The sequence below is a fragment of the Cynocephalus volans genome, chromosome 2, assembly GCF_027409185.1.
Source record: "Cynocephalus volans isolate mCynVol1 chromosome 2, mCynVol1.pri, whole genome shotgun sequence".
Classification (NCBI taxonomy): domain Eukaryota; kingdom Metazoa; phylum Chordata; class Mammalia; order Dermoptera; family Cynocephalidae; genus Cynocephalus; species Cynocephalus volans.
The window spans coordinates 200,651,233-200,708,796 of record NC_084461.1 but is presented as its reverse complement, the minus strand read 5'-3'; the positions used below and the strand labels follow the sequence as shown (position 1 = coordinate 200,708,796).

Below are 57,564 nucleotides of genomic sequence, written 5' to 3'. Positions count from 1 at the left end.
GGCAATTGTTACACTACTATAGGTAATGCATAGGTACTAATTAAATACTGTTAATGAATGAATGAATGATGAAGGCTGTGGTTCACTTTACCTCTGTGCTTTTTGAAGATACTTGCTTTATAGATAGTACCCCAGACCTGCAGAACCTCATGTTCCAGCTTTCTATATAAAGACAAGTCTTCAAGAATTTTTGAAAGATAAGTAGGGTAGAAACCATCTGTAAGGAACATTTATAGGGAAATCAGATTTGCTAATGTCAGCTGATCTGGATTTTCAATTCTGCCAAGTTCAGGACACCATATATATTTTTGTGAAAAAATTCAAAATAAGAATAAGCCATGTGCAACTGGATAATGTCACTGTCCTAGAAAAAAGTACATGTGCTAGACTTTAAATATATCAGCTTTGAAATGCCACATATGGATTGTTTCCATGGTACCAACCTATTTAAAGTTATAACTGAGCAAGAATTTTTCCCCAAAATCTTTTGGAGGTAACATGGAAGCCATGCTGTAATTCATAGGCTGCATAAGGGAGTGGTTAGAAGTGTGGACTCTGGGATGGTAAGTAGAACTCTGTTAAGTAAGCAGAATCAGTGTGAGGACCCATGGATGGTAGAGCAGAGAAAGCACCAGCCTGGAAGTCTGAGCTGCCGGGTTCTAGGCCTGGCTCTGTTCTTAAACTCTCTGTGTGGCACTGGCACCTTCCCTCTTCCAGGGCTTTCCCCATTGCCTCATCTGTGAAAGGCGAGGTATGGACCTACGAGTATTGGAGGACCCTGCCAGACTCCTGCCCAGGAGACTTGTTGCTCAGCACTCCCCTCTGGGAAGGCCACACATCTGAGAACCTCACTGGGAATCTAGACATTGGCCTGATGTCCTCAAGTCTCAAAGCAAGGGTTTTTTTGCTGGGGGGAGTGAAGGAAGAACAAAATGGATATAAGATCCTGAACCTAAAACCTCTGGTTGCTTTCTCTCCCTGCTTTTTCAAAGGCTGGGCATTTGAGCCCATAAATCCTGAAAAACCATTGATCTTTGAGACTGAGGGGTATGAAACTGGGACTTTTTAAAAATGAAAACAGCCACCACCATTTACCAAGCTCTTACAATGCAAGGAGCTTTACATGTATTAATTAGCTCTTTTTGCCATTGTTCTAAAAACAATCCTCTTAGAGCAGCACTGTCTTTATCCCTAATTTACAGGTGGGAAAACTGAGGTGCAGAGAGATGAAGCAACCTGCCCCAGGACCTACTTCTAGAAAGCAGCAAAGTAGAGATTTGGATAATTGATGTTTTTACTTCAGAGTCTTCATTAAAGAAAAAAAAAATTACAAAGCAGAAATTTACATATATAAACATTTCCCCCTTAATCATATGAGATTAAGTTAACCATTTGATGTCCTAATCACCTCCAAATATTTCAATATTTCCAACAAACAAGGACATTCTCTGATGTAACCAACAGACAACCATGGGTTGTTCTTGCTCAGTTACAACTTTAAATAGGTTGGTACCATAGAAACAATCCATAAAAACCAGGAAATTAACATGGACACATTACTATCATGGGATCTAGATCCCATTTAAATTTTTCCAATAATTTCCTTTATAGCGAAAAGATTCAATTCAGAATCATATTGTAATATCTTTTTAGTCCCCTTCAATCTGGAACAGTTCCAGGCTCTTTCTTTGACTTTCATGACCTTGGCACTTGTTAAGATTACAGGCCAGTTGTTTCATAGAATGTTTCTTTACTTGGGTTTGTTTAATATATCTTCGTGATTAGATTCAGGTTATGCATCTTTGACAGGAATATCACAGAAGTGATGTTGCAATCTTCTCAGGGCATCCTATCAAGTGGCACTGATTTCAATTTGTCCCATTCGTGACAATGCACACTCTGGTCTTTTTGGCAGCTGTCCAGTACAGGGATCAAACCCTGGACCTTGGTGTTATCAGCACCACGCTCTAACCGAGCTAACCGGCCAGCCCCGACCTGCACTCTTAACCATCCCACAAAAGACCTCAAAGATCTGTTCTCCAGAAGCCCATAGTGAGGTCCATTTGGTGAAACAAATCCAGTAGCATCAGTCCCTCATGATCAAAGTAGCTGCAGCTCCATAAAGTCTGCTCTAAAGCCATAAACATAGCTACAGAAAAGCCAAGCTTACTTATATTTTTGGCTTCAGGCTATAAACAGATGTACTACATTTCCAGGCCCACACTGAAAACACTTTTCTCCTTGTTTCCCTTGCTCTGGTATAGTGGACCTTGTAGTGTGTTAGACCTTCTCCCCCTGGCCTTCTGTGAATTTTAAAACCTCATTCTAGTTTCTTTCCTGAGTACGTACTATGTGTCAGGCACAGTGACTCTACATGTCATTATAGATACAGACACCATAAAGTCACAGTCCCCATTCCTAAGAAACCTGGGTTTAATTGGTTTCACATAGTTTCTTGTTTAATTCGTAACAACCATGTAAGTGTACACCCAAGTGTTTTGACACCATGTCCAGTGCTCTTTATACACTCCAACAATTGCCTCTTGTATCTTTTCATCACAGAGAAAACATAAGCAAAAATTAACAGCTAACACTTCCTAAGCACTTACCGTGTGCCAGATACACTTCTTATTGCCTACCAATTTTATCTTATTGAATCCTCAACCATCTTGCAGAGAGAAAATTTAGACTTAGAGCAACGTAATGACTAGTCCAATGTCCACTGCTGGTAAATTGCAGAGCCGAGATTGGCACTCCAGAGCCTCCGTGCTCTTAATGTCTAGGTGGAGTCCCAAGGCCAGTGAAGGCTTCCCTGGAGGGCTGGTGCCTGTTTTGTTCATTGCATTCCCTGGGCATAGCACAGGGCAACCACTCAGTACATTTTCATCAGACCAGTGAATGAATGAATTTATTTACCACACTGCTGGAAAGGGAGAGAATGGAAGTATTTCCTGAAGAGAATTCTTGGGAACTCTAGAGTTTACCCTTTCATTCCTTCACTCTCAAACTCCTGCGTAACCCAAGTGCTCTGTGGCCTCAAGGGTGCTTATACTGAGAAAGCCAAAGCTACAGGAGACAGTCTTGATCTTTATTATTCTCTTATGAATGCTGTGACCCAGGTCTCCTACTGTCTTACAGTATTCTTCATAACTATCCTATGAGTTAGTCGTATATCCCCATTTCACAGATTTAGAATTTCAGATTAGCAAGAGTCTCCTTAGGCCAAAGTGGCTCAGCGACTTCCATACGAGTCATCACAGGCTGGGCATCGCGGTACGAGGCAGGCGCGGCAGGGAGGACGACGCCGCCGGGAAATCGCTCGCCAGCCACTCCGGGCCCTGCACATCCGCCTCTCCTTTCTAGAACTTTAGTCAGCCATTCTGTGGTCAAAGCCGCTCTAGCATTCCGTCACCGCTGTTGCAGCCATGCGACATTTTCGCCGTAGCGTAACGTCACTTCCGGCGCGCCGGTTCCGGCACATCCGGGTTCCGGCAGCCGGAGCGACGCTCTTCTCGCGCGGGATGTGAATCCGACTTTGGTGCGCTGGACCCCTCGGAGAGGTGAGCAAGGGTAGGGAGTGGGAAAAAGATGAGGGGCCTCCGCGCCAGTGGGGATGGATCGGGGCTCGGGGAAGGCGGGCCTCGGCCGAGACGGTGTGAGATTCCGTTTGGCAGGAAGCCCGCCTGAGGCCCGGAGGCGGGTGGCGCCGCTCGGGGGAAGGGGGTCCAGGTCGGGGCCTGGATCGAGTTAGGAACCCGAGCCTCCTCCGCGAAGCCTAGACAGCAGGGTGGCGAGAATCCCGAGTCCTGGTTTCAAGCCCTCCTGGTTTTGAGATCTGCCAGCGGTGAAACCTAGGGCATGTTGCTTAACTTCTCTGAACCTCCTTTTTCTTATCTGAAACATGGAACGTTAATAGTACCTACCTCGTAGTAGTGTCTCGATGCTGACATTAGATAATCGGCCTCAGACGGCCAGAATGTACTTAGCACCTACTGAGGGCTGTATAACTCGTGACTGCTCTGGAATTACTACCGCGTTCTGTGCCCAAGGAGGCAGCGGTATTATTTAATCCTTTGTGTCTGAGCCTCCCCACCTCCTTTGAGAACACTTCTCTCCTATGCACTCCTGGAAGAGGTTGGGACCAGCTGCACCCAATCCGTGCACAGTGAGTAGAAGAAGCAGGGAACTTTCTGACAGAGCCGACCAGACTTCGATGCTGCCAGCAGAAGTAGTGACTCTCTGAGCTCTGCTTTTCGACTGGTAGACAAGAGTCACAATCGCTGTCACCTATTGAACATACAATATTCTTCCCTCATCTGCGGCGGGGGGGGGGGTGGGGAAGACCCGCAGTGGACCCAGTAGATGTCTGAAACCGGAAACAGTACCGAACTCTATATATGCTGTGTTTTTTCATATACGTACATATGTATGATAAAGTTTAACTTATAAATTAGGCATAGTAAGAGATTAACAACAATAACTACTAATAACTAATAGTAAAATAGAACAGTTATAACAATATATTATAGTAAAAGTTATGTGAATGTGATTTCTCTCTATCCTAAAATATCTTATTGTACTGTACTAACCCTTCTCATGGAGAAGGGATGGAGCGGGACATCGTGAGATTTCATCACACTACTCAGGCATGCAATTTAAAACTTATGAATTGTTTCTCTCTGGAATTTTTCATTTAATATTTAGGACCACAGTTGACCACTGGTAACTGAACTCACGGAAAATGAAACCACAAATGGGGGGAACTACTGTATTATTTTACTATATTACGGTGTAATGCACCATGCTTGGTACTTTGTGTGCATTTAATACTCATACACTGAGTATCTGGTAGAGTTGAGATTTGAACTCAGGCTGTGATTTTAACGCGTTTGATTTCACAGTCACTTTGCTAGGTTCACTTCCTAATCCAATAATAGTAATGATGAACCTCATCGGGGGGCTACAGTAGAATCTATTGTTTCTTGAGCACGTATATTGTGAGTTCAGTGTTTTTTAAGTGCCATTTTACTGAATCTTCCTTACAAGCGTTTTCAAGGGCTGGTTAAGTAGTTAACCTCAATTTAAGAGACAGCCAGATCTCATCACCCAGCTACCAAGAGGTGGATTCTCTATTCCAATCCATAAATGTCTGACTGTTAAGGTAGTGTTTATAATTACTACAGCCTTCCAGCTCATCAGAAGAGGATCATGTTTTGGGAGAAAAACTAAGAGCTGTGACTATGAGTCTTTGAGTCTCGTCAAGTAATGTATTTCAGAAAGCATGTTCTAGAAAATCATTCCCCTGGGACTACCAAGGGTCCAGATATAACTCTTTCCTCAATATGAGAAAAAATAATAAAATCTGGGATCCAAGAAGATGTCCACCCAACTTCTGAAGCAATACTATATAGAATAATATATTAGTTATTTTTGTGTGGTTTGTTTATATATGAGTGTGTGTGATGTTTATGACATTGATTAGGACAAGGAAATACATACTTTTTAAGAATCCTGTAGACTTTTGGGACTAGTCTTTTGTTTCACCTGTTTTAGCATTGATTGTTTTCTAAGATATGCTTTTTTTTTTTTTTTTTTTTTAAAAAGATGACCGGTAAGGGGATCTTAACCCTTGACTTGGTGTTGTCAGCACCACGCTCACCCAGTGAGCAAACCGGCCATCCCTATATGGGATCCGAACCCGCGGCCTCGGCGCTCCCAGCGCCACACTCTCCCGAGTGAGCCACGGGCTCAGCCTAAGATATGCTTTTAATATCTGCTTTATTGAATAATAATATTGATCTGAATCGGCTTTGAGTTTGGAGGAAGTTCTGAAGGCAGCAAGGAATAAAGACTGACAGGAAATCCTTCTGCTACCCCCAGGACTTATCACAGACTGTGCCCTTTTTTGTTCCTTCTTTTAGTGCCTGGCTATGTCGCTGTCCCACTTGTACCGGGACGGGGAAGGCTGCATGGATGATGATGACGATGAGCGGGAGAACTTTGAGATCACTGACTGGGACCTCCAGAATGAGTTCAACCCCAACCGGCAGCGCCACTGGCAGACCAAGGAAGAGGCCACCTACGGGGTGTGGGCAGAGCGTGATTCTGATGATGAGAGGCCCAGCTTTGGAGGCAAACGGTACTGCCTGGAATGGGGCTGCTTCGCCTTGCTTTAGGGAAGAGCGGAAGATGGAGAGGCAGGGGCAGATGCCCCAACAAGCATGCTTCTGTGCTGGCCCTATTCAGTTCCTTAGATACGATATCAGCTGAGAGGTCCAGTTTCCTCTTTAGGCTAGAGTGCTGCTTTTTCACCAATTTAATAATCAGTTGGTGTTTATTGAGCAATTACTGTGTGTTAGGCCTTGTGCTATAGACCCAGTCCTTGCCATCCTGGAGCCCAGACTCTAGTGCATGGAGACAGACATTAATCAACAATTGCTGGCTGCTTACTTGTTCCGGTTACTTCACAAGTCTGGTTTAATTTACCTGATTAGAAAGGTACCATTATTATCACCCCACTTTACAGATTAAGAAACTGGGACCAGGCTGGCCAGTTAGCATGTGGTGCTAATAACACCAAAGTCCAGGGTTTGATCCCTGTACTGGCCAACCACCTCCCAAAAAGAAACCAAGGCCAAAGGTTACACAACTAGGCAGAGGCAAAGCTAGAATTAGAATCTGAGCCTATCTTACTCTAGAGTCTGGGCTCTTAACGACTAAGTTATATTGCATCTTTTAGAAAAAAATTCCCTGAATTCTGTTGCTGCCATGGGGATTTAATTACTAGGTTGGCCATTTTATAAAACAATATTTACTTTGCAGTATTCCCAGGGATTTTCATTGGAATTTTTTCTCTATGTTCCTTTAACCACACAATATGAATATATCAGCTTCATTTTACACAGAAGGGAACTGGGGATAATGACTTATTGTAAATGCTGTTCTTGAGGTCATCAGGGTTTAAATCAATACATTAATTTTACTGAGTTAATTTCTTAAGTATTTTAGTTCAGTTTTCATATTCAACTAAATTTAATGTATAATGAGCTTTTTCCAAGTTTGATTAATGTAATTGTTAATATATTTTATATTCATGTAATCTTTTTTTTTCACGAATGATATCTGAGCTTTATTATATACCCTCATAAATTTTAAGAGACAATATTTTTCTTTTTTTTATCTTCGAATATTTAGAATGCATCTTCATTTTTTTTTAAATTTTATTTTATTTTGTCAATATACAATGTGGTTGATCATTGTGGCCCATTACCGAAACCTCCCCCCTTCCTCCCTCTCCCCACTCCCTCCCAACAACCTCATATCTGTTCGCTTGTGTATCAACTTCAAGGAATTGTAATTGTTGTGTCTTCTTCCCTTCCCCCCCCTCGTTGTTTGTGTATTTATTTATTTATTTTTAGCTCCCACAAATAAGTGAGAACAGGTGATATTTCTCTTTCTGTGCCTGACTTGTTTCACTTAATATAATTCTCTCTAGGTCCATCCATGTTGTTGCAAATGGCAGTATTTCATTCTTTTTTATTGCAGAGTAGTATTCCATTGTGTAGATATACCACATTTTCCGTATACACTCATCTGATGGTGGACATTTGGGCTGGTTCCAGCTCTTAACTATTGTGAAGAGTGCTGCATGTAATCTTTTAATGGCCTTTATATACTTATGATTTTTATTAGAATTTCTTTCTGCTCCTGTTTGATTTTTGTATTCAAAATAGTGTCCAAAACAAATGTTTTCTAAGGCAAATTAATTATAAAAAAAAGAAAGAAAAAGGAAATTGGATTATCATATTTTGAATTTATAATCAATTCTACATTGATATTGATAACTCTTCAGCTGTAGATTTGAATTGAACATGTCAGATAAAAACGTTAAGTGTGATTACAGGAAGCCAGATCTGGGGTATTTTGACATATAAATAAATGTGTAGTTATTCTTTTTAAATGGATCCTATGAGGTCCACTCTAAGGAATTCTCTAGTAAGCAAAGTTTCTATGAAAGGATAGCTACAGAAGAGTCTTTACAGACCTCATGGGACTTTGTGTCTGTGCCTGCAGTGCCCGTGATTACTCTGCACCAGTCAACTTCATCAGCGCAGGGCTCAAGAAAGGAGCAGCAGAGGAGGTGGACTTGGAAGATTCTGATGACGAAGAGAAATCAGTTGTTAAGCAGGATGACTTTCCTAAGGATTTTGGACCAAAGAAATTAAAAACGGTAGAGTCTTTATTGAAGTATTGTGACCTTAATAATATCCTTCAAAGGTCATTGTGGCCAAAACATTTCCTAGCGAGGGAGAAGCTCAGCTGGAACTGGTTGTGTGGGCCTCTCTTTGTGGCAGCAAGTTGCTGTGAGGTGTGAAGCATGTAGTGCAGTAGCTTTTCTCTCCTGACACACATCACAGATACTTTTTTTTTTTTTTGTGGCTGGCCTATACAGGGGCTGAACCCTGGACCTTGGTGTTATCAGCACCATGCTCTAACAAGCTGAGCTAACCAGCCAGCCCATAGATACATTTTTGATTCCTATGACACTAAGGCCCTATAACTGCCAAGCCTTTTCCCTCTTGGCCAAGCTTTCTTTGATTTTTCTTTTTCTATCAACTAAACTTTGATTATTGTTCTTTGCAGGGTGGCAATTTTAAGCCCAGTCAGAAAGGTTTTGCAGGAGGAACCAAGTCTTTCATGGACTTTGGCAGCTGGGAAAGACACACAAAAGGAATTGGACAGAAGCTTCTTCAGAAGATGGGCTATGTCCCTGGACGGGGCCTTGGGAAGAATGCACAAGGTATCACACCATTGCCCTGTCATCTTGCACAGCAGAGGCTAGACAAAGGGAAGAAGAGGGGTAGTAGGAGGACAGTTTGCTGTTTCTCTGCTTTTTCCCTTTTAAAAGTACTTTATCTCTGCAGCCTGGTTTGCCAGCACAAGACAGTTGTGCTCCTAAACACTCTGCTTTATCCAAACTCAAGTTTCATAAAATACTTGTTTCAGAGGGAAGAAAAAGGTTAGGGTCTAAAACCAGCTACAAACAGCTGAAGACAGGCTTCTTTTTTGGCCCGACCAGTGTTTCTAAAAAAATTATTTAGTTGTCAGTGCTTAAAAATCAGATAATTTCACCTCAAATTCTAGACTTTTCACCTCAAATTCTAGACTCATAGTTGCCCCTGGACAGTGCACATGGCCTTCTCTTGGAAGCAGTGTCCACCAACAATCGCTGTTGTCTTCCACCCCAGCCCACTTTATTCATTTACATGAACTTTCCTGGGCCCTAAAGGCATTAAGGTTTTCATTCCCTGATCACAGGGTTTCAGTTTTGCAAAAACAGTTATTTGTCCTTCAGGAATATCAATAAGACATTGTACATAGCTTTTTAATAGCTAGAGACATATAGCTGTAAAACTGGTGGAGCAAATCATGCATTGGTCACCTTCATCTTCGCTCAGTAGCAGAGTTTCCTCATGTCCTCTCACACCCAGCTCCATGCAGATACAGCCCCTACCTCATATTCTTACATCCTGGCTACCAAAGCCACTCAGACCATGCAATTAGATTCTTCCTGCAGGAACTTTTGTCCCTCTTCTTGAGCTATTTCTCATGCGCAGTCTAACTGAATATAATCAAAAGTATTCTCTATAACTCAAAAATCTAGTGTCTAAATAATTGATAAAGTTAAATCCAGGTTATGTGTTGAAAACATCAGCTTTATGAAAAACACATGAACTTGAGTGAAGATAGAAATGTTGACCTGGAATGAGAATGAGGGGACAGTTCTTATTTGAGATTTCAACAGTACTAAATGAAAGCTGGGATGAAGATGAAAAGTTTGGAGTGAGGAGGAATCTTCATTGAAATGTTGTGGTCCTGCTTGTAAGCTCTTTTATGAGAAAAATAGAACATTTATTTCCAGGGCTTAAACATGTCATAAAAAAGTGAAGCAGAGGAGATATGACCTACTAAGAAAAATAGATGGGGAGTCTCTTGTTAAATTGCAGCTTCACTTTAATGAGAATCAGTATATTGGGGGGCTGTCTGGTTAGCTTGGTTGGTTAGAGTACAGCCTTATAACATCAAGGTCAGAGGTACAGATCCCCATACCAGCCAGTCACCAAAAAACCCACCAAAAACCCAGAATCAATATATTATCTGAATTATTACACTTTCTGTAGTAGAGACTTCCAAATTAATGAAGTGCAGAATTTAGTATGCCTAAATTCTCATTTATAAGTGAATTGTTCTGTTTTTTTTCTCATCTGCTGAAACAATGACTCCAGGTGGAAACGGAAATCTGTATTTAGGACATAAATAACCTAAGTAAGGTCAGAACACTGTTCTGTGGTAGTATAAATGCTCAAAGGTTTCAAATCACATGGGACATGAACCGTATTCTGAGGGCAGGGAAGAGCATTCCTTCCTGAGTAGTGTGTTATTTTGTGTAAGGAGCAAGGAAGTATGGTTTCACTGAATCACTATTCACATATATGAATTGCTGTTTCCTTTATCTTTTGCTGAAATTTGACAGGTATCATTAACCCAATTGAAGCCAAACAGAGAAAAGGAAAAGGAGCTGTGGGGGCTTATGGCTCAGAGCGTACCACTCAGTCCCTGCAAGACTTCCCTGTGGTTGACTCAGAAGAAGAGGCTGAAGAGGTAACCAGAAGTCAGGAGATGTGGGTGGGTGGTGTCCTGTGCCATTTCAGATAGCTGTCTGTTCATTCATTCTGTCAGTCTTCAAATGTTTATTGCATACCTGCTACATGCCAGGTACTGTGGAGGAGGTTGGGTGTACCATGATGAAAGGGCTTAGAGCCTAGTGGACAGAGACAGACAGTAAACAAGCAACTACAGCATGGTTAGGAACGTCAGTACCTGCTAGGAGGTGCCTAGGTAGAAAATAAGGTTGGGGGAAGGGTGTTGACCTACTTTTAATAAATAGCATGGTCAGGCAAACCTCTTAGGGAAGGAAACATTTCAATTGAGACCTAGTGGAAGAGAAGGCACCAGCCATAGGGTGAGTTGAGAAGGCAGAGGACACTGAGAAACTCTGAGCTTGATGATTAAGAGACCATAAAGGAAGCCGTTGTGACATACAAAGCAGGGAGCGGAAGGAAGTGCATTTGGAGAGGTGGACGGGCCACACCACAGGGACCTGAAGGCCAGTTTTAGGTGCTGGGGTTTCTTTCTAAGTGCAGTAGGGAGTCATCTGCTGGCAGCTATGTGTCCCTTTACTCCAGTAATAGAGGGACCAGCTCTCTTGATTGAAATATTACTCTTTTTCTCTGTGTATTTATGGGAGAAAGCAGGATGCCGCAAAGAAACATGATATTATTATTCTTGTCCCTGACCCCCTCCTTTTAATGAGGAAAGAGACATTTTGATAATGTGGGATTGACAACTCTAAGTTGGGGTTCTCAGACTTAGAAGCTGACAGGTTCGAGGCATGCAACAGAAATGACTAAGATGAGCAGGTTTCAGACAACAAGCAGTGGTGGGGACTGAGGCACACAGGTGAGGGTGCAGCCCATCTAAAGGGGTTGGCTTTATTCAGCTCTAGGAGATTATTGCCATATTAGGCTGTGGAGTCAGTACAGCCTGATCTTCTGACTTTCTCAAAGTAGCCAGAAATCCAGATACTTTTAAAGAAAAACTTACAGGTTTAAACCAGTGTGAATAAAACAAAATGTTAGCCACAAAACCAGCTTCTGAGGGCTCAGTGGTACTATCCTGACTGCCAGTTTCCTCCTGCAGAAAGGTTTTGCACGCCCTGACTGTAAAGTACATCTTTGCCTTGAGACATAAGGGCCTCCTTATTTATCTTCATTTTTAATCAGAACCAAGGATCTCTGTACTTAAAAAATCCTTTATGTCGTATTTCTAAATTTTATACGAGGTCAATTTAAAACTATTGTAGTGCCTGCCCATAGTAAATGCTCAGTAAATGTTGCCATTATCTTCATTTTTTTTCTACCTCCAGTCTGGTGCACTTGCCTTCTGAACTTCATTATTTGTAATAAGAGGGCAGGTGGGTGTCAAGGACTATCAGATGGTTTTAGTGTCAGGCAGGTGCAATCCTTCTCATAGAACCTTGGGTACATAAATCTAAGACAGTGGCTGGTAAATGTCTGTTAATGGTCTCATTGGCCTTACCTCTTGTAAAAAGTGGTTGTTCCTTGAAGTTGATACAACAAGCAAACAGAAAGGACATTGTTGGGGGAGAGGGGGGAGGGAGAAGGGAGGGAGGTTTTGGTTATGGGGAGCAATAATCAGCTACAATGTATATCGACAAAATAAAATTAAAAAAAAAAAAAAAAGTGGTTGTTCCTTGTTGTGACTGACTGCATCCCTCTGGTTTAGGAGTTTCAGAAGGAACTGAGCCAGTGGAGGAAGGACCCAAGTGGAAGCAAGAAGAAGCCCAAATACTCTTACAAGACAGTGGAAGAGTTGAAGGCCAAGGGCAGGATTAGCAAGAAACTTACTGCTCCCCAGAAGGAGCTTTCTCAGGTCAAGGTATGGAGGCCCTTCAATACCTGGTCCAGGACTTGTTGGAAAACGTAAAAAAGTATTCTCACACCCCAGAGTTGATCACTGAACATTTTCTAAGGTTTGTTTGGTCTTCTCTTCAGGCTTTTGGGTGGGTGTGTGCATGCACATACAGGTGTGTATCTTGCTTTTCTCACTTGATAGTAGCATGTTCCCGTTCATTACTCTCACTTATTTAGTAATAGTTACCAAGTTCCTACTCTTTGCCAGGCACTCTTCATGGCATTATAGTGGTCAATCAAACAATGTTCCCATCTTTCTGGAGCTTACAGTCGGTGAATTTAGTCACATTCCTGTTACTAAAAACTCAACGGGAGCATCATTTTGCATGAGTGCGTAATTCCAAAGAGTGGCTGTACTATGTCACTTGATCCTACCTCTATTGCTAGTTCTTTAACATTTTTCTGGTTTGATTTGGGTTTTTGGTAGGTTTATACATAAAGCTTTGTCTTTGTTTCAGAGATTTTTTAGGATAGATTCCTAGAGGTACAATCACCAGCTTAAAGAATACAAAAGTACTTAACGCTTTTAAATAGTGGGAAGTTTGTACTAACTCTCTCTGACCAGGAATGCAGGAGAGTCTTCAGGGCACCTTTGCCAGCATGGAGTATTTTCTTTTTCTAAGATAGATTAAATTTTCAGCCACGGTTATGTGCATATAGTGTATTAGGTTTTCTGTTACTTTTCCAAGTAGCCAGAGAACAATGGCGACAGTTGCCTGTTGTAGTTTGCTGTAAGGTTATAATGTGTGTATCATAGAACTCAAAGCTTTAAGTGCAGTTCCTAAACATCAATGTGTTGTGCATCAAATTATCTGGGGGACCTGATAAGAAATTCAGGTGTCTAGGTCCCACCCAGAGATTTTGAGTCAGTCGATTGAGACTGGGAACTGGGACTCTTATTTTCCCCTAGTGATTCTAATGCAGGTGGTTCATGGATCACGCTCTCATTTAAAGTGACTATAAATACTTGTTTCAGAAGTACAGTCCATATTCATATTTCCTCAGTTTCCCTAAAACATTGGAATTAGCTCATTTCCTAGGTTGCCTTTGTCAAGTAATTAGTTTTTTTTTTTGGTATGTTTTATTTTTAAATTAAAAAACATTTTTTTATTATTACAAGAACAGTGTGTAGTACATTTTAGAAAATTAGGAAATACAGAGAGGCAAAAATATGAAAAATATCATGTTCTGTCCTCCCAAATATTACCAAATTTTAACACCTTGACGTACATTTCTCTAGATCTTTTTTCTATGCTTATATGCATATACAAGGGTACTTCAAAAAGTTTGTGTAAAACTTGAATTAAAAGACAGTATGAATACTTGCATGAACTTTTTGAAGACCCCTCATATATGTGTTTTTTACCAAAGTCTGATACATATAGATATATATATATTCTTTGGTGGCTGGCCGGTATAGGGATTCAAACCCTTGACCCTAGTGTTATAACACCTCATTCTAATCAACCGAGCTAACCAGCCAGCCCCCAAAATGTGATATCTTGATTGTATTTGTATATGTTTATTACTTGTTTTGATCAGTACAGCCTCTACTTTTCCATTTAAATAAATTTTCATCTCCACTAACAGTCCCTGTTGAAATTGCATCAGTCTTCCTAAAAAGTCTTCTCCATCTGGCTTCTCCAAAGGGATCCAATTTAGAACTGCTTGCTGCATCTGATTGTTTTGTCCCTGGAGTCCCCTGTAATCTAGTATAGCTCAGATTCCACTTCAAGAAACACTGCACTTCTCCAGCTGTGTTGCATAATGTGGTTCTTACACACTTCCACTAGCATCATGCCTTCCCCTGGGCTTAGTTAGTATGTTTATCAGGGCAGCAATGGTGAGTGTTAACCTGTGTCCCTTCTGTCGCCTTTTCCAAGGTCATAGACATGACAGGCCGGGAGCAGAAGGTCTACTACAGCTATAGCCAGATCAGCCATAAGCACAATGTCCCTGAGGATGGGCTGCCGCTGCAGTCCCAACAGCTGCCACAGCCTGGCAAAGAGGCCAAGGCCCCAGGCTTTGCGTTGCCTGAGCTGGAGCACAACCTGCAGCTGCTCATCGACCTCACAGAGCAGGAGATCATCCAGAATGACCGGCAGCTGCAGTATGAGCGGGACATGGTGGTCAACCTCTCCCATGAGCTGGAGAAGATGTCTGAGGTCTTGGACCATGAGGAGCGGGTCATCTCCAACCTCAGCAAGGTCCTGGAGATGGTGGAGGAGTGTGAACGGCGGATGCAGCCCAACTGTAGCAACCCCCTCACCCTGGATGAGTGCGCCCGTGTCTTTGAAACCCTCCAGGACAAGTACTACGAAGAGTACAGGATGTCGGACCGCGTGGACCTCGCTGTGGCCATTGTCTACCCTCTCATGAAGGAGTACTTCAAGGAGTGGGATCCCCTCAAAGTGAGCTGTAGAGAAACTCAGCCTATTTGCCTCTCGGTTGGGGTGTGCCCTTGCTTAATGAGGTTGCCCCAAGGGTGAGCAGGGTAGTGGATCTGCTGCCCCTCAGCTGCTCTGTGTGTCTCCTCAGGACTGCACTTATGGCACCGAGATCATCTCCAAGTGGAAAAGTCTCCTGGAGAATGACCAGCTCTTGTCCCATGGCGGGCAGGACCTCTCTGCAGACGCCTTTCACAGGTACTGCGGGGTTGGGCTCTGCACTCCTGCTGCTGACTCCTGGGGGATTGGGAAGGATTGCTAAAGGCTGGGGAAGGTGGTAATACTTGTCCTTTAACCCTCTGCTCCTTGCTGGCACTGTTCTAGGAATTTAAATTCATTCATTCATTCTTTCTTTCAACCTACCCTTGTCAAGTGTCTGCTGAGTGTCACGCATGTGCTAGGTGCTGGGCTTACCCCGGGAGTATGGCAGCCAGCCTCTGTCTACAGTACACAGGAAAAGGCAGATGGCAGACAAGGAAATGAACAAATAAAGACAGGCTGCACAATGGCTATAGTGATAGAGAATAACTTGGAGGGGTAGTTGGGGCAGATGGCTCTCACAGGAGGTGACATTTAAACTGTGACTCAGAGGGTGAAAGGTGTCAGCTGTGGGTAAAGGGCTGTAGGTGGGAAAGCACTGCATTCCTGAAAATTGGGCCTTGTGCTGAGAGCCCCAGTGATCCTGAGCAACACTCCCAGGGGGGCAGGCACTACCGAGGAGACAGGCCCCTGAGGTAAGAGGACAGCCACAAGAGCAGGAAGAGGCAGGCTCAGGTCTGGCCAATCTGGGGACCAGCCTGATGGTTTTCTGTAATTGGATCTCCATGCCATTGCCTTTGTTTTCTTACTCTAGAGAGGTGGGTGGTGGGGGTGGTGTACTTTGTGTACTTTGAAACCAGTCCAGGCAATTAGCCGGCCTGTCCTCTGCCTTTCTCCCATAGGTTGATATGGGAAGTCTGGATGCCTTTTGTTCGAAATATCGTCACCCAGTGGCAGCCAAGAAATTGTGATCCAATGGTGGACTTTTTGGATAGCTGGGTGCACATTATTCCTGTGTGGATCTTAGATAACATACTGGACCAACTCATCTTCCCCAAGCTGCAGAAGGAGGTAGGGCAAGAGACATGGGAAATAGCTGTTATCAGTAACCATGGGGACTTGCTTAGTATTTCTCTTTATTATCTCAGTGCTGTTAAAATGCAATTAACCAAATTTGTCAATGCAACTGTTGTCCTGTAGTGTTAATTACAGCCTTTTTCTCAGCAGTTTTCCCCAAATCCCCCTTAAGAGAGAATTCATTTTCTTGATTTCTTCCATAAAATTAGAATTGTGCTGTTTCTGAGATGTAATACAATTGAATGGGTATATTTGTTTGGGTCTGTGTTTAGGTGGAATGTAAAATGCCGACAAGGCACTTTGGCCGCCTCTTTATATCTGACGTTTTCCTCCTGTAAATGGAGACTCTGTCCTCCACACACATGCAAAGGACTGTGGGCCACACCAAGAAAGTATGAAGCTTCCTCCGCCAGGACAGTGCTTGCCTTTAACTACACAGGCGTGTCATGCGACTGCCAGTCTTCATGAACTGTGTCTTTCCCCTACTCACTCTGCAGGTGGAAAACTGGAACCCACTGACAGACACTGTTCCCATCCACTCTTGGATTCACCCATGGCTGCCCCTTATGCAGGCACGGCTGGAGCCACTCTATTCCCCCATCCGCAGCAAGCTGTCTAGTGCCCTACAGAAGTGGCACCCCAGTGACTCCTCTGCCAAGCTTATCCTCCAGCCCTGGAAAGATGTCTTCACCCCCGGCTCCTGGGAAGCATTCATGGTTAAGAACATAGTACCCAAGCTGGGTAAGGAAATGGGAAGAATGCATTCCAAGTCCAACTGCTTCAGTGCCCTGGTTTCTGGGCCAGCGGTAACGATTTTGTGTCTTCAAAACTGGGCTTCTGAGTTCATGACAAAGCTTAGCACACAGTATTTCTCACTGTAAAAATAGATGTCATGTTGTGCACTGAGGCTGAATATAGATGTAACTGGGGTCGTTTTTGTATGAGTGTGTGTTCGTGTGTGTGTCTGGCCAATATGGGGATCTGAACCCAGGACTTTGTTGTTGTGAGGCTGTGCTCTAACCAACTGAGCTAACCAGCCAGCATTTTGGGGTCCTTTTTGCTATTTATTTACAGAAGTGACTAAAAGTACAGTGACATTGTTAGACTCAGTGTGCCTTGTGGTTTTCCTGATTGGTCCAGTTTTGGCTTCTAATAACAGGATAGCTATTGGTATTCTGAAATTTTTATGGTATTTTATTGTAAATTATTAGGGAGTTATTTCTGGGTTAGAGGAAAAAAATGATTTTTAAGAATTGTTATGTCAAGAGCTTAAAGTTGCCCTTCAAAAACAGATCAAACACTGACATTGTTTGGTAATTTGCTCTCTGTGCTTCTGTGGCTTTGCCTGTATTAAAGCTAAGTCTTAGAGCCTGGGTCTCTTTTCCAGGGATGTGTCTTGGAGAGTTAGTCATTAACCCCCACCAGCAGCACATGGATGCTTTTTATTGGGTGATCGACTGGGAAGGGATGATCTCTGTCTCCAGCCTTGTGGGACTTCTTGAAAAGCACTTCTTCCCCAAGTGGCTTCAGGTATGCTTTTTTTGCTTTGTTTTGGTGGGTAGGGGTAGAGAAGAGGGTTCACTTAATCTTCTGCCAAGGTCTGACTGCAGGTGCAGTTACATAATGAAAATAAATTACATGATAGGGTAGGAATGCGTTAAATAATTATAGTAGTGGCGACCACTTTTTGAACATTTGTCATATGCCAGATGCTGTTCTGAGCATGTTATTTGCATTATTTCAACTCCTCACAACCCTATGGGGTAGGGACTGTGGTATCCCTGTTGTATAGTCATGTAGGCTGAGGCTCAGAATTTATGTGTAAGGGCACTTAGCTACCAAGCTCACTCCAAAATCTACACTCTGTTCATCCCCTGTAAAGTACTGTCACCAGCTTGTAGGACCAGGATTGAAACAAATAGCCCCCTTCAGAAATTTTGCTCCCATATGTTGCCACTGTGGATGCAAGTTTCTTATTTGTTTCTTTTTGGCAGGTGCTGTGTTCCTGGCTCAGTAACAGCCCCAATTATGAGGAGATCACCAAGTGGTACTTGGGTTGGAAATCCATGTTTTCAGACCAAGTGCTGGCACATCCATCCGTCAAAGACAAATTTAATGAAGCACTTGATATCATGAATAGGGCAGTGTCCTCCAATGTTGGTGAGTGAAGATTTGTGTTTTGGATGTTCTGGCCAAGTTCCATGTTTCTAAACAGTAAGTGATACAGAGTCAGAATTTTCAGGTGCCTAAACCATAGCTTCCTCTCTGCTCCTACAGATACTGACTCTTACCCACTAGACAGTTATGTGGTCAGCTAGCTTCCACTGCCCATATCTGCCGTGACTGACGGGTGTTTTTTCCTGAATGGAGACTGGCTTGAGTTGGATTCAGACGATGTCAGTCTAACCCCAGGGTACACCTTCTTAAACACTGTGTTGTGTAGCCTAAAAAGTCCATTCGTGTCTGCTCAGCCAGCCTTCGGTGTGCTTCTTAAGTGTAATAGCTCATAGTGTGGAGTCAAGGGGTACAATCTAACACTTAAGTGTTACTTAACCTCTCTGAGCCCCCCCCCTTTTTATTTACCCATAAAACTAATCGTACCTACTTCATATTATAAGAGGGGTTAATTTAAGTAAGTTAATATGTATGGTGCTCAACAGTGGTGTCATTGTGTCACAAATAGACAGTTCACCATCACCAGGCAAAGGCCAGTACTGCTCGTTAGCTGATGTGCAGCAGTGAAACTGCAGCTAGTCTAACCTTGTTTCAGAGAGAAACTCAGTGAGGCCAAGAGCTTATTTAGGGTCATATGGCTATAGGGTGGTAGTTGGGGCTAGAATTTCTATTTCCTGAGTCTCTAAGTCTTTCTACATAGCCTATTATATGAAAACAGAATTCATAGATTGTATAACTATATATAATGTTTAATGAGACAAATATACTTTTATGCTTCTCTCTACTTATCCAGGCCCTTTGAAGGCCATCTCCATTTTCATGTCTTCCTTAGCCACCCCAGGCCTCATGTTCCCAGAACTGTTCCTTGTCTGTGACCCAGAGCACTTGGCATTTGTGGTCCTGTATTGTCTTCTAAATACCCCTGTTTCAGCTCCCCAGATACATTCTAAATTTTTGTAGGGTAGGGGGTCTGTAAGAGTAAGTTAAAAATATAACCATTATTAGGGCCAGCCCATGGCTCACTTGGGAGAGTGTGGTGCTGATAACACCAAGGCAATGGGTTTGGATCCCTATATGGATGGCCAGTTAGCTCACTGGGAGAGTGTGGTGCTGACAACACCAAGCCGAGGGTTAAGATCCCTTTACCAGTTAGTTATCTTTAAAAAAAAAAAAAAAAAATATATATATATATATATATATATATATATATACATATATATGTATATATATATGTATATATATATATATATATATGTATATATATATGTGTATATATATATATATATATATATGTATATATATATTTATATATATATATAAAACCAGTACAGGCCATATGTTTTTCAATGTACTAAAAGCTTCTTCTTTGGCAGCGTGGGAATGGAACAGTGGCTAATGCTGTCAAGGTTTCCAGCTCTGAAAGCTGGAATACCTGAAATATCCCTTGCAGATATTTCATTTTGCGTTGAATATTTAATAATTTCTCAGGTTATTAGATATTAGCCAGAAACCTTCAGAATAATTTTTGAGACTAACCAGTTGCCTAAACTTCTCCCAAAGGTTTTTGATTATCTGTCTTAGTGCTTTGTGTCTTTGAGGCAGAGGGGCCCTTCAGTGGGCCACTAGCAGTCTGGTGTACCCAGGCCTGGACCAAGCATCACAGTGTCAATTTCCATACATCTTGGAACACCTCTACTCACTGCCATTCCACTCCATCTGTCTCAGGTGCCTACATGCAGCCAGGAGCGCGGGAGAACATTGCCTATCTCACCCACACGGAGCGGAGGAAGGACTTCCAGTATGAGGCCATGCAGGAGCGACGGGAGGCTGAGAACATGGCCCAGAGGGGCATTGGTGTGGCCACCAGCTCTGTGCCCATGAACTTTAAGGACCTCATTGAGACTAAGGCTGAGGAGCACAACATTGTCTTCATGCCTGTAATTGGGAAGCGACACGAAGGGAAGCAGCTCTATACTTTTGGCCGCATTGTGATCTACATTGACCGGGGGGTAGTGTTTGTCCAGGGTGAGAAGACCTGGGTGCCCACCTCCCTGCAGAGCCTGATCGACATGGCCAAATAGACAGCAGCGGTCTGGAGCAGGCTGGAGTCTTGAACCGGAGAGGGACGTGTTATGAATAAACAGTATTTTAAATCCTCTTTGAAACCGTGACCTCTCTATTCAGGAGATATTCCACATCAGGCCAGGTCACCAGGGAAGGATGTAAAACACAGTGATATTACTTTAGAAGTGCATAAATCTTTATACCAAGACCTTACACGGTGTATTGTCCTTGAAACAGGACAGCCAAGTTGATAGATTTCCTGTTCTTATTTTTGAACTTTGGCCACTGCAAAGAAAGCTGTTGTCTGCAGTGCCTCCCTCCATGGTGACTTTTCCTTTAGTCTCTGAGGGCAGCTTCTACCTCAGCCAACACTGAGTACATTACAGTGAGTTCAGGTCAGCACCTGAAGGGTCTTTGGTCTTGTTCATGATGATCTCAAGGTCCTCACAGTCCTGATAATCTGGTTCTTCCTTAAATGCCCAAATATCTGTGGCAAGTTGTTCCAGCTTTTGTACAGGGAACCAGTGGACGGAGGTGTCATTAAATATGTCCATGTACTGTGAAGTCAGAGGAAACTCAAGCTCCTCCAGTCCTTTTAAAATCTGAGCAGAAAAATTCAAATGTAAAAACCTCATAGTCACAGTAATCCCTATTCCTCTGGGTTAAATTTCCATTTTACTTGTCACCCCTGTTATCCTTTTCGAAAAATAAGGAATAGGATATTTTGCTTTAAATGCTTTTGTGCAATGAATTGGAAGCCCCAAGGGCAGTGGATATGTTGGACTGTACAGAGAGCAAAGGAAATTAGGAAGAAACTAAGATGCGCTAAAATGCCATAGCTTTCTATATCACAGACCCATATCACTGTCTTCAGTTATCCCCTCTTGAGTTTCCTCCTATACACGTAAAGGAGGAATTCTTCACAGGGAAGGAGAAATAGTATAATTTCATACCCTTTTCTGTCCCAGTCCCCCATACCTTTGCAATGTAGGGGTAATTTTTCTGCAGAATCCTCGTCAGCAACCTAGAAATAAAAAGAAACCATGATTAGGAGGTATGAAAATAGTTTTACCCAATTAAGACACACAGAAAAGCAAGATGACTTAAGTATAGTAAGAATTCAGAAGAAAACTTGGGGTGTTGAATAGGTTAAATAGTAGAAAATGTGAATACCCTAGTGCCCATTTCATCAGTAGAGAGAAATGACAGAGCAGACACCTAAGCACTGTGAGACAGGAGAGTGCAGGGCTGTAGGCAGAGACATCAAATGGTTTTCCTGTTTTTCAAAGCCTTTCTGTCTGTCAGAAGGGAAGGGAAGGGAAGGACTATTTGCCAAAAGACTCCTTAACTTGCTTCACAGCTTGACTCTGGGTTCCGACAGCTTCTGTCTTTAGGAAGAGCATTTCCAAGTACAGAATAGTCATGGAAACATTTCTGCTTATGAATTGGTCTGAGGTACACCTGACAGACTCGACATTCTCAGGCTCACCTTTCATCAAGTCCTTTGAAACTGTTCCCAATGATGACCATCTTGGAAAGAGCATCTAGTGACCAGTTACTCCATAAAAGATTGTTGTACAAGGCTGTCCCGCAGTGGAGCATGTAAAAGATGGTGGGCTCACCACAAATACTCCGTTTCCCTTCCTGGGGATACAATTTTAACAGGTGTAAACACTCATGGGATACTGCTTACAGCAAGGTGAAGGAGAGGTAAGGGTAGAGATTAATGAGTTGAAGACAACAACAAAAAACTAAACACCGTGCAACATGAAATCTACACAATTATATGGAGCTAAAAAAAAAGGAAATCATGATTTTCAGAAAGAACTCGTGTTTACTTAACAAATGTGTTTTCCGTGATCACATAAGGCTTTGGATTAACGAGGGGGCTTCTTGGGTCTGTGACAGCAAGGACAGGAGGAAAGACAGCGGTTATTGTTCCCCATGTACTGTGCTCAGCGATCTTCCACACTTCCCAGGTCACTTTCTGCAGATCCCCATCATAACTGAGTCCTCTTCACATGTCCCTTAGAGGGCACAATCACCTGCTCCTGAGAACCACTGCTCTATAGCTGAATTCCTTAGCAGGGAACAAAAGGCTCCTCTCTCGCAACTTCCCTTATGTTAATAACAAACTGGTAGTGGTTTCCTGAACAGCCAGCTCTGCACAAACTGCCTGCGATCTTGGTTCTCTCCCTCTAGCAAACTCCTGGTAGACCTTCAAATCCCAGCTCAGACTTAGGAAACCTTCTTCGATCCCTCCAAACCTCTCCTGTCTAAGCTCCTAGCACAAGGTTCTACCTCACTGTTTCATTCATGATTTACTGTATATAGTCCATATGTCCTGATGTGACCATGGGATCCCTGACAGAGGTTGGCTCCTGGTCTCTCTAAAGTTCCCTGCCTAGCACAGAGCAGGCACTCAGAGAAGATCTGAAACGAATGACAGTATTTTGGGACTTTCCCGTACTGGGGAATGGCTCTTCTCAGCTGGGCCTAATTTTCATGCTACGTCATAAGCAATGACATGGCAGTTTTGTGACACACAGAGGAGTCAAATGATTCTATAATCCCCAAGATAACACAAAACTAAATTCACAGGTATTTGCTCATACTGGCTTTATCCCTCTGCTTGTGAAATGAATTTCTTTTTTCCAGAGGTTTGTGGGGTGCAGGGGTGGGCAGAGGATTAATCGACAACTCAGCCAGGTGCTATGGGTGTAACTGGGCTATACTTCTCTGAAAGAGAAGGCTCCCAAATGCAAAGGGGAGATGTTCCATCTCCTTTCATTACCTCCCCTGGGACAAGGTCATTCCAACCAGATGGACTTCATTTGAGGTTCCCAGACTGTGCCATCTTTATTTTTTAACAGTGATAGTAAATACCAACTTAGCATAATTTCTGGACAAAATTCTCAGAAGAATTTTGCAATCCTAACATGTTCTGGTTCCTGCTATTTGTGTAATTTAAATTTTTCTGATGGGCAGAAAGGAAGCCAAAATGTGTATAATTGATTGGTCACATAAGCACTGGAAAAGCAAGCGAGCAGTGGAGAGGGATGACCGCCACTTCAAAGAAAACTGGATTTATAAAACTCTCCCCACTTCCTTTTCCTAAACCACTTACCTCGTTCTCACTGAGAACACTCATACCAAGGTGGTTAAGAACTGCTATTTCAAGTTGGCTAAACAGAGGGTCATACACCCAGCAGTGACTTCTGGGAATCTAGAAGGGAAGAATGAGTTGCTTATTTCAACACAACATCTGCTTGCACACCGTGTGCAAAACCAGGGGAGGGAGAGAGGAAGATGAATCCAAAAACTTGTTTACCTGGTACTTTTCCAGGAGGAGAAGCAAAAACGCTAGCTGGTTTCTAGCTATGACACAGGTGGCAAATTTCCCAATACCGTAACACACACACTTCAAATGGTAGGTTCCCGGGACCAGACTCTCTCCTGAGATGGAGCCAGGGGCCACATCTGACTCATCCTGCAATGAGTCAAGATGCAGGTTTCCAAGGGCTTCTGAAAAAGTCCCCACAGGGGCCTTTAGTTGTTCCAGATGTTTTGTAAGACATCTGTTGATGGTTTCTGAAAAAGAAGGCCCCCAAATATAATCAGAGGGTATGCTCTGACCCTGCGAACCAAATCATCCACAAGAGAAACGCACAGACCCAGGGAGGAAGGGAGCAGGGCAGTAACGGCTTCAACTCTTCAGAGAGAAAAGCTACCAGCCTCACTCCCAAACATGCCTCAGACACACAGCCATGTCTACCACAAACTGAGAGGCTGTCCTGGCCCCTGGACTCCCATGCCCAAAACCCAGGAGATGTCTTAAGTAAAAAAGGATTCATTCATGGGCAAAGTTTCCAAAACTCTAATGTGGACCATTCTAATTTAACAGAAGTCCCAGTGAAAACACAGGCTATACTCTGAAATACCTATTTTTTTGATGGTAACAAAGAATAGAGGAACATAGCTCTCAAATCACACTATAAATGGCTGGGAGTAAGAATGTTTAATGTGGAAAAAGTTCAAAGGAAAAAAGTAGGGTGGGGGCTTCAAGAGTTTCATGAAAAATACTCTGTTTAAATCTTCTCATATAGAGATGGGTTCTTTTGTCTGCCTTTTATTATACTGCTACTGAATTTAGTTGAATAAATCTGTACGCAAAACAAAACAAAAAAACAAAAAGCCATACATTCCAACAACAACACAACCAACTTTCCCTTATCAAATTTGCAAAGATATCTTTAAATAAGACCTCAGGCTAGGAAAAGTTGCATGAAAAGCCAGCTGTTTATGTCCCTGCTGGTAAATAACTGGTAAAAGCTTTTGGAAAACAACTTGACAATGGATATCAAGTTGGTCACTTCCCTTCACTTAACAATTCCACTACTGGGAATATATCCTACGAGGATTATCCTAAATTTGGTAAAAGCTTTCTGCATAAAGTTGCTCATTGTAAAGTTATGTATAAGAATAACTGAAAACCAAATAAAGGAAAAAAAATTAAATGTCCCTCAATAAAAATGATAACTATAGTAGGTTCACACTCCACGCATAAACATTATGTTGCCACACCTTATGTTTAGGTAGAGATTATAACTGTATGAGAAAAAACATACACTGTAATATCAAGGAAAAAAGAGCAGGATAAATATAAATTTCAGCAATAATGATAATGACAGCTAACATTTATTGACTTCTGTATAGCAGACAAGTGCTGTTCTAAGCACTTACCAGCCTCATTTAATTCTCAAAACCACACTACGGGATATTTATATTATCATCCCCATTTCATGAATAAAGAAACTGAGGGTGAGAGTTAGTTAAATGCCAAAAGACATATAGCAGTTAAAGGGGAAGTCAGAATTAGAACCCAGCATTGTACACCACTCTGTGAAGTAAAATATTCTCAAATGAAGATTGGATTCCCTTCTTTGCCCACATTTGGGTCCTCCTCCCACTCCTACCCTCAGCCAGGTGGTACCTACCTAGTGCTGAACTCCAGAAATCAGAGATAAGCAGGTCCTCCCTGTTGAGAAAAGAAATGGCACAATCATCTACCATCCATTTCAGGGCTGCACAACAGTGACTCTCCTCACCATGAACTGGATGCACGGAGGATTAAGTGCCTCTCAATGCAGAGCCCACCTTTCCTGAATGATAGGAAGGGGATATATACTGAACACGTCCAGAGCCAGAGTGTGTACTGCTGGAGCTCAGAGAGGGCAGGAGAGAGGGCTTCCTGGAGGAGGCCCCTGATTTCCAGGAATGAGTCTGGGTCTTTCTGTATCCTTCATACACAACAGAGCCCAGTACTGAGTGGCAGCTCAATAAATTGGTTGTTAAATACTCAGATTTAGCCTTTCTGAGCTTTAGTTTCCTCATCTCTGAAACGGGGATTAACATCATACCTATCATGGAGTGTTACAGGAGCAATTAAATAGATTAACCCTCTTAGCACAGTGCCTGTGCCCATGCACATGGCAGGTACTCAATAAACAGCCTTAAATAATCCTAAGGGAAAAGTAAAAGAAGAGACAAAACCAAATGCCTGGGCTTTTCTTATTTATGTCAACTGGTTTCCGCAAACCCAGAGCAAAACCAAGTCAACAACGAATTAAAATAAACTGGATTTGAACCAACAAGCCATAAGCAAGAGACAGTGTTTAGAGGGCACAGAGAGAAGTGGAGAGAATTGAAAAAAATCTCCCCAGAGGCTGCCCCATGTTCCTCACAGAAGGTAATGGAGAGCACTAACGTACATGGTAATACTTTGTAACTGCAGATCGGCATGTAAAGAGTTGGGCCCCTCTCTACACACAACAGCGGTGACCCCAACACACTCAGGGGTGCTGGGAGGAGCAGGGAGATCCTAGGAAACACTGAAGAAGTTTAGGTAACAATATCAAGGGATATGAAAAATGCCTTCAGAGTTCTCCAAACCCCTAGGCACACTCACTTTCATTGGCACCTTCCAAGTAGCTGCTGTCCTTTTTTTCAGGCTCAGCCAGCTGGTTAGCAACTTCTTTCTAGATAGAGTTAACCTCTGGGTCACCACTGCCTCTTGACCTTAATTCTAGGGGAGAGGAGCACACAAAATTAGTCTAATTTTTGTGCCCGTGATGGCCCTTCAGATGCTGATCTGAGGAAGTGCTAACTAAAGTTATTTATTGAGCCTAACAGGACTGCAAATAAAGGTAATAATACTAAATAACAACAGTGGGTAACACTTACTGAGTGCTTCCTCTGTGTCAGGCACTGTGTGTGTGCTTTCCGAGGTACAGAGCAAGGTACTGGGGCATTGGGGGTGGGATAAGTGCCCAGAATAATGGAGAGCTGGTAGCACTGGTTTTGTAGTCACGAAGATCTGGGTTTTAAATCTAGTTCCATACATTATCTATGTCTCTTTGAAACTCGTGACCTACCAGGATCCTAGCGTGACTGTGATGTTCAACAATGATAAAGTGTGTAGAATGCTTAAGCCAGTGCCAGGAACATAGCAACTACTGAATAACCTAATGATCTAATAATGATGACAATCACATGTTCATGCCGCTTCCCTAGTGTTAACAGTACCAGTAATAATCAACATTGGTATAATTTAATAGCAAACGCTGGCACAGCGCTTACCACTTGTCAGGAAATGGCTCAAATTTACTAATTCACTGAATCCTCAAAACAAGCCTACATAAGTACTATTTTCATCCCCATCTCACAGATGAGAAAACTGAGGAATAGAGGTTACAAGTTGCCCAAGGTCATACATCTGTAATTGCAATAACAAGACTGACAACCATTATTGAGCTCTCACTATGATCCAGACCTGTAATGGACTGGTTACCTCCGTTGAATCCTCAGAATGACCTCTTAAAGAATTTGCAGTATATCCCCACTTTATAGTTGAAGAGACTGAGGTTCAGAGAGGTGCCCAGCGGTGCGAGGATAGGAACAGGGGCAGACCAGCGGTGCGAGGATAGGAACAGGGGCAGACCCCGGACTCACTCAGCCTCCCGGATGCGATGAAGCACGACTTCGCTGTCTACCTCGAGGTCCGCCTCCCGGCCGCAAGGCACTGCCTCCCTGCGCCGCAGCCGCCGGACCGCCGAGCGTCTCTTCCGCGGCGCCGCCGCCGCCTGCCTCGGGTTCAACGCAGCCGCCGAGGCCACCGCCATTGGCCTCTGACCTCATCAGCACGCGGCGCACTCGGCCCTACGACATCGCCGCGCGCCGGCTCGCCTGAAATTTTAGTGGGCGGTGGGCGGGGCGGCGCCAGACCTAGGACCTCTGCAGTGCGCGTAGCTACTGGGCAGGAGTCGGGGTCGTCCCGCCACCTCCCACATTCCGGGTCCTGAGACCAGAACCTCGAGCGCCAGGCTGCTGGCTATTCCGGTGGGTGGGCGGTGCTCGGAGGCGCGGGGACACCGAGGGCGGGACTCCAGCCGAGGTCGTGACCGGGTTCCGTTCGACCCCTAGGCCTTTGCCCACCATGTTCCAGTCCACTGAAGCTGAGGCCAGACACTTTGCAGAGCCCTCTTGCGGTTACCGATCGCTTCCCGAGATCAGGGGCTGTGTCCGGCAGCTTCTTGGCCCTTTGCAGCCATTAGCGCCCCTTTGCCAGTCCTATTAACCCATTGAGATCACTTCCTACACCACTCCCACCACTCCCAGGCCTTTACCAGCCACTTCTTGCCTCTCCCGGTCGTTACTGTCATTTCCCAGGCTACCAGAGCCTTTTCTGGTCACATCCTGACACCTGTTCGTAACCTAGGGCCGTTACTGGCCCCTTCTGGACCTTTCAGAGATAAGAGAGTGGACCCTGTCAATGTAGGGCCCAGTTCTCTGGATCAAGGGATAGGGGATTTCAGGCTGCTGTCCTTGGTTCCAGGAACTGAGATGTGCCCCCCGCCCTCCAAATGCTCCATAGAATACGATGAATATGATCCTATGGAGGGGCACCCCAAGATGTCTAGAGCTGGAGAAAAATAGAGATTTTATAGGCTATCAAAGATTCAGTGGGGTCCTCTCTAGGGACTGCTCTCTTTAACAAACTGTATTGTGTTCCCACAGATGGCAGGATGGTGAGCAAGAATTTGAGAGACATGAAACTTGAAGAAAGTGACAATAGCAGTACAGTTTTAAAGTGGCTGAAGGCTTGCATGTTGCAGAAGTAGACCTTGTTTTGTGTTTTCCTGGAGAGTGTTATCCAGACCAGTGAGTGGAGGTTACTGGCAGGTCGATTTTAGCTTGGTGGAAGGGTAAATTTAACACTGTGAACCGCCTGTCTCTGGAGGGAGTAAGCCAGAGGTAGTCAAGGTAGTTTTTGGAGGAGAGTGCAGGAGACAAGGTTTACAGTAAATGATGCCAGGGCCCCTTCTGACACTGAAATTACATGATACGCTGAGTTTTTCTTTTGCGGGAGTTTGAAAGCCACTTGATTAAGTTCTCTTTCTGTTTTTGTTTTTTTTTTTCCCTGCTCTAGAATTCTGCATGTTCAGATTACTTTAGGTCTGTGTAGGTGACAGTTCCTTAATTTGGGTTCCATTTTTACTACAGCAGCCGCTTTATTTGTATATTTGTCCTTAACGTCCAGAGCTTTTTCACCCTAATCATTTAATCTTATCTTCTGTAAGGTGTGCTATATTTACCATAACTGTTCAAGAAACTGAGACATTCTGAAGTCTCTGCTCCCCTCCCTTTTTTATTTTGAAACATAATTTTCACTACTGTAGAAAGCTCTTTTGAAATATACCATTTGTTTAACACTGTTGGGTCACATGCTTTCTCATGGGTTTCTGAAATAATCTATTCCTTGTGTCTGTTTCAGAGCCAAGGCACTGATGTTTGAACTGGAAACTTTAAAACTTTTAAAAGAACCTTCAGGATGGCTTTGAACTAGACAACCTAGAAATCCCTTCAGAACATCGCCTCCAGCATGCACCTTCCCTTTGGGTTTTCTTGAATAGGAGCTTGAAGAGGTTATTCTGTAGACAGACATATTGACGCTCATGGAACCAGACTAGTGGCTTTGATTTTTCTGGTAGAATTATCTTACTTTATTATATTCCCTCTCAGAGTTCTAAGAGGTGTAGAGATATTCATGGAACTGAAGAGCCTGCAAGGAAGGGAAGTATCACTTTCATGCTGAAACCTAAGCAAGTGGCAGTTGTGGTTGAAAGCACTTAAACCTACCACGTTCAGATTCACTTGATTGGGGAGACAGAGGAACGGTCACAGCTGGGGAGAAAGAAGTGAGACTGGAAAAGAAAACCCAACGGAAGAGAATGAGGGTGACTGGAAAGTAAATGGCCACCTCCACCTCCACAGAGACAAAGCCAGCCTCTTGGTGAGTATCGAGGCCTTTCATGGTTTAGCTCTCGCCAGTCTGCCGGATGGATCTTTTGAGTTCCTTGAAAATCCCCGGCCAGATTGTCTTGATTTTATCAAGAAGAAAATAAAAATGCCATGTCCTCAGAGCAGCCAAATTGAGCATGTGAACCATTTCTTTCCAAAGCAAATGTGTTTTAACTTTGCAAGCCTCTTGCAGTGTTCGAAAGAATCTGGCATTGCAGATTAGAAAAGATAGCTGCAGCTGGATCATGCAGCCAGCTTTGATAATAATGTGGGTGTTGTAGTTTTCACTTTGGAGAGACAAGGAAAGGTTGCAACTGACAATTACACAATGAGAAGAGTGTATTTGGGTATTACGCAGTGCCTACCTGAAACTCGGTTCCCTTCTCAACCCCAAATTGGTTAATCCTTTCTCTTAATTTGGTTCAGCAAACTAATTGGGGAGTTGAAAGTGAAAGGTGTGGTTTAACTAGAATTAGCAGGATTTAGTGACTGATTATGTATATAGGTGGAAATCAAAAAGATAGAGCAGTTCAAAATAACACCCAAGTTTTCTTTTGTGTGCCGGGCAGAGCAGGAGTCTTTCACTCAGAGATCATGGGGAAAGGGGAGGATGGGGCCAGTTGTGAGTTTCTGAGTTGGCTTTGAAACATTTTTGAGCCTTTTTGATCTGGACTTAACCTGTAGCCAATTGAACATCTGACCCTTAACCTGTAGCCAATTGAACATCTGACCCTGAAGCTCAGGAACGTGGACCCTGCTAGCACAGAGTTGGTGCTTGTCATCAGGAAGATGAGGTGGGAGCCGGGGAGGGAGGCCCAGGAGAGGGTGCAGATCCAGAGAAGAGCACAGGTGACAAAGTGGTCATACCCCTTCCTTATGCTACAGCCTGATAAAGGTGTTTTCAAGATTTAGAAGTAAAACTGAAACCCAGCCTTTGGGGAGTTTGCTTTGTGGTCTTAAAGAGGTAATCAAATAATAATATTAAGTAATTATAATTATACTGCAGAGTTACAAGAGTCTTTAAGGAAGAACAGAGGGTTATGGAAATTCAGAAAAAACATTCCTTTGGGCCTAGGGAATCAGAAAGAGGTCGAGAGGAAGCATGTTTGAGTGATACTCAGAGGCCTGGTAAGGTTATGACTAGTAGACAAGTTCAGTGTTTCTCTGTAAACTCTCACGGGCCCCTGTTTTCCCACTGTCATGGACGCACTGTCCTGCAGTGAAATGGTGACAGAGCACACTATGGGCCCTCAGCAAATGTTTGTTAAGTGAATGCATGAATTTTGGGTAGAAGGGCTGTTGCCAGAGAGCATCGTGCTCAAGAGTTGTGAGGAGTGCATCTAAGACACCCCTAACTTATTTTACCCCAGCCTTAAAAGCTGAGGCTATAGCTGAGGCTCAGTGCTTCAGATAAGAGCCATCATTGTGGCTGCTTCATTTTTCCTCTAGCTGCTCCTGTATTTCTAGGCAGATGGTCTGACGGCTGGATAGAGCATATTTTTAGTTTGACTCTCCTGCACTTATGGAATTGTTTTATCTATTTGTAGTTACTAGGGTTCTTTCTCCTCCAGGGCCACCAGAAGGCTTTCAAACACTGAGTAATGAGCCCTTGTTAAGTTGGGAAATAGGAAACTGCATTTAAAATGCCCTGAGCTCTGGATAAAAGGGAACATGAATCTTTTCTATTCTCTTGCCAGGTGGAATTATTTTTTCCTTTATGATGGCTCCAAGGTAAAGGAAGAAGGAGATCCAACAAGAGCTGGCATTTGTTATTTTTACCCCTCTCAGGTAAGCCGAATAGCATTTTATTGTTCAGTAGGGATCCCATTGCCTCCAAGTGGTACTTATCAAATGTATAGGGTTTAGGTTAGGACAGTTTTGTTTGGCTTATCCAGGCATTTAGCATTTCTAGTGTCTTATTCTTAGTTGTACTATTTTTTGTTGTTCTGGTCTTAAAATTCTCAGGCAGCTCATCTAGCAAATTCCGTCTTCTCTAGCTCTCTGTTACCGTCGTGATTTTTTGTCTGCCCCCAATGTTTTGATCAGTTTATTTTTAAAAAGTTTTTATTCAAACATATACAAAAGTAGAGAGGAGAGTGTCATGAACCCTCATCTGCCATCACTAGCTTCAACAGTTACCAACACTTCACCAATTTTATCCTAACCTATTCTAACCTCTCCACCTCTTATTTTTATTTTTTTCTGGAGCATTTTGAAGCAAATTATAGACGTTTTGTAATCTCATCAGTATCAGATAACATCTCTATCTGAAAAGGAAATTATGTTAAACATTATCACATCTAACAAGAGAATAATTAGTAACAATAATTCCTTAAAATCATCTTATACCCAGACTATATTCAAATTTTGCTTTATTATCTTAGATGATACTGAGTCGGTCCTTCTTTCCTTCCATCCTTCCATCCTTCCATCTCTCTTTCTTGCTCCTTTTCCTAATCAGGATCCAAACAATGTCCACATATTCTATTTGGTTATTTTGTATTTTAATTCCCTTTTATAATATTCCTCACCCACCCACTCATCCTTTTTTCTTTCCATGCAATTAAATTATTGAAGAAACCAAGTCATATGTGCAGTAGAGTGTTAGAATGTCCCACACTGTGATTACTGATTACTTCCTCACGGTGGTGTCATTTAATGTCTTCTCCACTGTATTTTCTTTAAATTAGTAGTAAGATCTTGATTAGGTTTGAGTTCAGTTCTTTTAGGCAAGAATTCTTCATAGGTGGTGTGTACGTTTTCTCTTGTATCACGTAATGTCTGGCTGTTCTATGGTTAAGACTGAGATTGATTCAGAGATTCTGTATATTCGCTCATGTGATTATGCTAGGCCATGCCGGCCACTCTGTGCAGGGGATTTGAATAGAAATGAAAGGCTCCTGCTTCTGCTTGAGCATGTGCCTATAATCCCAAGAACATAAACGATAGTTCTGTGCAGTCATCTTATGTGTTCATTGTGGGTGTTCCCTAACAGTTCAGTTCTCCCAGGCAGGGGTTGGCAGACTTCGTAAAGGGCCCGATAATAAATATTTTAAGCTTTGCAAGCCACATAAGGTCTCCATCACATATTCTTCTTTGTTGTTGTTTTACAACCCTTAAAAAATATAGAGACCATTCTTAGCTCATGGGCCATATAAAAACAGGCAATAGACTGGATTTGGCCTGCAGGCTTTAGTTTGCTCTAAGGAATAACACAAGAGTTCAAGTCTGGAATGTGCTCCTTACCCACAGACCCTGCTTGACCAACAGGAGTTGCTCTGTGGACAGATTGCTGGAGTTGTCTGCTGTGTTTCTGACATTTCTGGCTCTCCTCCCACTCTCATTCGTCTGAGGAAACTGAAGTTTGCTGTAAAGGTTGATGGAGATTACCTTTGGGTAAGTTTTTTTTTTTTAAAAAGATGACCGGTAAGGGGATCTTAACCCTCGACTTGGTGTTGTCAGCACCATGCTCACCCAGTGAGCTAACCGGCCATCCCTATATGGGATCCGAACCCGTGGCCTTGGTGTTATCAGCACCGCACTCTCCCGAGTGAGCCATGGGCCGGCCCACCTTTGGGTAAGTTTAACCGGCAGAGTCAGTGCTAAAGGGTTGTGATGGTAAAGTTTAGAAAGTTATGCTTTCCATGGCTCTTCAACCTGGACTTTCGTCCCTGCCCCCTTGGCCCCTCCCTCTCCTGTGTATTGTGTTCAGTAATCGTCCACACCTCCTGTGCATGTACCCATCGTAACTGAGTGCTCCAAAACATTTCTGCTATTGCCTGCATCGCACATGGCTGGTTTCTCCTTTCCTTTGAAAGACTTAGGCCAACCTATGGAAATACTATTTACTGTGTGTTGTAAACTGAGTTTTTATCCCCATCTTTTCTTCTCTGTACTTTATACTCTCTACACTTATTTGGTAAGTGATGCAGAAAATACATTGATGCGTATATTAGGTTTCAAAGAACCTATTAAAAAAATTAAAAACTGTTTCTTTACATCTAGTAGTACCATATTAGCTAAAGTCCTATTTTCCCATGCTTACGCTTATTTTTTTTTTTCATTTCTACACTTATTTTAACACCTCCTGAGATGAAGGGATGCTTAAATGTGGGATGGTATATTCAACTTAGTAGGAATTATTTCCAACATTTTATTACAAAAATTTTCTAATATACTGAACAGTCGAAAGAATTTTACAGTGAATACTCATATACCGGAGATCCAATCAAGATGGCGGAATAGACAGTCCCCAGTGTCACTCTCTCCCACAAATCAACCAATTTACAACTATAAAAATGTAACATCAGCCAAGTCAGGGCCACTGGAGCTCAGGGGAAGGGGAAGAGAGACCTATGGAGTTCATGAAGGCGAGAGAAACTACGATGAGAGAAAGAAAAAGCTGCTCTGAGTATTTCAGGCCGCGGCTGCTTTAAGGCTCGAGCTGCTGAGCGCATGGAGCAGGAGCCGCAGCTGTGCCCTTCAGATGGAGTTGCTTGGAGGCGGCAGGGGAGAAGAGGGCCTTGGCAGCGCCCAAGAGAGCAAGACCACTAATAGGGTTCCCATGGACCCATTCAGGTGTGAGGAGCCAGAACAACTGAAAAAAGGGAGCCGCTCAAAGGCCGGTGAGTCATCACAAGGGACCGGCGCAGGGCCCGTCCCGTGGGAAGTGTTTGCAGCACGGGCGGTGGGGGAGACAGGCCCACCAGGAGATCACTGGGACACAGCAAGGACAGCTGACCTGTCCCCCAATCAGCACAGGACCACTCAGAGGAGACTGGTCGGGAGTACAGAATTGCATGGGGTGCAGTTTGATGAAAAAACTCAGGCCCAGATCAGAGATTCTACAGAACACAGATCCACTGGGTCTCTGGAGAGCGGGAAGTACCTGTAAGCTCAACTATTAAACCCTGAGCTGCACAAAAAGCTTTCCCTAGGGAAACAGCAGCAAAGTAGCAATTTAAACAACCACACAGCTTAAGTACTGGTTCCCACAGGAAGTTCCCCCGTGTTAGAAGCAAAGGACAAAAAATTAGTTCCGGCCCAGGCACACCACCAGCACCTTGGGGCCTGCCTGGGAACTGGGGCCTTGGATCTGGGGACCAAACCCCAATCCCACTTCCAGGCAAACTGCACCAGTGCGTTGGGGCCAGCCTGGGGACCCGAAGCTTGGAGAAGAGGACTGGACCCCCCTCCCACCATCAGGCACACCATGCCAACACCTTAGGGCCTGCCTGGGGACCTGAGGCAAGGAGAACGGGAACAGACCTCTCTCCCACAACCAGGCACACTGAGCCAGCACTTCAGGGCCCACCTAGAGAACCAAGGCATGGAGAAGGGGACTGGACCTCTCTCCCACAACCAGGCACACCACGCCAGCACCATGGGCCCCGCCCAGGGACCCAGGGCATGGAGAAGGGGACCGGATGACCCTCCCACAAACAGGCACACTGAGCCAGCGCCTTGGGGCCCACCTCAGGGACCAGGGGTGTGGAGTCGGGACCGGACCACCCTCCACAACCAGGCACAACATTCCAGCAACTCGGAGCCCACCCAGGGAACCAGGGCAAGGAAAAGGGGAATGGTCCTCTCTCCCACAACCAGGCACACTGAGCCAGCGCTTCAGGGCCCACCTGGGGACCTGAGGTATGGAGAAGGGGACTGGGGACCTCTCTCCCACAACCAGGTACACCACGCCAGCACCTTGGGCCCCACCCAGGGACCCAGGGCATGGAAAGGGGACCGGACCACCCTCCCACAACCAGGCACAGCATGCCAGCACCTCGGGGCCTGCCCGGGGACCTGAGGCAAGGAGAAGGGGACCAAACACACCCCACAACCAGGCATACCGCCAGTGCCAAGGAGCATGCCAAAAACAGCACCCCCACATGGGTGTCCCACCACAGTCACCACAATAACCATGGCTGCTGCAAAAGCGACTAGACGGCACAGCCACTACGCAGATGGTCCGCCAACCACTGGAGTGCATTCACATAAGAAGTTACCAGCAGAGACAAAGAAAAGAAGAGGATGTCTCTTTCCACAAAACCCATTTCAGAGTGACAGAAGAAGCATCTGCTCTATAATATTGGGGGACCTGATCACGTCTCTCAGCATTGGACAGATCATCTAGGCAACAAGTTAACAGAGTAACCATTATTCTTTCAGAAGGAGAGAAGAAATCTAGGGCAATTAGAGGGTGGAGGGGGAGGGAATGGGGGAAAGGGAGAGGTTGGACAAGGGGCATAAAGAATAATTATGATTTGTAACAATAGATATGCTAGTAATACTGATTTCATCAACATATCTCAATGTTCAACCCCCAAAATATGTATAATCGATTTTGATTCAATAAATAAATTATTAAAAAAAAATACTCATATACCTCAATTCTACAATTAACGCTTTATTATATAGTTGACCCTTGAACAACATGAATTTGAACTATGAGAGTCTATTTATATGTGTATTTTTTTCAGTAAATAAAGCCATCCCCCTGTATCTCCAGGTTCCACATCCGCAGTTTCAACCAACTGCTGTTGAAACACTGTTGAAAATACAGTGTTCACGGGATTTGGAACATGCTTATACAGAGGAACCTGCAGATAAGAGAACCAACTTTCACATCTGCAGTTTCCGCACCAACTTTCACATCTGCAGTTTCCGCGGGGCTGCCTGTGAAACTTGAGCATCCTTAGATTTGGGTGTACTGACATAGGAGGGTAGGGATCTTGGAACCAATCCCCTGTGGATACTGAGAGATGACTGTAGTTGCTTTATCACATGCCTGTCCATCCCTATATCCTCTCATCACACTAGATTTTTTTTTTATGCTTTTCAAATTAAGTTGCACACATTAGAGTGCTCCTCACCCCTAAATGCTTCATCATGCTTGTCATTAACTAGAATTCAATGTTTGTGGTTCTTTTTTCCTTTTGAGGTGAAATTTACAAACAGTGAAATACACAGATCTCGAGTGTGCCATTGGATACACTTGGACAAGTGGTGCACCTGTGCAACACAGATCCCTGTCAAGACACCCAATATTATCACCCCCAGAAAGCTCCGTCATTCCCCTCCCCAGTTAATTCTACTTCCTCCCTACAACCCTAGGCAATCATTGTTCTTAAGTTTTTCTTCCTATTCTAGAATGTCAGATGAGTGCAATAATATGTGTAGTATTACATGCTTTGCAGGCTTCTTTCTTGCCACTTAACATTCATGGGATTCATCCATGTTGTTGCATGTATCAGTATTTCTTTTTACTATCAAATAATATTCCATTGTCTGAATCTATCACAGTCTATTTCTTCTTTTGATGAATGCCCGAACTGTGTCCAGTTTTGGACAATTAAGAATGAGGTTCCTAGGAACTTTTCTATATGAGTCTTTCTTTGGACACACGTTTTCATTTCTCTTGGGTAAATATCCATGGAATTGCCGGGTCATAGAGTAGATGTGTTAGATTTTATAGGAAACTGCTAGCCCTTTTCCCAAAGTGGTTGTACCATTTTACATTTTTTTTTTTTTTTTTTTTTTTTTTGGTCTTTTTCGTGACCGGCACTCAGCCAGTGAGCGCACCGGCCATTCCTATATAGGCTCCGAACCCGCGGCGGGAGCATCGCTGCGCTCCCAAGCGCTGCACTCTCCCAAGTGCGCCACGGGCTCGGCCCACCATTTTACATTTCTACCAATAATGTGTGAGAATTCCAGTTACTCCACATTCCCATCAACATTGATATGAGGGCTCTTCAAAAAGTTCATGGAAGAATTTCATATTATCTTTTGCTTCTATTTTTTCATGAACTTTTTGAAGTACCCTCGTATGGTCAGTCTATCTAATTTTAGCCATTCTGCTGGATGTGCAGTGGTATGTCATTGTGGTTTTAATTTGCATTTCCCTAATGACTAACGATATTGAGGCTTTTTCATGTGCTTAATGGCCATTTGTATATCTTCCTTTGTGAAGTATCTTTTCAAAGCTTTTACCCATTTTTAAAATTGGATTTTCTTTTTTTTTTTTTTTTTTAAATCTTATTGTAGTTTATATTTCCCGGATACCAGTTCTTTATCAGATATATATATTTAAAAATATTTTCTCCCAGTTTGTACATGCCTATTAATTTTCTTAATGATGTCTTTTGATGAGCAGAAGTTTTTAATTTTAATGAAGTCTAATTTATCACTTTTATCTTTTATGATTATTGCTTTCTGTATCCTCTATAAGAAACCTACCCTGTTGAAGAAGATACTCTCCATCCTTTTTTTTTTTTTTTTGATAAGAGTTTTATAGTTTTAGCTTTGAAATTTAGGTCTATGATCCATCTCAGATTAATATTTGTGAATGGTTTGAATAGATGTTAAGGGTCATTTTTTTCCATTTGGATATCCAGTTGTTCCAGCACCAGTGTTGGGAAAACTTTCCTTTCTCTATTGGATTCCTTTGGCTCCTTTGCCAAAGATCAGATGACCATTTAAGTATGGATCAATTTCTGGGCTTTTCTTTTCCATTTAACTGTTTGAAGATTCTATGCACATAACTGTTATGATTTCTGGAGATTTATAAGAAGTCTTGAAACCAGATAGTGTAAGTCCTCCAACCTTATTCTTTTTCAAGATAGCTTTGGATATTTTACATCCTTTGTGTTTCCATTTTAGAATCAGTTTGTTGGTTTCTAAAGAAAAGCTGGTGGGATTACAACTGCAGTTGCATTCAACCTATAGCTCAAGTGGGGAAGAAGTGAGCAGTTTTTGTGTGCTAGACTGTTGTAAGCTCTTGGATTACATCCATGAACAAAACAAAGATCCTGGCCCTACTGTAGCTTACATTCAGAGTGGGTTTTTTTGTTGTTGTTTATTTGTTTTCAATCAGAATTTATTTATTTAAATTTCTGATGATTTCCTTAGATGGATTCCCGGAGGTAGAATTACTGGATCAAAGAATATGAACTTTTTCATGCTCTTTAAACATATGACCAGATTGCCTTCTAACTCAGCAAGTATTTATCTTCCATAGAACTAAGCACTACCCTCAGCATTTTGGAGGTCTAGCATGGTGATGATGTAGTCAGTTTCTGCTCTTGAAGCACTTCATTCAGCTGGAGAGACAAGATGCCATTCATGAAACAGTTGGGTCCTGTCCGGTGTTTAATGAAACCCAAATTAAACATGCAATGTCCAAATAATCCTAAGAATACAAGGGGCAGAAAAGAGGTCAGCTTTGGCTAGAGTTAACAGATCAGACATCATGGGGGTGCTGGAATCTGTAGTGGGCATTGAAGGTTATGGGTAAGTGCTGGGCAAAGGAACAGGAAGGAACAGGGCCTTTCAGGTTGGGCAGCATGAATAAAGGTGCAGCAAGTACTTGTTTTCTGTGGAGACCAGCCTGGCTGGGGTGGAGGGTGTGGGTTCAGGGACAGTAAAAGCTCCTTTTCCATGGGCTGGTGAAATCTGGTTATGGACAGCCCTGGATGCCAGGATTCTTGAACTCAAAGAAAAGGAAAATGCCTGTTTTCCTGCTTTCCCTCTTTATAGGTGCTGGGCTGTGCTGTGGAGCTCCCTGATGTCAGTTGCAAGCGGTTTCTGGATCAGCTAATTGGATTCTTTAATTTTTACAATGGACCTGTTTCTCTGGCTTATAAGGTATGTGTATAGTGTTGAGGAGGCTTAGGTTGAGCTTCCTTAGCAAAACTAATATTGCTGGAACACAGCACTTAGTCTGGAGTCAGTTATACTTAACATAAACACATTGTGTCTAGTGACAAATTCAAGGGGCCTTGGAGCCCCTCTCAGGTGCCTTTGTTCCTAGATGTTTATCCCCGTTTCCTCCTCCCTAGGACGGTTAGAAAGAGCAGGCTCTGGTTGCCACCCTTACCCAGCATGTGCCCTGGGTCTGTAATGGGGTCAGTTATCGGGTGATAGTGAGGGGCTCATGCGTCTGGAGAAAGTTCAAAACAGGCCTTCCCTCCTGGCCACTTTCCTATGTGAGGAACAATTTCTGTGGTTGTTGGGATCCTTGCCAAAAAGTCTGTCCCACAAAATCTCAGCTATTGACCTCAGGCTGTTTCTGTTTTAGAACTGTTCTCAGGAAGAACTGAGCAGGGAATGGGACACCTTCATCAAACAAATTCTGGAAAACACCAGTGACCTGCATAAGATATTCAATTCCCTCTGGAACTTGGACCGAACAAAAGTAACATTCTTATCCTCCTTATTCTTTTCATATATAACAGAGGTTTTAGACACTTTAAAAATATTCCTTAACTGAACTGTATCTAGAGAAGTGAACAGAATATGACCTGTCCCAGGCAGGGTGGCTGTTAAGCCCTGCCCTAAAGTTCCATGCTGCTGTCTAAAGGTGGCCGGGTGAGCTTGGACAATCCAGGTCCCCTCTCAGAACCTAACTCCCCTTACCCAGAAAGTGTTGTGGTCATACCCACCTTCCAGGGCTGTTTTGATGATAAAATGAGTCAGTACCCCAAATAACACCAAGTAAATGCTCAGTAAAGGGAATTATTGTTCTGCTAATGCCTTAGAAGTGTTGAACTCAGTAATTGAAGGTCTCCTCCTCTCTTGATGTTAATATCATATGATTTAATCTCAACATCAAAAATGCCCTTACGTTTTAAGAACAGGGTTGCTGTATCTGAGTGTGAGTGGTTGGGAAGTGTTTTGGTGTCTGAGCCATTTTACTTGGCCTCACTCCCTCTGCTGCCCCTTAAGAACCAACCACCAGATCCTTGAGCATCTCAGGAGGTGAGGCATGTTCTGCACTGTCAGCCCCCCTGTGTCACGCTGCTGTGGTAAATAGTGTCACTTCCACAAAGGTGTGGCACTGTGACTCAGCCTTCATAGAGCATGGCTCTGCTAGAAATGGGGAAGGGTTTTGAAAGAAAGTGAGCCGAGATGCCAAGTACCGATCAAGGTTTATTAAAGGAAAAGAATCTGCCAGGCTGTGCTCAAAGTGGGAGACAGCCCAGGGCTGCCCAGAATGGGGGACAGCAGCAGGTGTGGGGGTAGGAGAGCTTATATAGTACACCAAGGGCTGTCTGATACCATCAAGGAGGGCATTATGCTAATGTGGAAACTACGCAACCAGCGTGGAGAATTGCGCCCTTGCTGAAGCAAAAGGGTTTCTGTTTAAGTCAGGAGGCTTCTCATAAAGGGAAGGGGGGAGGAGTTTGGTGCTGGAGTGGAAGACAAGGCCGGCAGCTATTTTGTGCTTATTGTGTGCACAACGGTGCTGGTCTTGTCCAAAATCCATCAGGTTTTCTCTGTTCCTGTGTGGAGGACTTCTTGAAGTTGGCCCCAGAGCCTTACAGAATTTCTGGCTGGGAGGGGCACAGCCTTGAGGCCATGAAAGAATAAACTTAACTTCTTCACGTGGCCACAGCTTCAGACCCTGGCTCCCTTAAATACTGAGTTCTAACACCTAATGGATACTCACAGCTTCCAGCTGCCAAGCAGGCAGGTGGAAGTATGAAGAGGCTGTTGGTTATTGCTAGACATTCTTGACCAGGTTCAGATGCTTTTCATGTATTTTTAGGGATTTCTAGGCAACTGACTCCTTATAAGGATTGTAGAACTGAGGCATATTTCCCTGAGTGAAAGACCATAATGTTTTCATTTTATGTTATGGAATAGAATTACGGGACATGGTCAGACATCAGTCAAGCCCACTGTATTGCCATGGGGACTGCACATCAGAGGGAGGGTGCAGCATGGGTTTTATCTGGTGTTGTATTTGAAGGGTATGCCCTCCTCTTCTGCTGCTGTCTGGTCTCAGCATTGATAGTCAGGGTCTCCTAGGTGATCTGCTGTGTTCCCTGTGAATAGCCATATGCCATATTCACTGCATGTTCCAGCTTCCAGAGAGGCCTCCTTGTTCCAAGAACTGGGCGTTTTGTGGTGTCAGCAGTTCTGGGTCTAGAGAGGTAGTACAGTACCAAGGCATGATGCCAATTATACCGTGTGACACTTTGTCTTTTTTCCAGACTTTGGGTTAGAACTTGCCCATGTGTCCTATAAAGCCCTCTTTCCTTTCTTCCCTGGCTGATGGCGGGTGTGCTTCTCACCCTGCACAGGTGGAGCCCCTCTTGTTGCTGAAGGCAGCCCTCATTCTGCAGACCTGCCAGCGCTCGCCTCACATTCTCGCTGGTTGCATCCTCTATAAAGGACTGTGAGTAACGCCAGACTGCTCTCCTTCACTCATATTCACCTGCTGCAGAACTGACCAACCTGGCCATCTCCAGATCAGGGGTGGGAAGCTCAGTCTCTGGCTAGTTCCAAGTGGGCTGGTTTGGCAAATACCAGGTGGTTTAGATTTGATTTAAGGTATGCACCTGTCTTTGAGCAAAGCTGGGAAGTAAACTGTTATGTTCTGAGGAGTTAGGAATATAAAAGGGACCCATGTAATTCTCAGTGTGGGGCATGCTGTTATAGTTGCCAGTCTACAAAATGCTAATAATGCAAATCCCCCAATGTCGCCAGCAGTCAGCATCGTAAACAATAGGGCTGGAAGCCTGCTGCTGCCTTCCTGCTGCTGCCAGGGGACCCTGGTGTGCTGGCTGTGGCTCAGCTCTGCCGAGCAGCCTTACAGGCCTTTACCCAGGCTCCTGCCAGCCTCTTAGCCAGATCCATCTCTTGGTTGGCCTCTGAGAACTCACTGCACCTCTCTACGTAGCTGGAGGGCCTTCTCATGAGTCTGAGTGCCTAAGAGCCACTTGACGCATCTTCCAGGGCCTCCCTCCTCCTGGAGGGTTTACTCTCAGCCCTGGGCAGGCAGGGCTGTTGCTCTGCATGCAGAGTTTTCTGCCGACCAGGTGCTTGTGGCTGGAGAAGCATTCCAGGCTCTCACAGGGACCCTCAGAACTGGCAAACTGGACTTAGAATCCTGGCTTCTCTTTTTACCAGCTGTGTAAACTTGGGCAACTTACTTAACCTCTATTTTCTCTTTTGGGAAATAATATTTTGTGGAGAATGAAATAACAGATGTGGAAGGACTGAGCACAGTCCCTGGTGCATGTATTACCCCCTTCACTGTTCTCGTCCTGACTGTTCTGAATCAGCTCCTGGAGCTTCCTAGCTCACCAGTGACATAGCCATCAAAGAGTATTTTTTTCCTTATTTTTCATTTCATATTTTTTTCCTTTTTTTTTTTTTTTTGCAGCTGGCTGGTACAGAGATTTAACCCTGTACTGTGGTGTAATCGATTTCTTAGGTATTTTTAAATTATATACCTAATGACATGAACACATTTTCATTGTGAAAAAAAATTAACCGGTAAACACACAGAGCACAATTTAAAAGTTCCCTTCTCTTTCTCTCACTCTCAACCTACCATCAGCAGTTTCTAAGTGTTTTCACACACCTGTATAGTGTGTATATGCATGATTTTTCGGGGGTGGAGTTTCTGTCTACGTAAGCAGGATCATATGGTTCCTGGACTTAATGTGCATAGTAGAGATCTCTTTACCAGTCTGTATTGGTTCACCTTATTCTTGTAAAGGCTGCACATTTTTTGGTGTTCCGGTTGTTCCATGATTTATTTAACTATTCTCTTTCTGATGGACATTTAGGTTGTTTACCCATTTTTTTTGAACATTTTTGCCATTTTCCCTGTAGTGAATATTCTTACTTACACGTCATGATATAAGCTGAATCAAAGGGTTTAGGCATTTTGTTTATTTATTTATTTGACAGTTTTTTATTAAAAGATAATTGATTATATATATTTGTGGGGTACAGAATTGAGTATCAATATATGTGTACAATATGTGGTGATCAAATCAGGATGATTAGTATACTCATGTTTACAAAATATCATCAATCTTTGTGACTCTTGTTTCTTGCCAAATCTCCTTCCTTTCCCCCTTTTCCACCTCCTATAACCACAGTTTTGATCTCTTTTTTTGGGGGTGGGTACAGTTTAGACATTATAAACGTTGCTAGGAACTGCCAGAAAGCCCTCCCACCAGCCATGTCCTCAAGATCCTCGACAACTTGGGCTGTCAGGCACCTTTTAAATTCAGAGTCCATCAGTGTATTTTTTCTCATGGTATTCTTGTTTCTGTGTTTGATCTCCTAGGATTGTCAGCACCCAGCTGCCACCCTCCCTCACCGCCAAGGTCCTGCTTCACCGCACTGCACATGAGGACCAGGTATTGTAAAGGTCACCTGCCTGGAGAGAATGCTTCACCCAAAGTATCTGTCACTGCTCCTGGCAGGACTGATCCCGAAAGCCGGATGGATTGAGAGCAGCAGCGATGGCCATGGGACAGTTGTTTCACTTAATCTTGTCAGAACCCCATGTCCATCAGTGTGGCTTTCCTCAAGAGTGAAGCCACTGGTGAGGCCGAAAAAATGTCTTCTACATGGTAGTCTTGGATAGTTGGTGTTTCTTCAAACCTAGTGGATCTATGAGAACGTGACTTCCCACGAGAATGGCCTTTTAGGTCAAGGATATGGTAGATTTTTCAGAGACAGACTGTAAAGGATGTGTTCTTAGAAAGACTTAGGGAAACAGAAACTTTAAAACAATACTTCCATTTTGTATTTATTTCATTGTTTTTATTATGAAAAAAAGGTCACAAATGCTCATTGAGAATAAAATTGCTCACAGTTGGATGGCACGGAGGTAACACCACTGTTAGCATCTGGCATATTTCCTCTCAGCCCGTTTTTCTTTTGCTTTGTTTCTTTTTTGTGTATGAAGCTATGGCTTCAAATGTATCATAAGGCTCTCTCTTTACACTTATTAAATCAAGACATTTAAAGTGTGGTGGGGCTCTATTCAGGCTCCTTAACACTGTTGGTGCAGGTGTCAATTAGAATAGCCTTTCTGATAAACAGGTTGATAATGAGAGTATTAAGGATGCCCTTTCCTTTTTCCTAGTAATTCAGCCTTTGGGAATCTATTCTAAGAAAATAATCTAACTGCAGTAAAAGATTTATATTTAAAACTTTATCGTAACAGGTTTTATGAAAGAGAAAAATCACATAAAACTTAAATGTCTAAGGTAGGAGTTGGCAAACTGTGGCCAGTGGGCCAGTCATCTACAAATAAAGTTTTATTGGACTACTTTTGAGCTTCAACGGCAGAGTTGAGTAGTTGGGACAGAGACCATATGGCTTTCAAAATGGAAAATATTATGATCTTGGGCCGGCCCGTGGCTCACTCGGGAGAGTACGGTGCTGATATTACGATCTTGCCCGTTACTGGAAAAGTTTGCTAATCACTGGTCTAAGGCAGGGAAATGCTTACTTTATCTGTACTGCTTTAAACTTTATAAAATTTTAGTCAGACATTTAAAATGGCCCCAGATGTTTTGAAGACAGGAACTGAAGGTTACACTTTTAAGCAGAAAAACGGCTTGGCCAAGTTTTATGAAGAGTTTTATATAATGTGATCTCAAAAGTATAAAAAGATATATAGACTTAAAGAAAAAACTGCCCAATATTAACAGATTTAGCTTGGGGAGGGGTGAGGGATTATATGCGATTTTTTTATTTTTTGTAAGAATTTTTTCTAGAGTAGACTAATGTATGGCTTAGTAATCTAAAATATGATTTTTTAAAAAATCACCAAAAAACAAAAAAGAAAGCCATATTATTTTGTCAGAGTGAAAGTCATTCTGGCTAGGAGAGCAGTTTTTGTCTGGCTTTTGATTTGTTTCGGTGGGTTCTTTTGGAACCTTGAGGTTGAGATGAAGGTTTGGTTTTCTTCTGAGAAAATCCCCAGGTTTCTGGCCTGGATTGTGAACCAGAATAAACAAGAGAGGTCTGGTATAGCAGATTCTGTTTAGGTCAAATCCTTTATAGTGAAGGTCACAAGACTTTCACATTTTTGTTATTATGGAATTGATGTGAATTCTATGTCAAGGGCCGTGGCAGATGTGCCTGTATTCCGGAATATGAGTTCCCCAAAAGTGTAAGAGAACACAGATCCTCACTTTTATTCCTAGACGGGAGAGACAGAAACTCAGAACTGAAGGCGTGATGTGAGTTTGGGTAGAGCTGTTGCCTTGTGCCCGTCTGGGCCCAGGTCCCTGCCTCCTCCCAGCCATGGCAGGAACAAGCAGCTTGGGCGAGCTTCTGTTCCATCTGCTTGGCTCTTGGCATGTGGTTGGGACAAGCTTTTGGGCTTGGCCAGGTTTTATGAACAGATGGCACAGTGAATTCCTGATGGTTAGGTCAAGAGAACGCGGTGCCCAGCACCAACTTCTGTTTGTGTTCGTTTTCAGAGGCTGCCCACAGGAGAGGATGCCCCGCAGGAATGTGGTGAGTATTCAGGTGCATTGCTGCATCTTGAGAACAGCAGTCTTTTATGCTACCTGTCCCTGTACCCGTCATGTGGAAGGCCAAGTAGTCCCATGTGTCAATTTTCTCTGCTCATAAGAGTAGGAAAATGGACATAATAGTGCCTCAAGAATAGTTACCCATCAGAATTCTAATTGTAAAGCTCATGATTGTAGGCATATGCCTTTGAAATCCCTCCTTTCAGATCCTCCTTAACTCAGTATTGTGAGTCTGCTCAGACAAATCCCAGAGGATCATGATTGGAAGAGGGTAAGATATTTGATGACTGCCAGGAAGACCTTTTGCAGGATGTGGAAGTGTTCCCAAGAGGCTTGTTTTATTTTATCTTGAAGTCTGAGTCGGAACAGAACTTATTGTCAGTTGCAAGTGCTTTTTTTCTAGTTCATGTCTTTTTAAGTGCCACCAGACTTTCTTCCAGTGAACATCTCCCTTCTCCACAGCTGGGAGTAATGTTGCCTGCATGGGATGCTTCCGTGCTGGTTGCAGCAGTTGGACCTGCGGTTCTTTGACTTTTGTTCTGGGCTGAGGAATGCACCCATAGCACTGCTTTCCAGTGCAACGGCTGCCCCTCTGTTTTCTCTGTCCTTGTTGCTTTGTAATTCCAGGAGGAGCATTTCTCCCAAATGTCCAGGTCATCCCTGTTTTCCTGACCAAAGAGGAAGCCGTCAGCCTCCGTGAGTTCCCAGCAGAGGGGATGACTAGGTAAGGGAACTCACAGGGGGTGAAGCTTAAACCATGCTGAGGGACTCCCTCATGTGAAACAACCCCCTGCTACATCCCATCCTTCCCTAATTCCATCTTCTCCACACTCTGTTTTGTAGGGAGCGTCTGGAACTTGAGTATATTGGTAAGAGGCAGTGCCACATAGTGAGATGAGAGTGAGTTTTAAATCCCAGGTTTAAAACTTAATCAGCTATGTGACCTTGGGCGAGTATATTCCCTGCCTGAGTCTCAATTTTTTCATCTGTAAAATGGAGCCAGTAATAACTTTCATGGGCTCGTTGTGACCATCGAAAATAGTATGTGTGTAACATCCAGTACAGGGCCTGACTCATGGTAGATGCTCCAAGTGTGGGTGACTTATTCACTGGGCTCTGTCATTTTCAGTAAGTGATCCTGGCATCACTACATGAAGCCCTGAGGGCCAAACATTGCCTTATTTTTACTCCTGTGGCTTGACCATGGTGGCATCTTAGGCTCTGTGGCCTTAGGCACCCACTTGGCACCAAGACCTGTGCTTGTTAGGTACTCAGCATTTTAGTCTTCCTGGTGGAAGGGGCCCTCCCTGTGCACAGTTGATGTGCCCCTTCCTCACGTGTGTTTTGTTTGCCAGCTCTCCTGCATCTCCAGCCAGACTCCAAGACAGCTCAGCCCAGTGCCCTTCAAAGGGTAGGAGCACATTTACCCTAGAAGGAAACGCTGCCGGGCGTGTGGAATCCATGGCCTGGGTGTTGGCGACTACCTCGAAACCCACGTCCCCTGACCAAGCTTGGCCAGATGGCAAAGGTGAGAGCAGACACTTGTCTGACCATGCTCTGGAGAGCGTTGGGCCCACAGGACTGTACAGCACTTCCAGGGCCTGGGATCCTCGCCTCGGCTGCCTCCCAGTGAAGGAACCGAGCTTTCCCCAAGGGGAACTGGACTTGTCTGAAATCCACATTCCAGAAGCTCGGGAAGTGGGAACATACTCAGGGCATTTTGACTTCCCGCACGTGTGTGCTCCAGCTGGTGGAGGTCCTTGCCGCAAGGAATCTGTCAGTGACTCCAGCAACCCGGAACCCATATCACCTGAGGACATAGCCGTCAGCAGTCTGCTCTCTCTCTCCCCTCCTGAGATGCTCACCCAGAACGGAGGCCTGGAAGAGTGTGAAGACCTTTTTGACAACAGCGGCCATGTCCCTGTCCCCAGAGGAGACCCATTTCCCAAAGGGACCAGGAGGCCCTTGTCATTGCCTCCCTTGGATCCAGAGCAGAGAGGACGTAAGCTTCCTGTAGGAGAACAAGATGTGGATCTGTGTGTTGGTGGGGACCATGAGAGCCACGCGGCCCCTGGTCTGGAATGCAGTTCAGGCTTGGCAGGCTGCCGGGACAGTGGCCCCTCTGCAGACAGAATTGAGTCCACATTGACCCCTGCAGGATCCCACGTGGAACTCGTGCGGATGAGCCTCTACACTCACAGTGTTAAAGGCCTGGTGCTGTCCCTGCTGGCTGAGGAGCCACTGCTGGGCAACGGTGCAGCCATAGAGGAGGTGGTGAGTGCCCTCAGACTTCCCCCAGCCCCTCTGTAGCCTCTCCTTACCTCCTAGAAACAGATAAGCAAGGAAGTACGTCCGTCACAGCACCGCACAGATGCGGAGGAGAGGGGACAAGGGCTCAGCCTTTAGCAGTGTGACCCTGGCAAAACTTCTTGTGCAATGGGGATGATGGTAGTACCTCCGTCCATAGGTTTTTGCTGGGGGCGAGTAAGAGCAAGTCAGGGGCAAAGTAAGAGAGAGTCAGGTGCGCAGCAAAGTGACTGGTGCAAAGGCACCCAGCAAGGGTCAGTTCCCTTCCTCTTCCGCTGCTACCTCTTTCCCAGAGTGCAGGCCTTGGAGGAAGGGAGGCCTGAGCTGGAGTCCTGGCTCTGTCGGTCTCAGCCATGGGATCCTCGCACAAGCCCTTGCCCCTCTGAGTCTCTGGCTCCTCATCAGTGGTGTGGGGTGGTGATAGGCCCTGCTGGCCCCCATGCAGTGGGGTAGTGCAGGCAGAGACTGCATGCACAGCACTGTTGTGTGCCCAGCTAATGGCATCACTTCCTAGTCTGGCCTCTAGGTTCCACGTCAGCTGGAAACTTTACACTGCAGTGTGTCACAGCCTGGGGTGGGAGTTCCCCGGAAACCCTGTGTTTCTCTCTACAGCCTGGCATTGTATCGTGGTGATCTGAAGCTCCTTCCAAGAAGGCCTGGGACATCTGCAATCCTAACTGGCTCTAGGGGATTCTTCTTAAACCATTCCAGCCCCTTCTCTGCTTGGAGCAGTGCACTGACCTTCTCTGGGCCGAGGCCCCCACTGGAGATTCAGTTGCTATAGTAACAGCCTTGCTTTAGTTGGCAGGGAAAGTGGTAACAGTGAGAACAGCAGGTTGAAATTGCTGCAGGGCAAATGGTGTCTTGGGGCTTGCCTTGTTTTTATTCTTAAATCTATATTATTCTAAGCCAATCTTATTAGCATGCAGGGTTTGTGACCCTCCATAAGTTCCAAGTCACCTTGGAATGCAGAGGAGGTGGGAAGGCTGCCAAGCATCTTCCTTTGCACAGAGCCCCTGGCAGGAGACTGCTCCCCACTAGAGCTGTCTGGCTTATCTGTCCCCTTTCCACAGATCCCAGGTCACCGAGTTGTGGCTTGTTTGCTTCCTGTGTTCTCATTCACCACAGCTGTGAGTGATTTTATCCACGTTCTTCTTATGACAACATAGGTAGTCAAGGTGGCAGTTATTACATCTCAGTGCCCTCAGGGTGCCTTGGTTTTCATTGTCTGTGCTGCACAGAACTGAGCCTGAGAAATGTTATTTTGAAGGCCCAGTGTTTGGATGCAATAAAGTGGATATAAAACCTCTCTTTTTATTCCCCTTGCCTCCCCCACACCTCCCAAATAGCACAAGCTGCTGTTTGGGGAGATGTATTCTGCATTAACTATATGCTGAATACCTTACATCTGTTATTTTAGCCAAGCCTCAGAACAGTTCTGAGTGGTAGTGTTTACCTACCTTCCATTTTACCAGTAAGAAAACAGCCTCTTTGGGATAAAAAGACCACATGCAAGTGGTGTGCGTCCAGAATTTTTGCTTGTTTCTTCCCTCGCCCCAGCCTCCCTGTGTCCTGATTGATCTGCCCTTGCCATGATAGGTAGGAGGGTGAAGAAAGGGGGTATGTACCCTGCCTTCATGTGGCTCTTTCTCTTTCTTTTTTTTTTTCTGGTGGCTGACTGGTACGAGGATCTGAACCCTTGACCTTGGTGTTCTAAGCACCACGCTCTAACCCACTGAGCTAACCTGCGAGCCCTATGGCTCTTGATACATGGACATATCACTTCGTTTGTCAAGGCCCATCCATGTTATTAGGACAACAGCTTCCATGGGCTTTCATGTAAAGTAGGGTTTAGTGCTGGCTAGGCCTCAGGAAGTAGAATGCAGTTTTATGGAAGAAGAAAAGCTATTCTTTTCTAAAAAGAGTAGGAGTGACTAACTTTGGTCAGCCTGCTGGTTGGAGAGCAGGTTTGTTAATCAGACCCAAAATCTGTTTTATAATTGGGAGGGATCCTGTATTGCCTTTTTGTCCCAGACCTGCATAGGAAATACTTGACCTAATTTCCCTGCAACCCCTCTGCTGCTATCTAGAAGGGCCAAATCTCCTGCCCAATGGTCAGCTACAGCCCAGATGGGACAGTAAGCACACCCCCTTTGAAAGGGCTCCTTGATTATGTTACCTATCACCAAGGCATCCTTGTGTCATTTTACTATCTGTCTTCCAGTGGCTCAACTTCTACCTCTCTCTGTTTGCAAGGGAGTGGGGGGTAGAGCAGTGGGGTGGTGGAAGGAGCAGCTGGAGGAGCAGCCAGGAGGGTTGGGGTTGGGATTTGTTCAGAGGGAATGGAGTAGGCCCACACCAGAGGGCAGCATGGAGCCACTGATAGTTTCCTGCTCACAACCCAAGATAATCACATTGACCTTCACATACAGTGATCAGATCAATTATTTGTTGCTACAATAGGACATGGAGCTGTCTGTGTACAGTAGACAATTCTTGAAGTTAGTGTGAGAGTATTAGCATGAAATACTTTATGAAAAAGCACCTCCCCCCTGCCCCCCCAGCTATGAAACTGGTGCTTCCACGTGGATATGTGGCCTGTCTGATGCTTCTCCTGCGGTCATGAGCATGCAGTGGTATTCACGCCGTTTGCTTCTGTTATTGCTAGAAGTGCAGGCGTCCAGGCAGCAGCCTCAGCTCTGTGTCTCCTAGGGCTGTTTTGAGGGTCACTTTATATAGTAGTATATATCAGGGACCAGCAGACTTTTTATGTAAAGGACCAGAAAGCAAATATTTTAAGCTTTGCACAGCTATTCGACTTTGCTGTCGTAGTACCAAAATAGCCATCAACAATATGTAAATAAATAGTGTGGCTATATTCCAATAATTCTTTATTTATGGACACAGAAATTGGAACTTTATGTAATTTTCACATGTCGCAATATTATCCTTTTGATTCCCCCCGCCCCCCAACCATGTAAAAATATAAAAACCGTTCTTAGCTCTCAGGCTGTAAAGAAACAGGCAACAGGCTGGATTTAGCCCAGAGGCCACAGTCTGCTGACCCCTGGTATATATGAAAGCACTTGGTTATCAGTAAAAAATTGTCCACATGTCATTTGATATAATGTCTTGTGATTAACTGTGTGTTTATGGTTAGGTGATTTTATCTTGAGTACAAGTTAGCCAGAAGATTCTGGAATGAGATCCATGCCTATAGGGGAAGTGGATTTTGACGTGGCTTACTCTCTGTTCCCATCGTTCCTTCCTCTGTGTACCAGGTCAGGATGGCAGAGATGACTGTTAGCAGATTACCGAGATCCAGAAACTTCCAGTGAGGCTGTGTTTTGACTTCATGGTGAATGTTTGTGTGTGCCCATGTGCTCACATGCGTGTGTGCACACATATTAGTTCAAATAGGGGGTTTGTTAGCATCTGTTAAACTCAGTGTTGGAGAGGCCCATCCCAGAGATCCGAACATGAGATAGATAGATAGTATTCTTGTGTTTCCTGAGCACATGTCCTTTTACTTAACTCTGCACCCTTCATTTAAACCAAATGGCACATATGTTGAAAGTGCTTGGCACTGGATATGTTCATGTCTTCATTCATTCAGTGATATTTATTGAACACCTACTAGGTGTCAGGCAGGCACTCTGCGAGGCATGGGGGATACAAAGATGAGTGCATAAAATTAAACCTTGTATGTGAAACCTATTGACTTCAGTTATCATTTCTGAGACATTCAAAATAGAAAAACCGACTTAACCCCAGTACACTGCCAAAGACAGGCCTCATGACACTCACTTCAGAAGTCTGTTTGAGTCTCTGTACTTTTATGTGAGCTTATTTTTCTTATACATCTGTTGAAATTTAGTCCACAGACAAATTATCTGTGCCTATTAAAGAGACATCACTTCTTTAATAATGATCATTTTCATTTTCTTGACTCTATATAAAAATGCCCTGCCTCAGGATAGCACTTTGGAATTTACAAAGGGCTTTTGTATGTGTTATTTCACTTAGTCCACTCAACAGTCCTGTAGTATTCCCATTCTGCAGATGAAAAAAATGAGGCACAGAAAATTCAGTCACTTGCCCCTGGTCATCTGGCTGGGAAGAGTCTGAGCACAGATGGCCTGCACCTGAGTGGTCTTCTGCTTGGGAACCGTGGCCTTCTTGTGGCTGAAGCAGGCCCAGGAGGCCCCACTTCAGACTGAGTCTATCAGGATATGACTGATGTACTTAGTCAAGCCCTAAGTGGAGCTTGAAGAATACCACACAGCCCTTCAAGAATGATGTTGAAGAATTTGTAAGGACAGGGAAAAGTAGCTCATGCTATACCATTAGGTTACAAAACTAGTATCAATCATTACTTGTGGTTTGATCCCATTTTAGTTTTATAAAAAAAAGAGTTATACAAAATGGTATAGTCCATTGTTTTTAACTGTTCTTATACAGTACTCATCTCCTGGGAGGTTTTTTAAAATACAGATGCTTGGGTCTCACCTCCCTGACAACTTCCCCAACTGGGTTCCTCCTCCGAACCACCAAGCGCAGAAAACCATTTAACTGACCTCAGTCCTCCCAGGAACAGTGCATAGCCAGCACCATTCTGGATGCACCAGAGAGAAGTTACCTCACTACATGCACTGGGGGACTTCTCCACATAGGCCCAGTTGAGAATCACGGGGGGTGGTCCCAGGCCACCCATGTTGTTAAAATGCACAGCCTGGGTGGGAAAGGCATGGTTAGGAGGAGAGATAACAGGGTGGTAATAGTGGCTATTACTGGATGGTGAGATTATAGATCACTTTTCTTTGCTTTTTTTTTTCTTTTTTTTGTTTATTTTTCTGCTCGTCTCTATTTTCTCACTTTTCTACTGTCTAATCCTGAATTTAAAAACTATTAGAACATAAGGATGGAAGTTAGTACTTTTCTAAAAACAGGCAGAAACACTGGTCAGGGTTCATTTTGCTAAATCAGGTAGCCACTAAGATTCTTTGAACTATTATTTTTTAACTAAGTCCATGGTCAAATAGAAAGCCCTCAGAGGGCTTGCTGAAGTTATACTGCAAGTCCGTGACCCTCTCCTGGCCCCTTTGCAGTACCACAGCAGCCTGGCATCCCTGAATGGCCTGGAAGTCCACCTGAAAGAGACGATTCCCAAAGATGAGGCTGCCCCCACGAACAGCACGTACAACTTCACACATTATGACCGAATCCAGAGCATGCTGATGGGTAAGGAGCAGGTACGGGGCACAGAGGCCCGTGGGGCCTGGGGGCACCTTCTAGAGGTGGGCAGAGGTGAGAATTCGGGCCCCAGCACCACGATAATGCTGTTCTGTGCAGAGCTGTCTGACCTGCAGCCAGAGTGCTGCTGCTCACAGCGAGCTCAGCTCCACCAAGTGTAGAATCCACTTGGCAAAAACACTTCTTTGCTTGTTTGTCATTTTTTTGTCTTTCCCCAATGTTTTGACAGAAGCTCACACATGTTCAGATATCTGTGATAAGGTCTGCTTCAGAATTTAGAGATCCATTTGCAGAAACTGGGTGTTGCTCATTCTTGGGGACAGCATGTGCTCTACTGCATGGTGGCAGCAGTAGGGCCAGCACCCTGGGTCTGTTTCTCTCCCCTTGGCTTCCACACCCATGGCTTTGAGCTATGCTTGGTCCCAGTGTACAGTGCTGGGGTTTGAGAGGGGGTAAAGGAGGGGTCTGCTATCATAACTTCTGTGTCCTCTTCTGGAAGCGAATCTGCCACAGGTGGCCACCCCCCAGGACCGCCGCTTCCTCCAGGCCGTCAGCCTGATGCATTCCGACTTTGCCCAGCTGCCTGCGCTGTACGAAATGACGGTCAGGTGAGCCTCCGGGGTTGCTGTCGCAGACTTGCTCTCCACAGTCCTGCCCACAGGAACCACCTACCCAGGGCCTAGGCAGTGCCTTAATTCCTAACTAAATGAAGAACATTCTAGTTACTTTGCTTAAGGCCTTCTTTTATCTGCTCCGGTGGCTGCTATCGTCTAATCTCATGCATGCACATGTCATAGGTTTTCTGGGTCTCTTCCTGCTTTAGACACTCAGGGTACAACAATGAAAAAACTTGAAGGTCCTCACCCTCATGGAGCTACATCCATTACTGAGGAAGGAGGCTCTTGGTCTCCTTGCCAGAAACAATGTGGAAATAACATTGTTGTCTTGGCAATTTAAAAAGGAATCCATGCTCACTATAAAAACATTCAGACTGCTCAAAAGTCTGTAAGGTGCGGCGCACTTGGTAGAGTGCTGCGCTGGGAGCGCGGCGACTCTCCCGCCGCGGGTTCGGATCCCATATAGGAATGGCCAGTGCGCTCACTGGCTGAGTGCTGGTCACGAAAAAGACAAAAAAAAAAAAAAAAAAAAAAAAGTCTGTAAGGTGAAACTATTTCCTCCCCCACCTATCACACATCCAACATATAAACCCATTTAATAGTTTGGTGTGTATCACTCCAGGTTTTATTGTTTTCGGTTTTTAGTTTTTGCATACAAGGTGTAGATTAGTAATATTTTTATTTGAATTATTTTAATATTCTTTCTTCTAGAAAATATTCTAATGTATTATTTTAAAGTTGATTTTTTCATATTATTACATATCTTGAACACCTCCAGGCCAGTAGATAGAGATCTATTATTTACGATTGTAGTTTACAGTATTTAACCAACCACACACTGTTTTTTCTTCTCTACATTGCTTCTCTTGCGATCAGGCAAATTAGAGGCTCAGAAGGGGAGTGCTTGCTATTTGTGTGATATTTCATTTAGCCCTTGGGGCGATCTAGTCAAGTGCATTTTCTTATCCTCATTGTACAGACAGGGGAATTGAAGCACAAACTGCCAGCATCACATCCTCATTATATGGTGGGGTCAGGATTTGAACCCAGGTCTCTTTCTACACACATTTCAGTTTGAGGGGGCAGTGTGGTCGAGTGGGAGGGGCAAGGCTCGAGTCACAGACACACACAGGTCTAATGCCCTGTCATCTGCCACACTTGAGTGGGAGGTATTTCTGCTGCCCAGAGCCATCTCCAGCCAATATTCCAGTATATCTCTCCTTTATAACTGTGTCTTCTCTGGCTGTAATTCAGACCTGCCCCAGGCTGGCTACCTGGATGTGGTTTGCATCTACAGTCACTGGTTTGGGTCCTGGTTGTGTTTGTGTGTGGGGGGTGTCATTTTGTGGGAGGTGGAAACAAGTAAAATGTCAACACCTGCCCCACCACCCCTCTTGTGGCCCCACTGTATTTCACCTTCCTTGGGGCTGAGAGGGTTTTAGTGTTGGGGTACATAGCTTAAGGCATTTGCTGAGAGATTATTTTATTAATAGTAATAGAAACAACAGCTACCATTTCTTAGCCACTCACCATGTGCTACACAATTTATATATATTTCTATTTAATCTCTTTTTTTAAAAAAGCTTCACTGAGGGCACATGCTGTTGTCATATCCACTGTACAGATGAGAAAGCTGGGACTCAGAAAGGCTGAGTAACTTAGCCCAGGGCACAGAGCTAGCAAGTAGTAGGGGTGGAATTAGCACCCAGGTGTGTGTGACTTCAGATCTGTGCTCATAACCACCTGGCCGCAGTGCCTCCCCCCGTGGCTGTAAGAAGAGCTTGTCCTGCTGCTCCAGTGGGTGGCAGAAGACACTTAAGCTAGGTGGGCCCTTCAAGCTCCTTGAGGTCCCAGATGGGGAAGCTGGAGGAGGTTGGGATTCTCCTCCTTCCTTATATGGAGGGAGAGATCTGGGCAAGTGGAGCCTTAGTGCTCCCTTCCTTCACCCTCTCTTACTAGATTTGGGGAAACTGAGGCCCATAGGAAATAGTTTGAGACAGGCAAGATCCAGGAACCAGGTGGTCACCTGGCCGTGGAGTTGGTGCCTCCTGGGTAGACCCTCCTTTACCCGGTACCCTCTTCCCTCCCTCTACTTCCTTGTTTACACATTTCCTATTGCTTCGTTTCCATCCCACTATAGTCACCTCATTCCCCCTCAGTCTATCCAACCACCCCGGTGTGGAGAGAGGATTAAATTCCTTCCTCTGACACTGCCACTGTATCGTCACAGAGACAGGGCACCATCACCCACCCTCTGTGAGCCTCACAGTTCTTGTCTGTCACATGGGATAAGGCCACCACTAGCGAGGCTTATGTAAGGCATGAAGCAAGACTGCATGAAAAGCACTTTGCATAGCTGCTGTTCTATCAAAGCAGGTGCTCAGCAGTGCCTGTATTCAGTAATTACAACTTCAGGTTCTGTGGCTACAGCCACTGTGGACAGTCCCACCATGGACTGTCCTAGAATCCAGTGAGTGGAAAGCAAGGAAACACAGTTATTGGCACTGAAGGCTGAAACTCAAGTGAGTAAGTGGAATCCCTAGCCATGGCAGCTGTATGTCACAGTACTTGGTGTGCGGGGGCCACTGTGACAAGCACCTCACTGGGGTCCCTGTGTGATCTGGGACTTGCGCTGGCATCATCAGACTGTTGTCTTCTTTCCTTCTCCAACAGAAATGCCTCCACAGCTGTGTATGCCTGTTGCAACCCTGTCCAGGAAACTTACTTCCAGCAGCTGGCGTCCGCAGCACGGAGCTCTGGCTTCCCGAGTCCTCAGGACGGTGCCTTCAGCCTCTCAGGCAAAGCCAAGCAGAAGCTGCTGAAGCATGGGGTGAACTTACTCTGAACTGTAGTGCTAAGTTCATTACCCCAGGAGATGACTGTGCAAGAGAATACCAGCAAAGGAAGCTCTGCCTTTTCTAATAGAAAAGGTCCCTCTATTTTATTTTTCTTGGAACAGTCCCTTTTTTAGAAACGTAATGATATTTGGGTTTGTGTTACTCTTTTTGCAGATTGGGATGTGTGTGTGGTAGGGGGGGAGTAGTTCTTCAAGTCAGCAGACATAGAGCACTTGATAAAGAACTTTATTATGTTGACAGTATTGGGTCCAGGCTGGGAGCCTGGCGCCTTATACCAAAGACATACAGGGTCAGTTAGTTTCCCTGTTGTATTGAGCCTGATATATTTGACATTTCCTGCTGCTCTTCCATCCCAGCCTGGACTGGTGCCACAACATTTCAGGTTGGCATTTCTTCTAGAATTTGTTCGTCCCTAGTCTGGAGTGTTTATTCCAGCCTGTGGCCAGGTGGGCGCTGTGAAGTGTGAAGTCAGGGAGGAGGTGGATCTCTTGGTGAGCAGCCCCACTCCCAGTTCCCAG

General features: G+C 44.2%; 3 protein-coding genes across 5 annotated transcripts; 2 read left to right on the top strand and 1 right to left on the bottom strand.

The window, feature by feature from the left end:
• Window positions 1–3,474: 3,474 nt before the first annotated feature.
• Window positions 3,475–20,457, top strand: TFIP11 (tuftelin interacting protein 11). Its single transcript, XM_063087941.1, has 13 exons — window positions 3,475–3,560; window positions 5,922–6,139; window positions 8,074–8,230; window positions 8,644–8,800; window positions 10,535–10,662; window positions 12,367–12,519; window positions 14,438–14,965; window positions 15,093–15,199; window positions 15,943–16,111; window positions 16,615–16,858; window positions 17,505–17,647; window positions 18,112–18,277; window positions 20,018–20,457. Exons 2-13 carry the CDS (start codon window positions 5,931–5,933, stop codon window positions 20,371–20,373), a joined length of 2,517 nt encoding a protein of 838 aa, XP_062944011.1. The 5' UTR covers window positions 3,475–3,560; window positions 5,922–5,930; the 3' UTR covers window positions 20,374–20,457.
• Window positions 20,451–27,570, bottom strand: SRRD (SRR1 domain containing). Its single transcript, XM_063087945.1, has 7 exons — window positions 27,368–27,570; window positions 25,354–25,394; window positions 23,688–23,947; window positions 23,484–23,582; window positions 21,846–22,000; window positions 21,335–21,380; window positions 20,451–20,958 (listed from the first exon to the last, which is right to left on the bottom strand). Exons 1-7 carry the CDS (start codon window positions 27,535–27,537, stop codon window positions 20,737–20,739), a joined length of 993 nt encoding a protein of 330 aa, XP_062944015.1. The 5' UTR covers window positions 27,538–27,570; the 3' UTR covers window positions 20,451–20,736.
• A 55-nt stretch (window positions 27,571–27,625) lies between these two features.
• On the top strand, window positions 27,626–57,167 carry HPS4 (HPS4 biogenesis of lysosomal organelles complex 3 subunit 2). 3 transcript variants are annotated; one of them, XM_063087942.1, is made up of 15 exons: window positions 27,626–27,754; window positions 28,433–28,576; window positions 29,190–29,708; window positions 31,414–31,504; window positions 32,969–33,112; window positions 39,251–39,358; window positions 39,792–39,908; window positions 41,800–41,894; window positions 43,803–43,875; window positions 45,958–45,994; window positions 46,639–46,735; window positions 47,367–48,285; window positions 53,427–53,559; window positions 54,071–54,179; window positions 56,862–57,167. In XM_063087942.1, exons 3-15 carry the CDS (start codon window positions 29,668–29,670, stop codon window positions 57,031–57,033), a joined length of 2,136 nt encoding a protein of 711 aa, XP_062944012.1. In that variant the 5' UTR covers window positions 27,626–27,754; window positions 28,433–28,576; window positions 29,190–29,667; the 3' UTR covers window positions 57,034–57,167. The 3 variants fall into 3 exon arrangements, with proteins under 3 accessions (XP_062944012.1, XP_062944014.1, XP_062944013.1); XM_063087944.1 differs by having other exon boundaries at window positions 53,427–53,570; window positions 56,862–56,935; XM_063087943.1 differs by lacking the exon at window positions 28,433–28,576.
• Window positions 57,168–57,564: the final 397 nt, after the last annotated feature.

Bases quoted from the DNA above. Each gene is read 5' to 3' on its own strand.
- HPS4 (XM_063087943.1), top strand. From the start codon at position 29,668: ATGGCCACCTCCACCTCCACAGAGACAAAGCCAGCCTCTTG. The intron at 39,909-41,799 runs GTAACATTCTTA...CACCCTGCACAG, and splicing joins GGAACTTGGACCGAACAAAA to GTGGAGCCCCTCTTGTTGCT. The intron at 46,736-47,366 runs GTAAGGGAACTC...TTTGTTTGCCAG, and splicing joins CCAGCAGAGGGGATGACTAG to CTCTCCTGCATCTCCAGCCA.
- TFIP11 (XM_063087941.1), top strand. From the start codon at position 5,931: ATGTCGCTGTCCCACTTGTACCGGGACGGGGAAGGCTGCATGGATGAT. The intron at 16,859-17,504 runs GTAAGGAAATGG...TCTCTTTTCCAG, and splicing joins GAACATAGTACCCAAGCTGG to GGATGTGTCTTGGAGAGTTA. The intron at 17,648-18,111 runs GTATGCTTTTTT...TCTTTTTGGCAG, and splicing joins TCTTCCCCAAGTGGCTTCAG to GTGCTGTGTTCCTGGCTCAG.
- SRRD (XM_063087945.1), bottom strand. From the start codon at position 27,537: ATGGCGGTGGCCTCGGCGGCTGCGTTGAACCCGAGGCAGGCGGCGGCG. The intron at 23,948-25,353 runs GTAGGTACCACC...CTTCTTTTTCAG, and splicing joins TTTCTGGAGTTCAGCACTAG to AAACCATCAACAGATGTCTT. The intron at 21,381-21,845 runs GTGAGCCTGAGA...TTTTATTTCTAG, and splicing joins TTCAAAGGACTTGATGAAAG to GTTGCTGACGAGGATTCTGC.